The sequence below is a fragment of the Lethenteron reissneri genome, chromosome 2 (assembly GCF_015708825.2).
Source record: "Lethenteron reissneri isolate LAM-NWPU_2019-01 chromosome 2, ASM1570882v1, whole genome shotgun sequence".
In the NCBI taxonomy this organism is placed as follows: Eukaryota; Metazoa; Chordata; class Hyperoartia; order Petromyzontiformes; family Petromyzontidae; genus Lethenteron; species Lethenteron reissneri.
In genome coordinates this window covers 6585049-6657137 of record NC_083780.1, presented here as the reverse complement: position 1 = coordinate 6657137, position 72089 = coordinate 6585049, and the positions used below count along the sequence as shown (strand labels likewise).

At 52.0% G+C, this 72089-nt stretch overlaps 1 protein-coding gene across 1 annotated transcript; it reads right to left on the bottom strand.

Moving 5' to 3' along the window:
* Positions 1–38212: 38212 nt before the first annotated feature.
* On the bottom strand, positions 38213–67846 carry LOC133342911 (uncharacterized). The gene is given in 7 exon segments (XM_061552297.1): positions 38213–43825; positions 44066–44128; positions 44130–44795; positions 45719–45898; positions 47808–48041; positions 58342–58422; positions 66385–67846. Coding segments are annotated over 7 exon segments (3996 nt in total). The 5' UTR covers positions 67765–67846; the 3' UTR covers positions 38213–42433.
* Between the last annotated feature and the right edge of the window lie 4243 nt (positions 67847–72089).

The following is a 72089-nucleotide window of genomic DNA, read 5'->3' as shown; positions in this document are numbered from 1 at the left end:
GTGGAGTTTACGTTCTCCCACTGCTCTGCACGGAGGTTCCCTCTGGATGGATTTCCTTCGTAGCTGAACGTAAACCGCACCGACGTAACTGACGTTGGCCAAATATCCCACGCGCTGCAAAATGACTCAATTAGGATTTTTGTTTTGTTTTGCCTGGGCCATCGGACAAAGGCGGTGGGGTCGCCGCGTCGCGCGGCGCTTTCAGATGCGCTTCTGCGGCCGTCTGGAACGCTCTTCGTTCCGATATCAGGAAGCCCACTGGGAGCTATGAGCTTGAAAATCTACAAGATTGAAAACACAATTATTTAGAGTAGCATGTTTGTTTCGATTTAAAGCTTTCGTGACTGCAGGGATTCATCTTCTTGGCGGGTCAGGTAGACATCTTCACGTTTGTGAGATGTCACACACAACTACTAAACCAAACCTCTCTATTTTCTAAAGCCAGGAAAAAAAAAACACCAAAAGAATATGTATATAAAGATGGTCAAACCTTCTCTTATCTTCTTTGTTCTTTCGGTAAAGTCACGTAGAAGGGAAAAAACAAACAAACAAAAACATAATAAAGTAATATAATATAATAATATTATATAATAATATAATTTTATATTAATATATTATATATATATTTTGATGTTAAATTTGTATTATTTTATTATTTCCCTTCTACGTGACTTTACCGAAAGAACCAAGAAGATAGCATGTTCGTGTTTAGTTTGTTGTCCTTCCCCCGCAACTCCGATTCGCACGGTTGGCTACGGTACGATGCGAAATGAGTTCAACGTATGCACAAACAAGACATGCTTGCTCAAGAAATAACACCCACCACGCGTTGGCGAATCGCCCCTTACCCTAACGGCACTTATGGCACCACTCTTGTTCCCACCACGCTCTTGAGACTTAGCGAGGGTGAACAAGCGAAATAATACGCTAATAAACGCAACATCAGCTTGTAAATCCAATATATTTGCTGATCATAAAACTTTATAGGCATGCGCGTACACAAATCATTTCGCCTTCTTATGCGCACCACGGCGTTTGCGGGGAGGAACCCCAGACGAAGTGCAAAGGCAGCAGTCCAGCTGTAAACGGCCTCGCGGATATGACGTCACGGGGGGAGGGGTTAGGTCACGTGGGGGAGAGGGGTAAGCTCTTAAGGGCGGTAACCGGAAGAGAGGGGAGGAGAGTGTGGGAATAGAGACAGGAGGAGGCCACGCGGGGCAGAGGGTGGAGAGTGGCGAGATCGCCACGCGGTGAGACTCGGCACCGTCGGCCAGCGGTGTCCGGGAACGGGTGGAACGGAGAGCAGCGGTGGAGCTGCAGCGACAGCAGCTGAAAGACTGCACACGGGCGGAGAGACTGAGAGAGAAGCCTGCAGCGGAGCTGCATCGGGAGTGGGGAAAGGCTACGGGAGCGACGGCAGCTGTCAAGCTGCCAAGCGGGAAGGCTCTGAGCGAGGGCCGTGTGGGACAAGTTGTAAGAACCCAACTAAAGGACAACGGAGACAGACACAGTGAAAGAGTCCTTTATTACACAGCTGTGAGCCAGCGTGCAAAATTCCCACCCCGTCTGCAAGCTCTGCAGGTCCTCGACGCATTAAGATGTTTTACGGCCAATTAACGCTGAGTGTTCATGATTGGGAGGAAACCCGGAGCACCCGGGGGAAACCGGCACGCGTGCGAGGGGGCAACGCTCAATCCCGTTCTCCTATAGCAAGGGGGGAGGGGGGGGGGGTCAGCAAACCTTTTCAAGTAGAGGAGCCGTTTTGTTTGAGTTATTTTGTCTTTGACCAAGATATTTCGAGAGCGGAATTGCACGTGAAAGCTGCACGAACACAGCAGGCAGTGCACAGCAGAGGAGAAACCCAGTTATGATTGGAATATTACAAAACAGGGGGTGAAGTAGACTGCATGTTAGAGTGTAAAAAAGAGAAAGAGGTAAATTCAGTTTTTTCAATGTAATCAAATTAACGCATGCCCATAAGGGGCCGTCCATAAATGACGTCACGCACCTATAAGGGGGGGGCGGCGGTCAGACATTTGTGACGATGTGTGACGAGGGGGGGGGGGTTGAGAAATGTGACGTCACATCAAAATGCGCAACTTTAAATAAATATAGACAACACGTTCTCTACTTAATTTAATTGACTTTTTAATAAATGTTTTCTCCTACAACATCATAGTGCAGCGCCACATTAAATACACACTACAATGACAATAGTTTAAAGCGATTTGAAGCATGTTTTATTTTCAAAATGGAAATATGGTTTTGGGGGGGGGGGGGGCAGAGCTTTGTGACGTCATATTCGAGGGGGGAGGTCTGACTTTTTGTGACGCCGTGTGACGAGGGGGGGGGGGGAAGGGTCAAAAATCGTCCAAAACCGCGTGACGTCATTTATGGACGGCCCCTAATTGGACAGCCAAAGAGCCACTAGGATGCAGGTCGCCGACCTCCGTGCTGTGGTGAGCCAGGCAGGCAGGGGTACGGGGCAAGGCACCACCGGGGCTCGCGGGAAGGGTGATATTCACAGCATCCGTGTGATCCGGCAGTGCGCTGTTTATACACACACACACACATTTACATCGTGAAGATAACGGTCAGGATTGACTGCGGCGGTTGGGGAACGCGTGACAAACCGCTGGGTGGGAAAACAAAAACAATCAAAGCACAAAGATTTCGATTTAAAGCTTTCGTGACTGCAGGGATTCATCTTCTTGCTTCTTTCGGTAAAGTCACGTAGAAGGGAAATAATAAAATAATAAAAGAACAAATTAATAAAATTATATAATAAAATAAAATCTTTGTCTTATTTTATTATGTTTTATTTGTATTATTTTATTATTTCCCTTCTACGTGACTTTACCGAAAGAACCAAGAAGATAAAGCACAAAGAGTTTACGGTGTCACACAAACGAGGCCGTTCGAAGTGCAACTACAAACAGTAACTTGGCGCGCGAGGGATGTTCACACATACTCTTAGTTCTTTCGGTAAAGTCACCACGTAGGTAAAAAATTGAAATTAGAAATTAATAAAAATAAAACAATAAAATCACGACGTTTCGGAGGCAACACAAGTCTCCGTCATCAGGTGGAACTGTTAATTAATTTTTATTAATAAACGGTTCCACAGCCAGATTTGCTGCATCACTTGATCCAGCAAATCTGGCTGTGACGGTCCCACCTGATGACGGAGACTTGTGTTGCCTCCGAAACGTCGTGATTTTATTGTTTTATTTTTATTAATTTTAATTTTATTTTTTACCTACGTGACTTCACCGAAAGAACTAAGAGTATGAATCCTTGCAGTCACGAAAGCTTCAAATCTGGATGTTCACACTTTTCACATCAACGTTGCCGGGACACGTCTCGAAGTCGGCGCGCGTGCGCGTGTGCGCGTGCGTGTGCGCGTGTGTGTGGGGCCGCCAGCAGCGTTCGTGCTGCGATTGCACGCGCTGTGCCCTCGCTCCGATCGATCACCAAACTGATGGTATTTTTTCGTGCTTCGCGGGGGGTGGGGGAGGTGGAAGAGCGGCAGAGAGCGAAACGGCGGTGCTCGATGGGCAGCAGAGGGGCAGGGCACCTAAGCCGTGCGAATTCACGGGCATGGCCGAGTGGGTGATGGAACTTTTTGGTTTTTATTTTACCCGGGGCACCACCACCGACCACTACGACGGGAAGTCGAAGTAGAGACAAGGATGTAGCAATGTACTCTTTGTTGTAACTCTCTGACCTCCCCCCCCAACTACTGGACATCTGTGAAAAAAAGCTTCATGGATCATCTTCTTGGTTCTTTCGGTAAAGTCACGTAGAAGGGAAATAATAAAATAATAAAAATTAAACATAATACAATAATTCTCACGACGTTTCGGCCACAACGCAAGCAGCCATCCTCAGGCGGAGAGCAGCTCTGTCGAGTAGACAGACCTGCGAGTGGAGAGCAGGTCTGTCTACTCGACAGACCTGCGAGTAGACTTGAGGATGGCTGCTTGCGTTGTGGCCGAAACGTCGTGAGAATTATTTTATTATGTTTTATTTTTATTATTTTATTACTTCCCTTCTACGTGACTTTACCGAAAGAACCAAGAAGATGAATCCCTGCAGTCACGAAAGCTTCAAATCAAAATCGGAGCTTCATGGCTCTTTGGATTCCTCCTCTCTCCTCCTTTTTTACCATCAGAAGAAACAGAAATATGTTCTGTTTTTCGGCACTTCGTTCATCATGTCGTTTTGTTTAAGTTTATTTGTTTGCTTCTGTGCCCCTTTTTAAATCAAAGATATAACACGTTTTCGCGTGCAACATGAATCCCATTGTGTGCCACTGTGTTCATAAACACCAACAAGATAAATTCATAATAATTGTGGTTTTTTTACCCTTTTATCTGGCAACAAAACTGACACCTTTTTTACAAGGAGTCATGTTTGCATTGGCCACAATACCTGCGGTCAGAATGCAACAAAAAACACAACTCTGATAATGTATGCACTGTCCTTGAAATTGATTTTAGCTTGTGAGCTAATTCTGATGCTGACCGGGGTTTATTTAGTCGGGCAGTGACGAGGAAACCCCAGGTATGTAGGACACTCCTGTAGAAGTGGGGAATCTGCGTGAGTGGAATACCCGTAACGTCCATAAAGAAGAGCTGCTTGCTGCACTGAAGCCCCCCCCAGGTTATTTAGAAAAAATTAACCCGTAAAAACAAAGTTTTTCACTATAAATCCTTTATATGCGTGGCGGCTAGAGTCCTCTCGTCCTCTGGCTTGAGATGGCTGCCACCTATGGGTCAGATGATTGCCTGCCACCATTAAGCAATTGGTAATTAAATATACATTTTTTTTCCTAAAAAGTGTAAACTTATGGAATTTTTTTCACGAAAATAAATTGTCACGCACAACGAGTCTGTGTGCAAAATGTCAGCTCGATTGGATCACGGGAAGTGGGTTAAAAACGACCGAAAGATTTGCACGGTCGTAAGCGCGCAAGCAAGCAAGCAAGTGAACTTAATATAAATGATTTAAAAAAGATATCCTGTGGAACACCACACGGGCGATGGGGCTGTGTAGAGACATCTCTGTACGGCTTGTAGGAAAAAGGTAGAGAGTTGGCTCCGTACACGCACCAGACCTTGCCCGCCCTCCCGCAGTGGCAAGGCCAAGATGCCAGCAGCCACACGGTGCTTCCCATGTGACCAGACGAAGGCAGCTATCAGTCTCTGAAGTTTGGCTATCAGGTATGCGGGTGGAGTGATGGAAAAGAAGCGGTGCCACAAGGTGGATGCCTTGCAGACGCAGCTTTCGTGAGAATCTTATAGTCTGTGCTCAGCACTGAGACTGGACGCCAATTTTACAGATGTCTGAAGTCACCGTTTTTTTGTGGAAGCACGGCTCTCCTCCAGGACTGAGGCATCACGTTGGTCTTCACTGCTTCATCTAGAACAGCTTTGTAATCCGTTCCGTATGGAGTGCCAAAAAAGGCGATAAAACTCCCCCGTCAGCCCATCAACCCCTGGGGACTTGTTCCTGGCCAGGGCACTCACTGCCATGTGTAGGTCACTTTGTTTGACCTCTTTTTCTAGAAGGTCCCTGTCTTCTTCACCCAAAGTAGGCAGGTCCTTCCAGATTTCGTTTTGGGCCACTGTGGATATATGCTCTGGAGAAAAGATATTTACATAGTACTGTGCAACTGTTGAAGCTATTGTATTACTGTTTGAAACAAGGACCCCCTTGTCATCAAATAAATTATCCATAGCTTTGCGCCTACCATTCTGCTTCCTTAAAGAGAAGAAAAGTGTTGAGCAGAGGATATTATCTTCTTGGTTCTTTCGGTAAAGTCACGTAGAATGGAAATAATAAAATAATAAAAATAAAACATAATAAAATCATTCTCGCGACGTTTCGGCCACAACGCAAGTAGCCGTCCTCAGGTGGAGAACAGGTTTGTCGAGAAGACAGAGTTGTTATTCTTCTCGACAGACCTGTTCTACACCTTAGGACGGCTACTTGCGTTGTGGCCGAAACGTCGTGAGAATTGTATTTTATGATGTTTTATTTTTATTATTTTATTATTTCCATTCTACGTGACTTTACCGAAAGAACCAAGAAGATGAATCCCTGCAGTCACGAAAGCTTTAAATCAGAGGATATTAGTTGGGTCCCCCAGAGGGACCGGCGCTGCTGTTCATCCTGAAGAATCTACGTTCTACGTCCTGCGGAGTCTCCAACACGTGGACCTGGACCCAAGCTGTAGTCCGGTCCGTTGTAGCGAGTTACATTGTGCTTAGTGCAGTTAGCCTGGTGGTCACCACCACAGGTTGTTCTTCTGTTAAGCAGCAGCTACCCCGTGTGTTGGTGTGAATACATGTGTTGCCTCCAAAGAGTACGTCTGCGACTCAGTTGAACTCACTACACTATTACTGCTATTCACGCAAAGCGCCCCTGGAGAGAAGGTAAATCATCATTGGAACCTCATTTGCCAGTAAAAAATATGATAATTGGTTTTTTACCCTTCTATCTGGCAACAAAACAGTTTTTTGTTTGCATTGTGACTACAGGTATTGTGGTCTATGCAAACATAACTCCGTGTAAAAAAAAGGTGTCAGTTTTGTTGCCAGATAGAAGGGTAAAAAACCAATTATCAAGGTAAAACATGTTATGGTCCTCGGTATTTTACAAGAGAAGAAAACTGAAAATTTCGATAAAGAATCACACCAACAAAATGATAATAACGTGAACACGCTCACAGCGCTAAATACAAGGAGGTCTAAAGGGGATGCACTGTACAGTGCCAACACGGGTGTGTTCACGTGGAAACACACCGGACAAAAGGACAAAAAAACCTCACGAAAAAAATCACAAAACTCAAAAATAGTATGAGGAACAAAAAAAACTCAAAATCGAAATGAAAATAAAGAAAAGCATAATTATGAAATCAACTATCAAATTAAAGTGGGGGGTTGTGCGGAGGACAAAGACACCAATACACTGCAGAGCACGAAGCCACGCCCTGAACAGTGAAAAAACCCAGAAAAGAACACGTAAAAAAACAAAAAAGAAGTCTAAATAAACAACCAACAATATGTATAAAGCAAGACACTTACTGTTGGTGAAAAATAAATCCCCAGAAAAAAAGGTGAATACCAGAAAGTTGTAGAGCTAAGGCCAGGAGCTCTGCGTGATCACGTCTCACACATTGTCCTGCGGAGGGAGCTGGTAGGAACGTCGGGTTGCTCGGTCAATGGCCTGCAGGGTCAACGGCGGCGTGGTGTATTCCGCAAATATGGCCGACTGTGAGGGCGGGCACAAGCCGGCGTGAGTAGGTTAAACGTTGAGTTTTATAAGGGCACCACGGGGATGACCAGCCCCTCCCTCCCACCCCCCACCCGGGTTTTCCCTTCCACATTTAAACACATTCCTGCGGAGGGAGCTGGTAGGAACGTCGGGTTGCTCGGTCAATGGCCTGCAGGTTCAACGGCGGAGTGGTGTATTCCGCAAATATGCCCGACTGTGAGGTCCACAGGGAAATATGGGACGAAATAAAATCCACGGGAGAAAGAAAGCCCCCCCCGCCCCCCGCCGCATTATATCCGTTTAACTTTGCTGGCAAGTTCTGTTTGAGAGTGCCTATTAAAAGCACTCGAGGCTCTATGCGGGGTCAACCACCTCGCGCAACGCCTTTGTCTCTACCCCGGGAACCGCTGTGAACACGCGGCAAGCAGCAGGCTTCACGCTCAACCACCTCGGGTCCCAGGCGGACACAAACGGCCGCAGCGATGCAACCGTGGCCAGGTCAATCGACCCGGCCCCCTTTCCCCCCCACGACGGACGTGTCGCCACGTCGGGCACAAATCAAAGTTGGTTCTGCGGCGGTTGGAAAACCACTGAACAAACCAACGTCGGTGGAAAGGCGCCGCGAAATCATCAGAGAATCCGCTGCGCCACCATTCCGCGTTCAAAAAAAAAGAATTTAGGCTACGGCCAATTGAACAAGTGGCAAGTCTGAAGAGTTGTACGCGCGCCACTGGGAGTTGGTCCAAAAATACCACGAACAGCACCCCAAACCCCCCCCCCCCCAATCTCTCCTCCATTTCTCCCACCAGCCCCCGAGACCCACAAAATCTCCCCCATCCCTCCACTCTCCTCGCCCCTCCCTCTAAGCACCCCCCCCACCCACCCCGTCCCCACCAAACCCCCACACCTCCTCCCATCGGGAGCTGCATTATTTAGAGCTGCGTAATTAATTGAGGCTTTCATTTGCGCGGCGAGTGGCGGTGTGGGTGGGTGGGGGGGGTAAGAGTGGGGGGAGGGGTTTGGGGGGGGGGGATTTGGAGGGGGGGCAGCGGGTGGGGGCCCCCCACTCGCACGCTTGACCGTGATCAGACAATTTGGGGTCGGTGGTGGTAGCGGTCAGCGCTGCGCTACGAACCCGGCGACCCGAGTTCGATTCCCGCTCACGGCCAACACCCAGTGACGATTATTTGAACCGGTCCTGGGCCTCCCCTAGGTCGACTCAGCCTCAAACGAGTGCCTGGTGCGATGTGTGAGCATCGCCACTGGGGAGACAAAGGCGGCCGGGCGGTAGTGTTGGCCACCCACCCCCTCGTGTTGCCGTGTGGGTGTACACGTGGTGTGTGTGTACACGTGGTGTGTGAACATGTGGTGTGTGTGTGTACATGTGGTGTGTGTGTACATGTTGTGTGTGTGTGTACACGTGGTCTGTGTGTGTACACTGTGTGTGTGTACACGTGGTGTGTGTGTACACGTGGTGTATGTGTGTACAGGTGGTGTGTGTGTGTGTACACGTGTGTGTGTGTACACGTGTGTGTGTGTACACGTGGGGAGCGGTAGTGTAGCGGTTAGCGCGCTGCGCTATGAACCTGGCGACCCGGGTTCGATTCCCGCTCACGGCTAACACCAGTGACGATTATCTGAACCGGTCCTGGGCCTCCCCTAGGTCGACTCAGCCTTAAATGAGTACCTGGTGCGGTGTGTAAACATCGCCACGAGGGAGACAAAGGCGGTCGGGCGTGGTGCTGGCCACCCACCCCCTCGTGTACCGTTCCGGCCTTCATAGGTGCTCGCTAACAGCACTTGCCCCTACAGTCTGTTAAGGCTATACGGGGGATCTTTGTATCTTTGTGTGTACACGTGGTGTGTGTGTACACGTGGTGTGTGTGTACACGTGGTGTGTGTGTACACGTGGTGTGTGTGTACACGTGTGTGTACACGTGGTGTGTGTGTACACGTGGTGTGTGCGTACACGTGGTGGTTGTCAAGGGGGTTACCCTCAACTCGTGGCTTTGGTCACCAGGGAGGGGTGGCTTGGGGGGGGGGGTCAAGGCGCCCTCTGCCTGCCCCCCAGCGCTCTGTTACACTCCAGGTAACAATGCGTGCTCGACACTCAGTGTAACACACCGTAGCAGTCGTAGGTTGCTATCGCACCAATGTTATCCACAATAGAGACGTGGCCTGGGCTAGATCGAAGCCGAAACTCCTCTAAAAAAAAAAAACTCGATTACGTGTGTATGTAGAAGTTCTTTCGCGCCGTACGTAGCCAATCGTGCTAATCGAAGGTGCGTGGAAGGACAGCGAAAGTAACAATCTACGAATGAGACGACCCTGGTACATTACGGGATTGTCCTGGGTGGCGGTGGGGGGGGGTGTGTGCACTGATATCTACAAACTGCGCTTACATCGCTCTTGGATATAACCGAATGTGCACGTTCTGGCCACCTGGCAAGAATGAACATCTTTTAATAAAAAAAAATCACGATATAACAATTACACTGGTGAACAAAAAAAAACAGTGTTTTTCTGGCCTGGACTTTTGCAGCTGTTTTAAACTAATTTCAGGGGGCTGATTCCAAATCTGATCTCAGATTTGCTCTACCGCATCTCATTTTTATGCTATCGGCATACCCCATTTTCATTGATTTTACCCGAAATTAACTCTGTCACTTATGTTTGCAAGTTGTTGCGAGTCAGTGACTGCTTTAGTGTTAAAATATGGTGCTGTATTTTTAGGATAGTGTGTTTATAATATCACTTTATGTAGATATCCACATTTATTTAATATTTTTCTTCTGCAGTTTTTATTGAAAATGCAATATTTGATATCTCAAAAACCTGATGTGATAGACAAAAACTGATGCCATATTTGAAATCAGCACCACAAATTTATCTTAAAACCGTTGGAATACCTTATGCCAGAAAAAGTGTGTTGACCAGTGTTATATATAGAACATCCTTTGGAGTCAACGGATGTGAGTTGTTTTATTTTATTTTTCTACCCACGTGACTTTACCGAAAGAACCAAAGAGTATGGATCCCTGCAGTCACGAAAGCTTCAAATCAAGTTTGGATGTTCTATCGGTGTGGGGACGTCAACTTTACGTGACACATTGCGGTGACAAAGACAAAGATCCCCCGTGTAGCCTGTAACAGACTGTTGGGGCAAGTGCTGTTAGTGAGCACCTATGAAGGCCGGCACGGCACACCAGGGGGCCGTGGGTGGCCAACACCACGCCCGGCCGCCTTTGTCTCCCAGTGGCAATGTTTACACACCGCACCAGGTACTAATTTGAGGCTGAGTCAACCTAGGGGAATTCCAGGAACCGGTTCAGATAATCGCTATCACCGATGTTGGCCGTGAGCGGGAATCGAACCCGGGTCGCCGGGTTCGTAGCGCAGCGTAGCGCAAACCGCTACACCACCGCTCCCCACGCATTGCACACACAAGCGTACGCACACATGCACATGCGCCCATGCTACAATCCTTCAAGTGTGTGACGTGGATGATCAAAGTGCCCTCCTGGCATTGCGTTCGATTTAGCTCCGAACGACGCAATTTTCTCTGCTCCCTTCGAAGTCACCTGAAGATTACGGGGCATCTTCCTTCAAGGGGCTGCATGCTCTCACTCACGTGATCTCTCTCCTTCACTCACTCACTCTCGCTCCCCAATCATCAGAAACACCCCCGGCAGATGAATGTCCCACTCTCCCTTTCACGAACCGAACACCGCACCAACGCTTGCGCTCGCTCGCTCGCCGCCAACACCGACACCACCGCCACCACCACCACCGACACCACCGCCACCACCACCACCACCGACACCACCACCACCACCAATGCCACCACCGCCACCACCACCACCACCACCGATACCACCACCACCACCAATACCACCACCACCACCGACACCACCGCCACCACCACCAATACCACCACCACCACCACCGACACCACCACCACCAACACCACCGCCACCACCACCACCGACACCGCCACCACCACCACCGATACCACCACCACCGACGCCACCGCCACCACCACCGCAACCACCACCGCCACCACCACCAAAGGCTCCGCTGGGCGTACGAATCCCTCTCGTTGCGTGGCATCGTCCCCCCGGGACGCGACGGTAACTTTGAAATCACCGACACGGAGCCAACGCACCACGTGCTGCCCGTCGGGAGACGTGGAATATTAATTCTGTTTTCTTGGTTCTTTCGGTAAAATCACGTAGAAGGGAAATAATAAAATAATAATAAAACCTAATACAATAATTCTCAAGACCTGTTCTTCACCTGAGGACGGCTGCTTGCGTTGTGGCCGAAACATCGTGAGAAATATTTTATTATGTTTTATTTATTTTATTTTATTATTTCCCTTCTACGTGACTTTACCGAAAGAACCAGGAAGATGAATCCCTGCAGGTCACGAAAGCTTTAAATCGAAAATTAATTATGTTGTCAGCTTCTTGGTTCTTTCGGTAAAGTCACGTAGAAGGGAAATAATAAAATAATAAAAATAAAACACAATAAAATATTTCTCACGACGTTTCGGCCACAACGCAAGCAGCCGTCCTCAGGTGAAGACCAGGTCTGTCGGGGAGACAGCGTCTGAATGAAACTCCACCACGCTTGGAGCGTATATTTAAGCTGGGTTGGAAGGGGGGAAGGGCGCCTTGACAAAATAATTTGCATATCAAGAGGAATTTAGCATAGTTATGGGAAATGCAGGAATGTGATTAGTACTACTTGTGAAATACTTCCCTTCTACGTGATGACTTTACCGAAAGAACCAAGAAGATGAAGCCCTGCAGGTCACGAAAGAAGCTTTAAATCGAACATTAATTCTGTTATCAGCGTTTAATTACGCTGCGTCCGCTGTACGCAGGCGGCGTTTCAAGTCAAGCGCCGCTTGTGGTTGTGGCTGCTGCTGCTGCTTGCTGCTGCTTGCTCCACGTGGTTGCAGCACGTGACCCTGTAGGGGCAGTAGCGAGGGTCGGTGGATCAGCGCACACGCACGCAACAGATGTTGTCGTGAAGATCTCTGTCCCGTCCCAGGGCGGTACAGAGCGAGTGGACGAATCGCCCATCTTCATTTAAAGCTTTCGTGACTGCAGGGATTCATATTCTTGGTTCTTTCGGTAAAGTCAACGTAGAAGGGAAAGAATAAAATGGGAAAGAAAATGAAAACGATACCATTCTCACGACGTTTCGGCCACAACGCAAGCAGCCGTCCTCAGGTGAAGAACAGGTCGTGAGAATTATTTTATTGTTTTTTCTTTATTATTTTATTATTTCCCTTATACGTGACTTTACCGAAAGAACCAAGAATATGAGTCGCCATCTGTTTATTCCGTCTGTACGGGGGATAGAGCGTTGCGCCCTCGCGCAAGGCGCGGGTTTTCTCCGGCTGCTCCTCCCCAACTTGTGTAAGGCCATGAAGGAGACTGAAAACGCCTTCCTTAAAGAACTGATTTTTTGCGTTTCGTTTATTGCCCTTACCCCCGCACCTCCGATTAGAGCGGTTGATTTTGTACGGTGCAAAAGAAGTTCAATATACATACTACACTTTGCACCGCAATACACTATACACCACAATAGACGAGACATTACACTACTATACACTATGCTACTAGAATACGTGGAAAACTAACTTCTTTAGAACAGTTTTGTGTGTGTTAGTTCGTTGTCTTTCTCCCGCACCTCCGATTAGCGCGGTTGGCTACGTACGGTGCGAAAGAAGTGCAACATAAACACACACAACAACAACAACAACAATGAACACAACTCGCCGCTAACACTGGTCAACACACTTTTTCTGGCATAAGGTATTCCAACGATTTTAAGGTAATTTTGGTGTGCTGATTCCAAATCTGGCATCAGATTTTGTCTATCACATCAGGTTTTTGAGATATCAAATATTGCATTTTTAATAAAAACTGCAGAAGAAAAATATAATAAATTAATGTGGATATCTACATAAAATGATATTATAAACACACTATCCTAAAAATACAGCACCGTATTTTAACACTAAAGCAGTCACTGACTCGCAACAACTTGCAATCATAAGTGACAGAGTTAATTTCGGGTAAAATCAATGAAAATGGGGTATGCCGATAGCATAAAAATGAGATGTGATAGAGCAAATCTGAGATCAGATTTGGAATCAGCACCCTGAAATTAGTCTAACACAGCTGCAAAAGTCCAGGCCAGAAAAAAAGTTTTTTTTTTTTGTTGACCAGTGTAATTGGCTGAAAACATCTTAAAATAGAAAGCAAATTTAGCAGCAAGACCCTCTTCAAAGTCTTACATACTAAAAACTCAACTATTGTTTTAATTTTACCCAGCAAGGCCCACTGAGCTATACTGTATAGCTATTTTTATTAGTATTACTACACAACTTTATTATTTAACTCACTCTGTCTGTTGTTGTTGTTGTCGTTGTTGTATCCTCAAATCTTGTAACTCAATTTTTACCCACTTCCCAATGTGGTATCGACTGCAAACTTGGTATACTTATGTCATACTGATGACAATACTATATTCTATCATAAAAAAAATGTAAAGAATATTTTTAAACATTAATTTGTATATGTTATGTTTTGGCTTGGGTCTAATTGTCCACGCTCAACTGACGTTGGTTGTAAATCACCACGGCCCCCTTACGTTGTGGCAAGCTTCGGGGCCACTTCCTGGAGTCGTGGAGTTCTGCCATTACTCGTACGGTACATTTCATTAAAGCGTGTTTTTAAAAAAGTATTTTTCACACGCTTTTATTTCACAAGCGATAGCTCGGCGAAGTGTGCTCATCATCATCGTCATCATGTGGACATTTATAGCATCGTGGCTCTCCTAGATGAATTATACGAACCTCTCCATCATAGCGGTTGTTTTGTAGGGTTTAGATCGCGTAAACATTAAACGTGTCGTTAAACCCGCCACCACCCGACACAGCCAAATACAAAGGTCTGTCACGTAAACGAAAAGTGCCAATTCGTCACGAGTACATCACACACACACCCCAGTGTGTGTTGGAGAGTAAATTCACAGTAAATTACAACAACCAGCATCATCAGGCGGCCAGCCGGGAGTCGTGGAGAAATCTCTGGCTGCGTCGGGTGGTGGCGGGTTTAACGACACATTTATATTTTACTCGATCAAACCCCAAAACAACCTCTATTATGGATAACATTGGATCGCGATGTCCTACTACTGCTACGTGTTAAACTCACCTCCTCTCCATCACCACCTCACCACAACCACCACCACCACCACCATCCTCTCTCAGACCTCCTCCATAAAGACGACGACGACAAAACGAAGAAAAAAAAACGAAGCACTTCCCCTGCGACACGAGGTCACGAATCGACGGAACGCTTTAATTCAATTCGACAACAAATGAAAACTAAGAACACTAACAACGCGGATAATGATCTACAAAGGGTGGCGACAAAGCACGGCAGATCACGGTTAAAAGGTGGAAAAGTTCGCGGTTAAAGTTTTTTTTGGGGGGGGGGGGTCGGGGGGATAAGGGGTTGGGTGGGTTGGGTGGGGGGGATCTCACGCGTAACTAATACTGGATATATATATGTGTCTGTCTCTCTCGTCGTATCTTTTTGAGTGCGCGGCAGCGCGCACGTTGAAGGAAGAGGAAACAAAAATCGAAACAAACGTAAAAAAAAACCAAACGAAAACGACGAGAAGAAGTAGAACGACAACAATTACAGACAAATCAATGACAAATCAAACTTGCACCGCGGGGGTCTCCCTCCCCCCCCTCTCTCTATCCGGCACGTGGCGGGGGGCAGACGAAGGTCACGTGCACGCACGCGCGCGCGCGCGTCACAATGCGGGCAGCCGCGTGCGGGTCACGTGGCCTTTCTCGGGCCTAGCGGAGTAGGAGGCGCGGCACGTGGCGAGCGAAACACCGAGCCGAGGGATGCTTCGCGTCATCAGCGTCACGTGTCCGGCAGCATAAAAAATAAAAACCTCGAGCAGTTGGGGGGGCGGGGGGGGCAACGAACCATTTGCGTCACGAGCCAAGGGGCACCCAATGTTTGTACAAAAGGGAATCAAAGTCACCGCGATGAATCCTCACGAACGAGTGGATGAATTTGACGCCGCGATGCACTTCAATGGACGGGAACTTGAAAAGCAAAACTGTGAAAACATTTTTTGATCTGCGTGAATGCAGACCGAATGCGATTCTTTACTCGGATCTCATAGAATCGATCGCAATAAATGAACAAACGAATGAATTCCAGCAAATGAACAACTCCCCGCTCTTAAGTTACGATGACGCCGATGTATGAGTCAGTTTCTTCAAATCCGTGGACGAATTGCCAGCGAATTGATTCTTGATGTGTCTGTATGTTGAAAACTTCTTTCGCATCGTACGTAGCCAACCCTGCGAATGGGAGGTGCTGGGAAGGGCAATAAAACTAACAATCTACGAATTAAACGATCGTGTTTTATTAAGGGGCTGGCCTTGGGGAGGGCGGTAGGAGGGGGGGATTGGCACTGATCCTTCAACTGCATTTAAATTGATCTTGAATAACCGAATAAACACAGCCCCCCCCCCACCCCCAGAAAAATGTGTTGGTCAAGAATGAATATCTTTAAAAAAAGGATGATGATATAAAAATATAGATACCATCATTTTGAGTAATCGGATTGATCCAGAATTGTCTAAGTAATGACAATGATTAATATGAAAAACTAAAAACGCAAACGCGGGTGGTGGTGATGAGCTAGGAGTTCCGTGTACACGCGCGCGCAAACCCGGCCCTTCCATTCATCATCAACGTCATCAATACCATCAACAACATCATCAACAGCATCAACAACATCATCATCATCAACATCATCAACAACATCATCAACACCATCATCAACATCATCAACAAGATCATTAACATCAACATCATCAACAGCATCAACAAGATCATCAACATCATCAATACCATCATTAACATCATCAACAAGATCATTAACATCATCAATACCATCAACAACATCATCAACAAGATCATTAACATCATCAATACCATCAACAACATCATTAACAGCATCAACAACATCATCAACTTTAACGTAATCATCAACATCATCAACAAGATCATGAACATCATCAATACCATCAACAACATCATCAACATCATCAACAACATCATCATCAACAGAATCATCATCAACAGAATCATCACCATCATCAACAAAAGCATCATCATCATCAAATACATCAACACCATCAACATCATCATCAACAACATCATCATCAACGTCCACAACAACATCATCAACATCATCATCAACATCAACACCATCATCATCATCACCATCATCAACATCATCATCATGCTTGCCGGCCTCATTTCCACAGCACCACTACTCTCCCCTCTCCGCTGCAACACCCCTTACGACATGACCAGCTCCATGGGTGACCCCCATCCCTCATCTCCCCCCTCTCTCCCTCCCGTGACTCTTCACAGGTGCCCTTAAACCCAGGCCCCTGAATCTGTCCGTGACCGCTACGGAGGCTTTCAGTCTGACGCTCACTTCTGACCACGGCGTTCGCGCGTGAACCTCACCGAGCCGCGGACTTCGAAAATATGTTACCACTTACACGGGGCTATCGTTTTTAATGGGAAAAGAATGGATGATAACGCACTGTAACATGATAATAAATGCCATGTTGATAGCTCGTTATTGTGAGCGTCGCTCATCTGCCCTCCGTTGTTGCTGGAGGGCGACTGCCTCCAACACTGCCCAGTAGTAGCAGCAGCAGCGTCCTTCATTAATAGCCTCATCCATAGAGGCCGATCATGACGACACCGCTGGTAGCCCATCACTCTCACGCACACACACACACATACACACATACACACACATACACACAGACATACACACACATACATACACACATATACACACACTCATACACACACACATTCACACATACACACACATACACACACACTCACACACACATACACAAAAGATCCTCCGTATAGCCTTAACACAATGTCGGGGCAAGTGCTGTTAGCGAGCACCTATGAAGGCCGGAATGGTGCACGAGGGGGTGGGTGGCCAGCAACACGCCCGGCCGCATTTGTCTCCCCAGTGGCGATGTTTACACACCGCACCAGGTACTCATTTGAGGTTGAGTCGACCTAGGGGAGGCCCAGGACCGGTTCAGATGATCGTCACTGGTGTTGGCCGTGAGCGGGTATCGAACCCGGATTGTTGGGTTCATAGCGCAGCGTGCTAACCGCTGCACTACCGCTCCCACCCAACGCGCACATGAACACCCACCCAACGCTCACATGAACATCCACCCAACACTCACATGAACACACAACGCTCACATGAACACCCACCCAACACTCACACAAATACCCACCCAACACTCACATGAACACCCACCCAACACTCACATGAACACCCACCCAACGCTCACACGAACACCCACCCAACACTCACATGAACACCCACCCAACGCTCACATGAACACCCACCCAACACTCACATGAACACCCACCCAACACTCACGTGAACACCCATCCAACACTCACATGAACACCCACCCAACACTCACATGAACACCCACCCAACACTCACATGAACACACAACGCTCACATGAACACCCACCCAACACTCACACAAATACCCACCCAACACTCACATGAACACCCACCCAACACTCACATGAACACCCACCCAACGCTCACACGAACACCCACCCAACACTCACATGAACACCCACCCAACGCTCACATGAACACCCACCCAACACTCACATGAACACCCACCCAACACTCACGTGAACACCCATCCAACACTCACATGAACACCCACCCAACACTCACATGAACACCCACCCAACACTCACATGAACACACAACGCTCACATGAACACCCACCCAACACTCACACAAATACCCACCCAACACTCACATGAACACCCACCCAACACTCACATGAACACCCACCCAACGCTCACACGAACACCCACCCAACACTCACATGAACACCCACCCAACGCTCACATGAACACCCACCCAACACTCACATGAACACCCACCCAACACTCACGTGAACACCCATCCAACACTCACATGAACACCCACCCAACACTCACATGAACACCCACCCAACACTCACATGAACACACAACGCTCACATGAACACCCACCCAACACTCACACAAATACCCACCCAACACTCACATGAACACCCACCCAACACTCACATGAACACCCACCCAACGCTCACACGAACACCCACCCAACACTCACATGAACACCCACCCAACGCTCACATGAACACCCACCCAACACTCACATGAACACCCACCCAACACTCACGTGAACACCCATCCAACACTCACATGAACACCCACCCAACACTCACATGAACACCCACCCAACACTCACATGAACACCCACCCAACGCTCACATGAACACCCACCCAACGCTCACACGAACACCCACCCAACACTCACATGAACATCAACCCAACCCTCACATGAACACCCACCCAACCCTCACATGAACACCCACCCACCACTCACATGAACACCCACCCAACGCTCACACGAACACCCACCCAACACTCACACGAACACCCACCCAACACTCACATGAACACCCACCCAACACTCACCTGAACACCCAACGCTCACACGAACACCCATCCAACACTCACATGAACACCCACCCAACACTCACGTGAACACCCACCCAACGCTCACACGAACACCCACCCAACGCTCACATGAACACCCACCCAACACTCACATGAACACCCACCCCAAAACTCACATGAACACCCACCCAACCCTCACATGAACACCCACCCAACGCTCACATGAACACCCACCCAACACTCACATGAACACCCACCCAACGCTCACATGAACACCCACCCAACCCTCACATGAACACCCACCCAACGCTCACATGAACACCCACTCAACACTCACATGAACACCCACCCAACGCGCACATGAACATCAACCCAACGCTCACACATAGCCAGCACCACCACCACCACCACCACGCCTCAAGCAGCAACACTCACATGAACACCCACCCAACGCTCACATGAACACCCACCCAACGCTCACGTGAACACCCACCCAACGCTCACATGAACACCCAACCAACACTCACACGAACACCCACCCAACACTCACATGAACACCCACCCAACACTCACACGAACACCCACCCAACGCTCACGTGAACACCCACCCAACACTCACATGAACACCCAACCAACACTCACACGAACACCCACCCAACGCTCACGTGAACACCCACCCAACACTCACATGAACACCCACCCAACACTCACACGAACACCCACCCAACGCTCACGTGATCACCCACCCAACGCTCACATGAACACCCACCCAACACTCACATGAACACCCACCCAACACTCACATGAACACCCACCCAACACTCACACGAACACCCACCCAACGCTCACATGATCACCCACCCAACACTCACATGAACACTCACACACAGCAGCACCACCACCACCACGCCTCTAGCAGCAACACTCACATGAACACCCACCCAACGCTCACATGATCACCCACCCAACACTCACATGAACACTCACACACAGCACCACCACCTCGCCTCTCGTACCAACACCCGAGCGCGCGTGCGTGGAGATAGCAACACAAAAGGAGAACACACAAAATGAATTCCCAACATCTCCCATCACCCCCCCACCCCTCTCCCCTCCCCTCCCCCCGATCGCTTTCAATCGTTGAGCGGCCGCGCGAATTCGTTCTCGCTCGGAGCCCCAAATGAGTTCTCGTTGACCCAGACGCTTGGGCTCTGCGAGTTACAGAGAGAGAGGTGGGTGGGTGGGGGGTGGGAGCAGCTAGCACACAAAGTCCCCGTCACAACGACCACTGCATCCCCACCACCACCACCACCACCGACCCCCCAATTTGTATTCCACCGCCCCCCCCCCGTCCCAAATCCACCACGGCAGTCCTCTTCTTCAAGGACTCCTCCGACGGTCTGCATCGTCCGCCTGTGTCCCATTTCTCGCTCGCTCCTCTCCTCGCTCTCGATGTGCCACTCGATACACGCTCTCCGTCCGGCGTTCATCCCCGTCTCTTGTTGTCGTTGTTGTTGTTTGTTTGTAATCCCCACGGTTCGTTTAGTCCCATTTTTGTTTTATTGTCCACGTTCACAAACAAAACAAACACACGCAAAGTCTCTTGTCACGTACAATAAAGTTGTTGTTGTTGTTATGCTGCTTTCTCGCTCTCTTTCTCTCTCTGTGAGCTCCTGGTGGCGCAGATGAGTTCTCCCAGTGAGCTCGCGGTACTCGGTAGCCCGTGGCAACGGTACCCGTGGCAACGGTGCCCTTGGCAACGGTACTCCACGTGGCAACGGTACCCGTGGCAACGGTACCCTTGGCAACGGTACTCCACGTGGCAACGGTACCCTTGGCAACGGTACTCCACGTGGCAACGGTACTCCACGTGGCAACGGTACCCGTGGAAACGGTGCCCTTGGCAATGGTGCCCTTGGCAACGGTACTCCACGTGGCAACGGTACCCTTGGAAACGGTACCCTTGGCAACGGTACTCCACGTGGCAACGGTACCCTTGGCAACGGTACCCTTGGCAACGGTACTCCACGTGGCAACGACAACGACTCCCTCCCCGTTGCTTCTGCACGCGGTCGCGAGTCACCCGCAAGGTCCACCCAGGACAGGAGGTTGTTGGCGGTGCTGCTGCTGTTGTTGTTGTTGTTGATGTTGTTGTTGTTGATGGGGCTGGTGGTGGTGGTGGTGGGGGGAGAGGTCTGTAATGCGGTCCCCAAATCGAACCACGCCGAAGCTTGGACGAAGAGCCCAGGCGCGTAAAGCACGTGGCCGCAACTCGAAGCGTGAGCACGTGGCACGCGTCTCCCTCGATAGGTGCCCGTTGACTCAACCTCGAGGCCGAACGGAAAGAGAGAAAACAAAATAACAACCCCACCTCGGATCTTTGTCAGGGCCAAGGCATCGTCAATGTCGTTGTTGTCGTTGTCATTGTTGTTGTTGTTGTGTGTTAGTTAGTCCGGCTCACGAGGCGACACCATCGTCGTCCCGTCGCGTCCGTCGTTCGATTAAATACGTTCGATTAGACATTTTTGTCGCCGTTGTTAAATATACATCGGCGATGTCAGAACGAGAATGAGTTGACAACGAAGCCTCCGGCGAGATGATGACAACAACGGCGGCTGCCGCGACACATTCGCGTCGTGGCGAGCAATGACGATGACGAGGCTCAGCAGCTGCCTCTGCTGTGTGCCCCCCCCCCCCACTGCCCCCGCCCTACATGGGCAGCGCTGCCCTCCGAACTCGACAGCCCCTGGCTTGGCTGGACATGGGCCCTGGTACAGGGAATAGACTGATGGGGGGAGGAGGAGGAAGAGGGGCCATTCCTGCAATAACAAATCGTTGCGCTGGGTGGGTCTGGGCCCCTGCCTCACCGGCGCTCGTCAGCCGTGAGACGGCCCCAGCACCGAGCCCGAGCGTGGCCCATCACCCACTCGGCAAGTCCACTAGCCCTGAAACGTAGCTCTGACCTCAACCCTCGCACGTCCATCATGTTCATCGGCAACACTGAGCCACAGCGCTGCAGCGTACGGCTCGCGAGCCTCGCCTTAGCCACGGCCTTCGCTCGCGAATGATCGGCCAATGACCCTAAGCATTGGTGCCTGATGCTCGCAGCCGAAACCCTGGATCGAAACAAACCCTCACCTCAATGGCCTACACCCCCCCCCCCCCGCCCGCCTCTTCTGAATCGTACAAACCCTCGGCCATTCAGATCGCCGAAGCTGAACCCTCGGCGCCGAGGAATCGCCGCTGCCAGACGACGCACAGAGGCAACGGAATGTCCTCGACGCGAGCGTCACCGGACACCGCATCCCGGGCCGTGAAGAGAGCGCAAATATCGAAATAAACGACAACGACAACAACGACGACAAACAAAAAGCACACACACCTCGTCGCTGACGTTTTTGAAAAGTTTGAGACGGGCAAAGAACGAGGGATTAAAAAAATAAAAATAAAAATCTCTGTGGCGCGGTTGTGGATCGATGCCCCAACGGGGGCCCACTTAAGACTGGTTTGTTTCGTGTTGTAACAAGACACACGTGGTGTGGGTGGTGGTGGTTGGGTGGGGGGTCACAGAAAGAGGGAAATTCACAGTGGACCGGGCCACGAGACGGCCGTTCAGAGAGAGAGAGAGAGAGCGAGAGGGCCTCCCCCCCCCTACTTTTGTGTCACTAAACGTGGCAACGTGGCACGCTTGACCATCGCCACGGTCGTCGTGATCATCACGAGCCACAGGCACCGCGCATCGCGTCATTCGTTTCCACGTCCCTCTGCCTTACTCATTGGCTGCGTCCGGTGGTGGCGTTTTTTAAATCCTTTATATTAAGTTCACTTGCGTGCTTGCTTGCTTGCTTACGACCGTGCAAATCTTTCGGTCGTTTTTTAACCCACTTCCCGTGATCCAATCGAGCTGACATTTTGCACACAGACTCGTTGTGCGTGACAATAATGTTCGGTGAAAATATTTTTGTACTAAATTTTACACTATTTAGGACAAAAATATTAGATTTAATTACCAATTGCTTAATGGTGCCATGCAATCATCTGACCCATAGGTGGCAGCCATCTCAAGCCAGAGGACGAGAGGACTCTAGCCGCCACGCATATAAAGGATTTATAGTGAAAAACTTTGTTTTTACTGGTTATACTTATTATAAGCTGTCTCGGGTGTGGACCAATCAACTTCAAGGACAGTGCACCATTATCAGAGTTATGTTTTTTGTCTGCATTATGACTGCAGGTATTGTGGTCTATGTAAACACGACTCCTTGTAAAAAAGGTGTCAGTTTTGTTGCCAGATAGAAGGGTAAAAAACCAATGATGATGACATCGTCAATATCTGTGAGCACCAGGAGAAACGAGGCAATCTCCCTCAATGTAGGCCTGCAGTCCTAACCCAATGAACGCGGTGGATGCAAAGATCACGGCGGGCATCTGTGGAAGACGAGCCTTGTGCCTCGTCGGATTCCTCCGTGATGAATAAAGATTCAGATTCTGAGATTGTTTCAGGTTTCGATATCGTTGCAGCCACTCGCGGGTCACGTGACATCTACGCAGGGGGCATCCAATGGGCCAATAGCCTCACGATGCAATCGAATCGTGTGCACGCATGTACACATGCATGCGTGTGTACGGTGCATGTATACATGTATGTGTACGGTGCATGTATACATGTATGTGTACGGTGCATGTATACATGTATGTGTACGGTGGATGTATACATGCATGTGCACGGTGCAGGTATACATGTATGTGTACGGTGCATGTATACATGTATGTGTACGGTGCATGTATACATGTATGTGTACGGTGCATGTATACATACATGTGTACGGTGCATGTATACATGTATGTGTACGGTGCATGTATACATGTATGTGTACGGTGCATGTATACATGCATGTGTACGGTGCATGTATACATGCATGTGCACGGTGCATGTATACATGCGTGCGTCTGTACGGGTAGGTACATGCACGTATAATTGCGTAAAACGTGTTTAAAAACAATTCCGTACTTATTTTTGACACTAATGCTGCCAAAGCGAAACAAACGAAACCGCAATAATAATAATAGAACTGACAGCAGCACCGCCCCAGCGAACAATAGACATGAAAGGCAAAAATTAGGTGCAAACAACAATCGCGAGATTGGAGAATCGCTCGGCAAATGAAGGTGGCGAATCGATGGATTGTGCGTGCGTGTTTTGCGTGGCATATGCATGCATGCGTCTAGACATGCATGCAGCATACAAAACACACACACACACAAACACGCACGCACACACACGCACGCACACACACACACATGCACGCATGCTGACAGGCGTACGCGAACGCAATCGCACGTACGCTAAAGACAAAGGTCCCCCGTATAGCCTTCAAGTGTTGTTAGCGAGCAGCGAGGGCCTACGAAGGCCGGCACGGCGCACGAGGGGCTGGGTGGTCGGCACCTCGCCTCAGCCACCTTTGTCTCCCCGTTGCTGACGTTTTGCACAGCACACCAGGTACTTGTTAAAGGCTGAGTCGACCTAGGGGGGGGGAGGAGGGCGGGGTGCCATGGACCGGTTCAAATATCCGCCGCTGGTATAGCTTGCGCGCAGGAGTTTGAACTCGGGTCTAGCGGGTTCGTAGCGCAGCGCGCTAACCACTCCACCACCGCTCCCCGCGTACATATGCGCGTACATCCAAAGACAAAGATCCCCCATATAGCCCTAATAGACTGTCGGGTCAAGTGCTGTTAGCGAGCACCTATGAAGGCCGGCAAGGCACACGAGGTGGTGGGTGGCCAACACCGCGCCCGGCCGCCTTTGTCTCCCCAGTGGCGATGCTTTCACACATCGCACCGGGGGTACTCATTTGAGGCTGAGTCGACCTACGGGGATGCTCAGGACCGATTCAGATAATCGTCACCGGCCTTGGCCAGTGACAATCATCGTACAACGACTGCCCTCGTTATATCAGCCCGGACAGACTGCAGGAGCAATTATGGTACGTAGTGATGTGGACTCGAGTCATGTGACTTGGACTCGAGTCAGACTCGAGTCATGAATTTGATGACTTCAGACTCGACTTGGACTTGCATAACAATGACTTTGTCCCACCTCTGGTACGTACACAATGCGCGCAAGCACACCGCTGCAGTGCGCCTGCGTTTGTACGCAGCGCGTGCACGAGAAGTCAATGTGTGGTGCCCCACGGCTTCAGCCCACACTCGCACACTCGTGCGTGTGCGGTGAACCCCCCCAACCCCCCCACCCGCCCGCCCGCCCGCCCGCCCCCCGAACGAATAAACATTGGCGCGCTGATTCCGGACGCACGTGCCAGAGCCGTTCCGTGTCAGCGCTGCTCGGTACGGGGCATCGCGTTGCGGCAATTAGCTGCGCGGCGCCGGTGGTGGTGATGGTGGTGATGGTGGTAGTAGCGATGATGGTGGTGGTGGTGATGATGATGATGGGGGTGGTGATGGTGGTGGTGATGGTGGTAGCGATGATGGTGGTGGTGGTGATGATGATGGTGGCGATGACGGTGATGATGATGATGATGATGGTGGCGATGCCGATGATGGTGGTGATGATGATGATGGGGTGGTGGTGATGATGATCGGGGTGGTGATGATGATGGTGGCGATGACGGTGATGATGATTGTGGTGATGACGATGATGATGATGGTGGCGATGCCGATGATGGTGGCGATGATGATGATGGTGGTGATGATGCTGGTGGGCGATTGATGATGATGGCGGTGATGATTGATGGTGATGATGATGGTGGCGATGATGATGGTGCTGGTGATGATGATGGTGGCGGTGGTGATGATGATGGTGGTGATGATGTGGGGGGGGTGCAGAGGATGGTGGCGATGATGATGATGGTGGTGTGTGATGGTTGATGGTGGCGATGTATGATGATGGCGATGATGATGATGGTGGCCGATGATGATGATGGACGATGATGATGGTGGTGGCGATGATGATGGTGGTGGTGATGATGATGATGGTGGTGGTGATGTTGATGGTGGCGATGATGATGATGGCGATGATGATGATGGTGGCGATGATGATGATGGCGATGATTATGATGGCGGTGATGATGATGATGGCGATGATGATGATGATGGCGGTGATGATGATGGTGCATAAGGCCCGATTGTTGTTGCACGGCGTCACGTGGTGCGGCTGTCACGACGCCCCGACTGGCGTCACGTGCAGTGGAGAGAGAAAAAAAAATAATCTCAAAGCCAAACGCCGCTTCCATTACGCAAAGGGGCGCGGGTTGGGGGTTTGGAGAGGGGACAATGGGGGGGGGGGGCACTAGGGATGGGGGGGCAGCAGGGGTGGGTGGGGGTGAGAATGCAAGCTTTGTAATCCAGTGCGCGATGCGCTAGGAATCGTAATGAGATGAACGCAAGCCCGTGCTGTTTTTGTGCGCTTTGGGCACTGAGGCCAAAATAACGGGGCCACAAAACGGTTGTTTGCTTCTTCCCCGAGCTCAGAATTAATGAGCAATCACGCGGGATTTCGAGCCGGCGGCGGCGGCGGCGGCTTCGACAATTCGGTTCACATCGACAAGGCGTGCGGCGACTGACTGCGCGCATTGCACGCAGCCGCGGTTAGGCTGAGCCGGTCGGATGGAATTCCACGTGCCCATGGCAGGGCCTGAACCCTACGATTCCCCAACAGGCGCGGTGCAACCTGGCCACGCGCTCGCTGCTCACCGCATTTGCCTCCGCGGGGATCGTTATGATGATGATCATCATCACGATGATGATGATGATGAGGTGGGACAGCTGTCGACGTGACCGTCAACATTTCTCCCTTTCTACTTTTCTGCCACGGGACCCTGTCATTTGCAAACGGACCTTGTAATTTCACACACCTGGTGCCCAATAATATAGATACTTTTTAAGTGGCCGGTATTGAAAAAAAAACGATATCAGTGGGCTTAAATATATATTGTGGTGCGAAATTATGTTAAACGTGGTAAAAATTGGAACGACAGTTATCTTGGCATGACGGCTGGTTATCCCTGGGATGGCTGGCTGGGTGGGTGGTTGGGTGGCTGGATAGCTGAATGGCTGGGTGGCTAGGTGGTTGGGTGGCTGGGTGGCTGGGTGGCTGAGTGGTTGGGTGGTTGGGTGGCTGGGTGGTTGGGTGGCTGGGTGGTTGGGTGGTTGGGTGGTTGGGTGGTTGGGTGGCTGGGTGGTTGGGTGGCTGGGTGGTTGGGTGGTTGGGTGGTTGGGTGGTTGGGTGGTTGGGTGGCTGGGTGGTTGGGTGGTTGGGTGGTTGGGTGGTTGAGTGGTTGGGTGGTTGGGTGGTTGGGTGGTTGGGTGGTTGAGTGGTTGGGTGGTTGGGTGGTTGGGTGGCTGAGTGGTTGGGTGGTTGGGTGGTTGGGTGGCTGGGTGGTTGGGTGGTTGGGTGGTTGGGTGGCTGGGTGGTTTAGTGGTTGGGTGGTTGGGTGGCTGGGTGGTTGAGTGGTTGGGTGGTTGGGTGGCTGAGTGGTTGGGTGGTTGGGTGGTTGGGTGGCTGAGTGGTTGGGTGGTTGGGTGGTTGAGTGGTTGAGTGGTTGGGTGGTTGGGTGGTTGTGTGGTTGGGTGGCTGAGTGGTTGGGTGGTTGGGTGGTTGGGTGGCTGGGTGGTTGAGTGGTTGAGTGGTTGGGTGGTTGGGTGGTTGGGTGGCTGAGTGGTTGAGTGGTTGAGTGATTGGGTGGTTGGGTGGTTGGGTGGTTGAGTGGTTGAGTGGTTGGGTGGTTGGGTGGCTGGGTAGTTGGGTGGTTGGGTGGTTGGGTGGTTGGGTGGTTGGGTGGCTGGGTGGCTGGGTGGTTGGGTGGTTGGGTGGTTGGGTGGCTGGGTGGTTGAGTGGTTGGGTGGTTGGGTGGCTGGGTGGTTGGGTGGTTGGGTGGTTGGGTGGTTGAGTGGTTGGGTGGCTGGGTGGTTGGGTGGTTGGGTGGTTGGGTGGTTGAGTGGTTGGGTGGTTGGGTGGCTGGGTGGCTGGGTGGTTGAGTGGTTGGGTGGTTGAGTGGTTGGGTGGTTGAGTGGTTGGGTGGTTGGGTGGCTGAGTGGTTGGGTGGTTGGGTGGCTGGGTGGTTGGGTGGTTGGGTGGTTGGGTGGCTGGGTGGTTGGGTGGTTGGGTGGTTGGGTGGTTGGGTGGCTGGGTGGCTGGGTGGTTGGGTGGCTGAGTGGTTGGGTGGTTGGGTGGCTGAGTGGTTGGGTGGTTGGGTGGCTGGGTGGTTGGGTGGTTGGGTGGTTGGGTGGTTGGGTGGCTGAGTGGCTGGGTGGTTGGGTGGCTGAGTGGTTGAGTGGTTGGGTGGTTGGGTGGCTGGGTGGTTGAGTGGTTGGGTGGTTGGGTGGCTGAGTGGTTGGGTGGTTGGGTTGGGTGGTTGAGTGGTTGGGTGGTTGGGTGGTTGGGTGGCTGAGTGGTTGGGTGGTTGGGTGGTTGAGTGGTTGAGTGGTTGGGTGGTTGGGTGGTTGGGTGGCTGAGTGGTTGGGTGGTTGGGTGGTTGGGTGGCTGGGTGGTTGGGTGGTTGAGTGGTTGAGTGGTTGGGTGGTTGAGTGGTTGGGTGGTTGAGTGGCTGAGTGGTTGAGTGGTTGAGTGGTTGGGTGGTTGAGTGGTTGGGTGGTTGGGTGGTTGAGTGGTTGAGTGGTTGGTGGTGGGTGGTTGGGTGGTTGAGTGGTTGAGTGGTTGGGTGGTTGGGTGGTTGGGTGGTTGAGTGGCTGAGTGGTTGAGTGGTTGAGTGGTTGGGTGGTTGAGTGGTTGAGTGGTTGGGTGGTTGGGTGGTTGGGTGGTTGGGTGGTTGAGTGGTTGAGTGGTTGAGGGTGGGTGGTGAGTGGTTGGTGGTGTTGAGTGGCTGAGTGGTTGAGTGGTTGAGTGGTTGGGTGGTTGAGTGGTTGAGTGGTTGGGTGGTTGAGTGGTTGGGTGGTTGAGTGGCTGAGTGGTTGAGTGGTTGAGTGGTTGGGTGGTTGAGTGGTTGGGTGGTTGGGTGGTTGAGTGGTTGAGTGGTTGGTGGTTGAGTGGCTGAGTGGTTGAGTGGTTGAGTGGTTGGGTGGTTGGGTGGTTGAGTGGTTGAGTGGTTGAGTAGTTGGGTGGTTGAGTGGTTGGGTGGTTGGGTGGTTGAGTGGTTGGGTGGTTGAGTGGTTGAGTGGTTGGGTGGTTGGGTGGTTGGGTGGTTGAGTGGTTGAGTGGTTGGGTGGTTGGGTGGTTGGGTGGTTGGGTGGCTGAGTGGTTGAGTGGTTGGGTGGTTGGGTGGTTGAGTGGTTGAGTGGTTGAGTGGTTGAGTGGTTGGGTGGTTGAGTGGTTGAGTGGTTGGGTGGTTGAGTGGTTGAGTGGTTGAGTGGTTGGGTGGTTGAGTGGTTGGGTGGTTGGGTGGCTGAGTGGTTGAGTGGTTGAGTGGTTGGGTGGTGAGTGGTTGAGTGGTTGAGTGGTTGGGTGGTTGAGTGGTTGAGTGGTTGGGTGGTTGAGTGGTTGAGTGGTTGAGTGGTTGGGGTTGAGTGGTTGAGTGGTTGGGTGGTGAGTGGTGAGTGGTTGAGTGGTTGGGTGGTTGAGGTGGTTGAGTGGTTGAGTGGTTGGGTGGGTGTTGAGTGGTTGAGTGGTTGGGTGGTTGAGTGGTTGAGTGGTTGGGTGGTTGAGTGGTTGAGTGGTTGAGTGGTTGGGTGGTTGAGTGGTTGAGTGGTTGAGTGGTTGAGTGGTTGGGTGGTTGAGTGGTTGAGTGGTTGGGTGGTTGAGTGGTTGAGTGGTTGAGTGGTTGGGTGGTTGAGGTGGTTGGGTGGTTGAGTGGTTGAGTGGTTGGGTGGTTGGGTGGTTGGGTGGTTGGGTGGCTGAGTGGTTGAGTGGTTGGGTGGTTGGGTGGTTGAGTGGTTGAGTGGTTGGGTGGTTGGGTGGTTGGGTGGTTGGTTGGTTGGGTGGTTGGGTGGTTGGGTGGTTGAGTGGTTGAGTGGTTGGGTGGTTGGTTGGTTGGGTGGTTGGGTGGTTGAGTGGTTGAGTGGTTGAGTGGTTGAGTGGTTGGGTGGTTGGGTGGTTGGGTGGTTGAGTGGTTGAGTGGTTGAGTGGTTGAGTGGTTGGGTGGTTGGGTGGTTGGGTGGTTGGGTGGTTGGGTGGTTGGGTGGTTGGGTGGTTGAGTGGTTGAGTGGTTGGGTGGTTGGGTGGTTGAGTGGTTGAGTGGTTGAGTGATTGGGTGGTTGAGTGGTTGAGTGGTTGAGTGGCTGGGTGGTTGGGTGGTTGGGTGGTTGAGTGGTTGAGTGGTTGAGTGGTTGGGTGGTTGGGTGGTTGGGTGGTTGAGTGGTTGGGTGGTTGGGTGGTTGGGTGGTTGGGTGGCTGGGTAGTTGGGTGGTTGGGTGGCTGGGTGGCTGGGTGGCTGGGTGGTTGGGTGGCTGGGTGGCTTGGTGGCTGGGTAGTTGGGTGACTGGGTGGTTGGGTGGCTGGGTGGTTGGGTGACTGGGTGGTTGGGTGACTGGGTGGCTGGGTGACTGAGTGGTTGGGTGACTTGGTGGCTGGGTGTCTGGGTGGTTGGGTGACTGGGTGGTTGGGTGACTGGGTGGCTTGGTGGCTGGGTAGTTGGGTGACTGGATGGCTGGGTGGTTGGGTGGCTGGGTGGTTGGGTGACTGGGTGGTTGGGTGACTGAGTGGTTGGGTGACTGAGTGGTTGGGTGACTTGGTGGCTGGGTGGCTGGGTGGTTGGGTGGCTTGGTGGCTGGGTGGCTGGGTGGTTGGGTGACTGGGTGGCTGGGTGACTGAGTGGTTGGGTAGCTGTGTGGTTGGGTGACTGGGTGGCTTGGTGGCTGGGTGGTTGGGTGGCTGGGTGGCTTGGTGGCTTGGTGGCTGGGTGGTTGGGTGACTGGGTGGCTGGGTGACTGAGTGGTTGGGTAGCTGGGTGGTTGGGTGACTGGGTGGCTTGGTGGCTGGGTGGTTGGGTGGTTGGGTGGCTGGGTGGCTTGGTGGCTGGGTGGTTGGGTGGTTGGGTGACTGGGTGGCTTGGTGGCTGGGTGGTTGGGTGGCTGGGTGGTTGGGTGGCTGGGTGGCTGGGTGGCTGAGTGGCTGGGTGGTTGAGTGGTTGGGTGGCTGGGTGGCTGGGTGGCTGGGTGGTTGAGTGGTTGGGTGGCTGGGTGGTTGAGTGGCTGGGTGGTTGAGTGGCTGGGTGGCTGGGTGGTTGGGTGGTTGGGTGGTTGAGTGGTTGGGTGGCTGGGTGGTTGGGTAGCTAGGTGGTTGAGTGACTGGGTGACTGGGCGGTTGTCTGGGTGGTTGGGTGGCTGGGTGGCTGGGTGGTTGGGTGGTTGGGTGGCTGGGTGGCTGGGTGGTTGAGTGGCTGGGTGGCTGGGTGGTTGGGTGGTTGGGTGGTTGGGTGGCTGGGTGGTTGAGTGGCTGGGTGGCTGGGTGGTTGGGTGGTTGGATGGTTGGGTGGCTGGGTGGCTGGGTGGTTGGGTGGTTGAGTGGTTGGGTGGCTGGGTGGTTGGGTGGTTGGGTGGCTGGGTGGCTGGGTGGTTGGGTGGTTGGGTGGCTGGGTGGCTGGGTGGTTGGGTGGTTGGGTGGTTGGGTGGCTGGGTGGCTGGGTGGTTGGGTGGTTGAGTGGTTGGGTGGCTGGGTGGTTGGGTGGTGGTGGTGGTTGGGTGGCTGGTGGTTGGGTGGTTGGGTGGCTGGGTGGCTGGGTGGTTGGGTGGTTGGGTGGCTGGGTGGCTGGGTGGTTGAGTGGCTGGGTGGCTGGGTGGTTGGGTGGTTGGGTGGTTGGGTGGTTGAGTGGCTGGATGGCTGGGTGGTTGGGTGGTTGGGTGGCTGGGTGGCTGGGTGGTTGAGTGGCTGGGTGGCTGGATGGTTGGGTGGTTGGGTGGTTGGGTGGATTGGTGGTTGGGTGGTTGGGTGGATTGGTGGTTGGGTGGTTGGGTGGTTGAGTGGCTGGGTGGTTGGGTGGTTGGGTGGATTGGTGGTTGGGTGGTTGGGTGGTTGGGTGGTTGGGTGGATTGGTGGTTGGGTGGATTGGTGGTTGGGTGGTTGAGTGGCTGGGTGGTTGGGTGGTTGGGTGGTTGAGTGGTTGGGTGGTTGGGTGGTTGGGTGGTTGGGTGGATTGGTGGTTGGGTGGTTGGGTGGCTGGGTGGTTGGGTGGCTGGGTGGTTGAGTGGCTGGGTGGTTGGGTGGATTGGTGGTTGGGTGGTTGGGTGGCTGGGTGGTTGGGTGGCTGGGTGGTTGAGTGGCTGGGTGGCTGAGGAGGCTCCTAAAAGGCATTGTCAGAGCAATGATCCGGCTCTACCTCCGAGATCCAGGGGATCAAATCGCAGGACGTCTGGGGTGACGGATGCGCTCAGCTCACATGACCAGCACATTACACCCAACATGTTTCAATGTGCGGCGTGCCCCATTTCTCTCTGGATCAACCTGGGAACCCGAATGAAGGCTGATGCTCCGAGGGCTAAAAAGACGCCTCCACTGATCACGGAATAGAACCGAGCCGCCAGTGGAAGGATGAGTTAAGGCAGGCAGCAGACTACGAAGAGGCGACCACCACCATCAACCGATTCATCGGCGAAGATGCCACGGTGGGGGGGGGGGGGGGGGGTGGGGGGATGTGAGTTCACGAATGGATTCGATTTCCGTGCGACACGCGGGTCCAAAAGCACGACGAGTTGTGAATAAATGTGGTGAGTAAATGTGAACTAAATTTTTGTAACAAAAAATATTTTACCAGCTAAGAAGCTTTTTTTTTTTCCAGAAGCGACCTGCGTCACAAATGATAGCCCATAGAAGTGGCTTCTCATCATGTGGACATGTTATAGCAGCCAAATACTCTAAACGCGTGACGTTGATTCTAAATGTGGAGGTGCGGCGGGGGGGGGGGGGAACCGAAGGACCCGGAGATAAATCCACGCGCCCACGGGGAGAGAGAGAGACACACAGACTCCAAATATACACCAGCAGGCGTCAGGGTCGGGAACGAACCCACGACCTCCTGTACGCCAGGCGAGGTAGTTAACATCTCCTAGCCACCGCGGCGCCCTCAATACCGGAATATATAAACGCTGTGACAGGAGCATGAAGTCTTAGATACTTTCCTGCAGGTTCAAGACCCACGACAGCCTGGCTGCGGTTAAACTAAAAAAAATTGCCATCATTGTTGGAGCGATGAGAGACGTGTGGGGTGGGTGGGGTGGGTGGAGTGGTGGTTTGGGGGGGGGGTGCATGAATCTCACGTGGATGTTGAGTTCAACCCATGGTGCGTTTCTACCCCAATTACCTGCTGTCATTCGACCCCAGCGCAACTTCCCCCCCCCTCCCCGCACCTTCTCCCCCCCCCCCCCACCGGCCCCCTCTCCTACCCTTGTTCAGCTTCGTAGTCTCAGCTTCCAAGTCAGTACAAAATGCACTGGGGCACTTTCGAGCATTCGTTTCTGCCCGCCGCGACAAATGCATTATCCCCCAAATCGTGTCCAAAATAATAATGGCTTTTGCGCGTACGATTCTGTCCCATTTTAACTCCGCCAAAAGAGCACGCGAGTGCATCGCCATTGGAAGCTTCTGCTCGTCTAAATTGTCATGGCGACATTTCTTAACGGAATCGTGAGCCGGGCCAACCGCCGCCGCCATTCGGAACAAACGTGCCGGCAACGTCACAGAAGAACAGCGCCTGTGCCAGGCTGGGTGCACTTTCGAGGCCGTCGAAGCGTCGAAGCGTCGAAGCGTCGAAGGCTCTCTCGCTGCAACTGGTCGGTCGAAGGAATCTACTTAGTTCTTTCGGTAAAGCCATCACGTATAATTTAAATAATAAAATAATAAAAATAAAACATAATAAAATTATTCTCACGACGTTTCGGCCACAACGCAAGTAGCCGGAGAACAGGTCTGTCGAGGAGACTCTGTTCTCCACCTGAGGACGGCTACTTGCGTTGTGGCCGAAACGTCGTGAGAATTATTTTATTATGTTTAATTTTTATTATTTTATTATTTCAATTCTACGTGATGACTTTACCGAAAGAACCAAGAAGATGAATCCCTGCAGTCACGAAAGCGTTTAAATCGAAATTTGGTCCGAGGAGGTCACGGGACGAGAGAGCCACGTTGCCGTGGGACTGACCTGACACTCAGATTGGCCGGCCAATGCGCCATCTGTGATGCCCAGCTGCGTCACAATCGCTGCGTTTAATCCGCCCCCGCCACCCACCCCCTCGTCGCTTCTCTGCCCTCCGCTGTTGCTGGGGGCTACTACGTCACCACGCAGGGATTGGTGGATCACGGCGGCGATGAGCGAACGTCTTGTCTGTGATGTCACGCGCGGCGCGAAAAATCGGGGAGATCAAAGTAAACTATTAAACAATGGTTTTTTTTGCCAGTAGATCTGTTTCAGATGCGACCTGGGCACAAATGATTGCTCAACGAAGGTGGCTTATCATCATCATCGCATGGAAATGTAGATCAGTCAAATGACTCCAATGCGTGACGTTGATTCTAAATGTGGAGGGGAAAACCCGGAGGACCCGGAGAAGAATCCACGCGACTACGGGGAGAGAGAGAGAGACGCAAACTCCAAATGTACAGCAGCAGGCGTCAGGGTCAGGATCGAAACCCACGAGCTCCTGTATACCAGGCGAGGTAGTTAACATCTCCTAGCCACCGTGATGATGATGAGAGAGAGAGACGCAAACTCCAGATGTACAGCAGCAGGCGTCAGGGTCAGGATCGAACCCACGACCTCCTGCATACCAGGCGAGGCAGTTAACATCTCCTAGCCACCGTGATGATGATGAGAGAGAGAGACGCAAACTCCAAATGTACAGCAGCAGGCGTCAGGGTCAGGATCGAACCCACGACCTCCTGCATACCAGGCGAGGCAGTTAACAGTCTCCTAGCCACCGTGATGATGATGAGAGAGAGAGACGCAAACTCCAAATGTACAGCAGCAGGCGTCAGGGTCGGGATCGAACCCACGAGCTCCTGCATACCAGGCGAGGCAGTTAACATCTCCTAGCCACCGCGATTGGTCAGGTGATTCCAATTGCCGTGCCAAAATGAAAGTGGCTTCCATATCCGGGGTAGGGTGCAGTAGGAAAGATTGGAATTGTTGCAAACAAATTAAGCAAATTCTTAAATTTCTTAATTTGTTTTCTTTTTACAAATGTGCCTCTCACAAACAACGTCCCGTTTGGACTCGGGACGATACAATATTTCTCTCCCATGCGTGCAAGCGTAGCAGGACAGCGTGGGCCAAATCATCGCCGTCTCTGAAAGGTATATAGATGAGTTTCACTGCGCGTTAGTGCGTGTCTTTAAGTCACTCCACTATACACACACACACACTTCTTACACATCGTAATAGACGTTAATATTTCAGAAGAGAGTGGCACGTACAATTAATGATAATAATTATCATTGTACATACTTGCAAATGTCACAATAATTGTCGGGTGTTAGAGGCCAATAACTTCGACAAGAAAAACCTCCTACCACGTCGCTTAAAATTATAATAGTGGCCTAATAATGTAGTAGTCATTATCATGGGTTAATACTGTGGGTTATGTTTTTTTTATCATAGTATTAATAGTAACATAGTATTAATCATGGTATTAATAGTATCATCGTATGAATAGTATTCATCATGCTATTAATAATATTAACATAATATTAATAGTATGATATGATAATATTAATTCTAATCGTATCATATTATAACGCTACAAAAGCCTACGTTGTAAATGATCTCGATCGCGGTTGCCGTCTGTAGTTGTTGTTGTGTACGTTGAGATTTTATTTACGTTTTCTTTGGATCTTTCGGTAAATCACGTAGGTATAAAATAAATTAAATTAAATCACGACGTTTCGGGCACAACACAAGCGTCCTTCATCAGGTGGGACAACCACAGCAAGAAACAATTGCTTCAGCAATGGTTTATTTTCGATTTAAAGCTTTCGTGACTGCAGGGATTCATCCTCTTGGTTCTTTCGGTAAAGTCACGTAGAAGGGAAATAATAAAATAATAAAAATGAAACATAATAAAATCAAATATATTTTATATATTATATAAAATTAAATATATGAAATATATATTTTATTTTATTAATAAAACATAATAAAATAAAATATTTATTTAATTTTATTAAAATAAAAGATATATTCTATTTTATTGTGTTTTATTATTAAAACATAATAAAATAAAATATATATTTGATTTTACTAAAATAAAATATATATTTTATCTGGTTATGTTTTATTTTTATTATTTTATTATTTCCCTTTTATGTTACTTTACCGAAAGAACCAAGAACATCAATTGTTTCCTGCTGTGTTTATCCCACCTGATGACGGACGCTTGTGTTGCGCCCGAAACGTCGTGATTTAATTTATTTTATTTTCTACACACGTGACTTTACCGAAAGAACCAAAGAGTATGGATCCCTGCAGTCACGAAAACTTAAAATCTAGATTTTATTTACGCGCCACTCGATTGGGCGATACCGAACGTGACGTTCCCCTGGCGTGTCCCCGATGCTTCTGCAAGGTTTTGATTTCAGCAAAAAAAATATAAGTTGCCCGTCACCAAACGCCACTTGTGTTTTTTTTTATCGTAAACATCCATCGAAGTGTCGTCTACGCGAGGCCTATATGCATTTGTACATTGACAAACACATATGCACGCAAAATCACCGCTGTGTATTTGACAAATATATACGTTGACTCTTTTGGTCATTAATATACAATAAGTATTTAACTCATATTGGTTTTCATAAGATATATTTTTTTGCGGGGGTAGGGTTATGCTAATTTCTTTACTTACCACGTATCCCAATGTAAAATATACTACTCTTAATTTGAAAAGCCACACATTATAGCTGCGGTTATTTTCAGTTTCGTTTACTTAAAATACTATTCGTATTAACGTATTACATGTGTGCGCGCGTGTGTGTACGTCAAACTTTTTTCGCACCGTACGTAGCCAACCGTGCTAATCAGAGGCGCTCATACATCTATCAGCTTGACGCATGCCGTACAAGGCATCGCCCCAACACCGTTACCGCCTCCCCCCCCCCCTTTACAGGGACGCCTCTGCTTACGAACAAGTTAGGTTCCAGAGGTCTGTTCGTATGTCGATTTGATCATAAGTCCAACTTTACTCCTGTCGATTCCAAACATGTTGTACGGCGTGAACACTAAACACGGGGAATGGCTTAAAAAGTTGTAAAATCTCCTGTAGATGTAGATGCCACTGGTTCTTCACGTTCTGCAGATGTAGATGCCACTGGTTCTTCACGTTCTGCAGATGTAGGTGCCACTGGTTCTTCACGTTCTGTAGATGTAGATGCCACTGGTTCTTCACGTTCTGTAGATGTAGATGCCACTGGTTCTTCACGTTCTGAAGATGTAGGTGCCACTGGTTCTTCATGTTCTGCAGATGTCGGTGCCACTGGTTCTTCACGTTCTGTAGATGTAGATGCCACTGGTTCTTCAAGTTCTGCAGATGTCGGTGCCACTGGTTCTTCACGTTCTGCAGATGTAGATGCCACTGGTTCTTCACGTTCAGATGTAGATGCCACTGGTTCTTCACGTTCTGCAGATGTAGATGCCACTGGTTCTTCACGTTCTGCAAATGTAGATGCCACTGTAATTCACGATCTGTAGATGTAGGTGCCACTGGTTCTTCACGTTCTGGAGATGTAGATGCCACTGGTTCTTCGTTCTGTAGATGTAGATGCCACTGGTTCTTCACGTTCTGCAGATGTAGGCGCCACTGGTTCTTCATGTTTTGAAGATGTAGATGCCACTGGTTCTTCACGTTCTGCAGATGTAAATGCCACTGGTTCTTCACGTTCTACAGATGTAGATGCCACTGTTTCTTCACGTTCTGCAGATGTAGATGCCACTGGTTCTTCACGTTCTACAGATGTAGGTGCCACTGGTTCTTCATGTTCTGGAGATGTAGATGCCACTGGTTCTTCACGTTCTGCAGATGTAGATGCCATTGGTTCTTCACGTTCTGCAGATGTAGATGCCACTGGTTCTTCACGTTCTACAGATGTAGATGCCACTGGTTCTTCATGTTCTGTAGATGCCACTGGTTCTTAATGTTCTACAGATGTAGACGCAACCACCTCCATCTATTGCGCGGCGGTTGGACTTACGGTTCTAGGTCTAAACAGGCAACTGGACCTACGGGACCAAGTTTGTTCGTATCTCTGAAAGTTCGTAAGTCGAATATTCGTAAGTAGAGGCGTCCCTGTACCCCCCCAGCACCACTCCCCCCTCCCCGCCCTGCCGTCCCTTCCCCCCAAACTCCAAAACCGTCCTCCTCCCCAACCCCCCCCCCCCAACATAGCCTACACGAGTCACCACGCTGCTGTCATTAAGGCCACGTGATAGTCGTCGAAGTTATGCGTTGAGGAACTCGAACAAGACAAAGGCTCCCTACCGGATGACACGACGGTTCACACCAGAGATCTGTACTTCTGTACTCGATGAGATGAGGATTCTGTGCTGGATGAGACGGTGCTGTTTAAAAAGAAAGCGATTCACTTAATTTGGCAGCTCCCCCGAGTTGGCTCACTTTGTAAGATGAACTTCAACAACAACAACCGCCATTCGCCACTAAGTGGTGGTGACGTCACCACGACACTTGTGCTAGGCCAAGTGCACCTTGAGGCCACGTGAAGTGTCGAACGCCCGCTGGCAGGAGGTCACGGGGCAGACCCAGTTGCCACGGGTCGACTGACCGAGATGACCGAGATAACTTCAAACACACACATACACACACACACGCGTGTGTATGTGTGTGTGTATATATATGTTACGGGGAGTGGTAGTGTAGCGGTTAGCACACTGCGCTATGAACCCGGCGACCTGAGTTCGACTCCGCTCATGGCCACCACCGGTGACGATTATCTGAACCAGTCCTGGGCCTCCTTCCATAGGTCGACTCTGGTAGCTGTGCCCAAGCCACGTGTGCCTTTGTCCTGGGCGTCCCCTAGGTCGACTCAGCCACAAATTAATATTTCCTGCGGTGTGTAGACATCGCCACCAGGGTAACAAAGGCGGCCGGGCGTGGTGGTGGCCACCCACCACCCCGTATACCATGTTGGTCTTCATCGGCGCTGCTGCTCGCTAACAGCACTTGCCCCAACAGTCTGTCAAGGCTACACGGGGTAGATATTGTATCTGCGTGGTGTGCGTGTATAATGAGCGAGCGTGTTTGCTAGAGCACTTGGGAGTAAAGAAACAAATGTCTATAGCGGACGAGGCCAGGGCCACAGGCATAATTCTCAACTCTCCCTTGCCACCCTTCCCACGGTGGTGGGCAAAGCAGTAGCAGCAGCCAGAGGTCGCAAACGGGTTTTGATTCCTTACCCGTACCCGGACGCACCAGGGTCGAAAACGAGTACCCGTACTCGTACCCTATCCGATACCCGGCTACCCGTACCCGGCCGGGTATCGGGTAGGGTACGGGGACGGGTACCCGATTGCGACCTCTAGGATGAAGCCATGTTGCAGGCGCGGGTGGGTTGATTCTAGGAACTTGAATTGTGAGAAGAGACAAGACGTTGGAAAATGAGTGACAAACGGTTACTCACCAGTGACTCACGGCCTACCCGTACCCGGCCGCACCAGGGTCGCAAACGGGTACCCGTACCCGGCCGGGTACGGGTAGCCGGGTATCGGGTACGGTACGGGTATCGGGTACCCGGTTGCAACCTCTGGCAGCAGCTTGGTGAAGATTCGCTCTCGGGGTGGGAGATTGCCAGGGAGGTGGTGAGGGTTTTGTACCCACTGCCATGCGGTTGTTTAAAAATTCACGAACCTCTGGCTCAGAAAGCACGCGGCACTCTGGGACGTCAACAACAACAACAAACAAAGACAACAACGACAAACAGATAATAACGCTCCTTTCACGAGTGGGCTTTTGTTTTTTCACGACCGATGCGCTTTGATTCATAATTGGACACATTGTGTGCTCGATCGTCGCGTAAGTGGAAGGGTATATTTATTATATTGATACATTTTGTACCGAAACGGAGCCGGTCAAGTTGACACGTGATGGGCTAAACGCGCGTGACAACCTCGATTTTGGTCGTCAAATCAATTTGCCTGTAGAAAAAGCCTGATTTTGTTTCACGAAATCTCGAGCTAAACCTCCGTGAAAAAAACCCAATTTGTCAAAATGCCGCTTGCCTTTCCACGTGTCGGTGAAAAAACCAAAACGAGTCGGCACATTCACTCACGTGACAACTCGATTCAATTTGGCTCTGTCGGATGGTGGAGGTTTTTTTTATTTTCATTCGACATTACATCTCTACAAGACGATCCACTCTACAAGATGATCCAGCCTACAAGAAACCCCATTGTGAATCAAAAGACGACGCTGTTTCAATGACGGACGAGTACGATGCAACACCCACCCCCAACTCGGCACCCATCCGCACTTTGCCACCACAGCCGTCTCCTAGGGTGTACGGCGGATCGGGGCGACTGCCCTGGGCCCCGCGCTTTGGGGGGTGGGAGGTTGGGGGGGCGCATTAACGTCACAGTTTCAGATGGAACCCTTCCGGTTTATACTCTTAGTTCTTTCGGTAAAGTCACGTAGGTAAAAAATGAAATTAAAATTAATAAAAAATAAAATGATAAAAATCACGACGTTTCGGAGGCAACACAAGTCTCCGTCATCAGGTGGGACCGTCACAGCCACGACAGCTGTATCAAGTGAGGCAGGGATTCCAAGATGCAAGCTCTTAAATACAAGTTAAGGGGGAGGAGAGGGGGGGGGGGGCTTATGAGAATGTGGTAGCCAATGAATGGAACGTATCGGGAGGGTTTGGGGGCTAAAAGACGGCACGAGGTGCTCGTAGGCGTCGACGTGGACGTGTTTGTGCGCAAGTCCCTGTTGGTGCACATGATGACGTATTGGAGGGGGGGGGGCGGGGCTAAAAGAGAGCACGGGGTGCACGTGTACGTGGACATGCCTGTTTAGTTTGAAGGATTTGCCCCGGGCCCCTCACCCCCTCCTCCCCCTCTTAAGGGATGGCCCCCGTTTTGCCACTCTTTAAGTCCAGAAAAAGGCCTCTTCACTTCAAGACAAAAGGGTTCCGTCTCAGAGAAGTCCCTGCTTTTGGGGGGGGGGGGGGGAGGCAATGCTCGGCCAAAATTCGCTCGTGGTTTTGTTTGTTTGCTTGTTTCAAAACGTCGCTTGTGGGGAGATATTTTAAAAGAAAAATCTGGTGTTACCGGAGGGCGAGGCAAATACGACGGATCTCACCGGCTAGGCCGTGAAGATTGAAATATCCGGTCGGAAATCACAACGAGTGCCACTGCCACGCGCGCAAGGACCGCAGGCATCATCACCTCTCGCTGTACCCCCAAACAAACACACTGCCCCACCCCCCCACCCCCACTCTCTACCGTTTCTCTCAAACGCAAGAGCCCCGTTAGAGTGACCGTCATTCCCTTTAAGATGGTTCTACAAAGTAAGCAAAGACAAAATAATCGTGGCCCCACCCCCCAACCCGCCCGCCCCCCCCCCCCCCCGGTAAAACATTCTATGATATTTCACTTGTTGTCATTATCATAATAATAATACTACTACCGACCCCAGACCTCAGGGGGAAGTTATCCCCACCCACCGAATGTACGGCCCCGTCGCTAACTGCTCAGAAGGAGATGCGATAAACGGCTCGTACCGAGCTCCACAACCCCCCCCCTCTCCCAGCCCAAGTGAACGTCGTGGGTGTACAAATCGCGAGCTGCTCTCGCTTAACGGAGATGCGCGTACGCCATCCCCCGTCGAGGGGAGGGGGGGGGGATGGGGGGGGAGTACACGAGGGAGGGAGCGCGCGTGGATGGGACGGGGGGATGTTGGGGGAGGGGGTGCAGGAGGGGTTAGTAGCTCGTCGCTTTGAAGGAGCGAACTTTTACGGAAGTCTACGGTGATGACCGCGTTCACTCACAGCCCCCCCCCACCCCCCCAGTGGAGTGGGGGGGGGGGGCTCGACAAAGGGGGCTCTCCGTTGTTGAAGCCACTGTGAAAGTCGAACAGAGGTTGAGACGAACTTCTTGGGGGTAGCGGGGTGGGTGGGTGGGGTGGGTGGGTGGGGTGGAATGGTTGGGATGGGTGGGGTGGGTGGGATGGGTGGGGTGGGTGGGGTGGGTGTGGTGGGTGGCTTTGGAGAGTTCCTCATCTGCGCAGAGATGCGAGCCGAGAAAGACAAGCGCCGACTCCCCTGGAGCCACGCGCGCCCCACGCGGAGTCTCGCTCCAACCATTCCGCGGAGTCTCGCTCCAACCAATCCTGCGGAGTCTCGCTCCAACCAATCCTGCGGAGTCTCGCTCCAACCAATCCGCGGAGTCTCGCTCCAACCAATCCGCGGAGTCTCGCTCCAACCAATCCGCGGAGTCTCGCTCCAACCAATCCTGCGGAGTCTCGCTCCAACCAATCCGCGGGGACGTGCTCCAACGTCACAGAGACTCGGCAGCCCACGGCTGACCCACCCCCCCTGCCACCCCCCCTCCTTCCGCACCCCCCCCCCCGCACCAGTCGTACACACCGAACGAATCCACCTATATCTGCGTCTCCTGAATGTTGTCCTTGGAGTTGGTGCGGATGAGCAGCGGCTCGTGCAGCGAGCAGTGCAGCGCGCCCAGGGGCCCCTGCGGTGGGGTCATGACCCCGACCATGGTGTTGTTGTTCAACCCCGCCAGGAGGTGGCCCTCGTGCTCGCCGCCTATGGCCTGCAGCGCCATGCCGAGGCTCTGTGTCATCTTGGAGAAGGGATCGTCCAGGATGATGCCTCCGCCATCCCCCCCGAGTCCGCCGACGATTCCTCCGAGCCCAGCGGTGCCCCCGTCGTTGTGGTTCTCACAGTCGAGCAGACTCTGCTGGTGGTGCAGCTGCTGCTGCTGCTGCTGCTGGTGGTGGTTGCTCTTGAGCAACATGAGCTGGCGCTCGGCGTCACCATCGGCCTGCTGCATGTGCTGCGGAGGAGGACTCTGCTGCTGATGCTGCTGATGCTGCTGATGATGCTGCTGCTGCATCTGCTGCTGCTGCTGCATCTGCTGCTGCTGCTGCTGCATCTGCTGCTGCATCTGCTGCTGCTGTTGCATCTGCTGCTGCTGCTGCATCTGCTGCTGCTGCTGCTGCTGCATCTGCTGCTGCTGCTGAAGAGTGGGAAGGATCGGCGGTAATGACGGGGCGGGCACCGGCGCTCCGGGAACCGACGGGGCGGCAGGAGGCGCCGGCGGCTGAGGAGGAGGAGGAGGGGGCGGTGGGGGCGGGGGAGGCGCGGGAGGAGGAGGGGGGATCATGAGGCCCTCGCCCAGGGTGGCGCCCGTCACCAGCTCGTCGTCCACGCTGATCACCTCGATGGCGCGCGACGGCGCGTGCCGCCCGCCGTGGTGCAGGTGGTGGTGCAGGTGGAGGCCGCCGCCGCCGCCGCCTCCGCCGCCGCCTCCTCCGCCCAGGTGCAGGGGCCCACCGGAGCCGCCGCCTCCGCCCGAGACGCCGCCGCCGTGGTGGTGGAGGTGCGCGGCAAGGCCGTGGTGGTGGTGGTGGTGTTGCTGCTGCTGCTGGAGCGAGTGGTGCTGCTGCTGGCTGTGCTGGTGGTGGTGATGGTGCTGCTGCTGCTGGTGGTGGTGGTGATGGTGCTGCTTGCGCATCTTGTAGAACACGATGAGCATCACCGCCGCCATGAGCGTGATGGCCACGAAGCAGCCGATGATGATTTTGGTCGTCTTCATCACCTCGTCGAGCCCGGCCATGGTCGACGAGGGGTCTCCGCCGCCGCCGCCTCCGCCGCCGCCGCCGCCGTCGGAGATGGGCACCGTGTAGCCCCGGTCGGGCGCCCGCGTGCCGGCAAATTCGACGCCCACGGGGCGACTCCTGGCCGACGCCGGCGTGGAAGAGGTGACCACCACCAGGCTGTTGTTCCAGTGGCTCGACGGGGTGGGGCCCAGCTTGCCGTTGGGCGCGTTCCGGCCTACGCCGACTCCCGCCCCGAACCGAACGCCACCGCCGGCTGCCGACTCTCTCCCCTTCCGAACGGGAGCCGCCGCCACCGCTACCACCGCCGCCGCCACCTCCGCCACCACCGCCCCCGCCCCCGCCACCGTCGCCACCACCGCCGCCACCGCCACCAGCGCCGTCATCACCGCCCGCCTGCGCCACTCCTACGCCGCCCGGTCCACCGCCACCACCGGCACCTCCACCACCTCCTCCTCCGCCGCCGCCACCGCCGCCTCCTCCTCCTCCTCCCTCCTCGTTGCTCGTTTCGCTCGTCTCCACGGTGACCGTGGTGAAGTACGACGTGCTCGAGCCCTCGCCGCCGGGCCCGCCGGCCGCCTGCTGCGCCGACGACGAGCTGACGTTGAGCGTGGCCGACGCCGTCGTGTTTCCCGCCGAGTTGCTCACGAGGCACGTGTAGAGGCCCGTGTCCTGCACGGTGACGTTGGTGAAGTTGAGCGTGCCGTCGTTGAGCACCAGGATGCGCACGCGGTACGAGCCGTGCGTCATCATGGTGCCGTTGGGCGTGATCCAGCTCACCGACGTCGTGGAGGAGGCGCGGCACTTGAGCTCGGCGGCGCTGCCCTCGGTCACGTTCTGGTCGAGGGGCGCCTCGACGATGACCGGCGCGTAGCACACGAAGTGGCTCTGGTCGAGCTCGCCGATGTAGCGCGTGCGCAGGCGCGGCGGCGAGTGGCAGCGGGCGCAGCACGTCGTGTTGGTGGGCACGTTCTCCTTGAGCCACCAGCTGAGCCAGAGGACGTCGCAGTCGCAGTTCCACGGGTTGTGGTGCAGGTGGACGCGCTGCAGCGACGGCAGCGGCGTGAAGAGGTCGTGCGGCAGCGACGTGAGGCTGTTGTGCGCCAGGTTGAGCTCCTGCAGCGAGCGCAGGTCGTCGAAGGCGTTGCGCTCGATCAGGCGCACCTGGGCGGTTTCGGGGGGTTGCGGAGGGAGGGGGGTGCAAGCGGACGTCGGCAGAGGTCGAAACTGAAACCAAACAGGTCTTTCGCTTTAGCACGACAACAATTTGAGACTGCGAGCAGACGCCAGTGGATTATTACGTGGCGGCGGTGGCGTCTGCGTCATCAACAAACCGCCGTCAACGCTTCTCCCGGTGACGATGTCACGGGGGATGCGAGTCCACGAATGTATTTCATTTCGACGTGACACGCCGGTCCAAAAACACAACGATTTGGGAATAAGCTGGTGAGTAAATCTGAACTAAACTATTTCTTAATTTTAGTCAACACCCTACTTGGTTGATTACGTTCTTTCTGAGAATGCTAAATTTGAGAGAGAGATAAAACACAGAACCAGAGACATTTAGACAGACATATAAGTAGAGACAGATATCACAGAGATACATAGAGAGAGAGACATACATAGGCACACAGAGAAACCACGCCTCTGTGTCGAGGCCTTATGTTATCCGACTCTCTGTTGTATTACATTACATTTCTAAGTATACTAGATTTGTGTTTCTATTTCATGTATACCTGATGATGATTGTTTGTGTTGCAATCGAAACGTCGTATGCTAGTATTTAATTTATTACTTTCTCTTGATACGTGACTTTACCGAAAGAACCAAAGAGTAATTCCTGCAGTCACGAAAGCTCCAAATTAAGTATGAACCTTTTTCGATTTAAAGCTTTCGTGACTGCAGGGATTCATCTTCTTGGTTCTTTCGGTAAAGTCACGTAGAAGGAAAATGATAAATTAATATTATGTTTCATTTTTATTATTTTATCATTTTCCTTCTACGTGACTTTATGAACCTTTTCCAATTGGGCTGTGTCGGCTGCCTGCGGGTTTAATGGCAACGGGTGAGCCCTTCGAGCCCGTTACCTGCGAATGCATGAGCCACAGCTTCTTGAGGTTGGAGAGTCCCAGGAAGGAGCCCGACTTGACCTGCTCAAGGCGGTTGCCGGACAGTTCCAGCTCCTCGAGCCGCCCCAGCGATGAGAGGTTGGGCACCTCGCGCAACATGCACATGCCCAGGTTCAGGTGCCGTAGGTTGCTCAGACCCTGTGGGGGGTGGGGGGTTGAAGGATGTGGCAAACGCGGCACGAGCAAAGACAACAACAACAACAACAAGTTCCAGAGGGGTGGGATTTTATGTCAGAATCTGAATCAGAAACGGTTTTAATCGCCATGACAGTTTGCACATAATTCTAGATTTGAAGCTTTCGTGACTGCAAGGATTCATACTCTTAGGTTTTTTTCGGTAAAGTCATGTAGGTAAAACATTAAAATTAATAAAAGTAAAATAAAATAAAAAATCACGACGTTTCGGACGCAACACAAAGCTTCCGTCTTCAGGTGGAACCGTCACAGCCACGACAGCTGTATCAAGTAAATGAGAGATTGCAGGAGCTACCACTCCGTTTATATATAATGGTTGGAGAGGGGGGGGGGGGGGGGACTGGGCAAGTACAGCACACTTTTTATTCATACGGAATTTACTGTGGCCGGAAGGTGCATACATGCAACATTTAGGAATATTAAAAACGTAAATAAGTGATATGAAGTCTATCTATACTAACGTTACAAAGTATAACTAATACTAACGGGCAAAAGTATATAAAATTATTAATAAGTAGACCATATAAAATGTGAAATGTAAAATGTGAATTAGCCGTAATATACAAACTTAAAATACGAAAATACAAATATGATAAACACGTTGTAATTATGTAAATTGCAATGGATATCCGGTACAATGGATACCCATCGTTAAAAGCGAGACGCGGCTGTACGATCGGTCCCCGACTTACGAACGTGGCTCGTTCCCGAGAACCGTTCGTAAGTCGAACTGCTCGTAAGTCGCAACACGGAGAGTCATCGACTGCGTTGAAATGCCCACGCAGACACCCAACTCCGTGCACGAGGCGGACTCATTCGCACCGCTCGGCTGTACAAAATATAGCGTCGCGGTTCAATTTGCAAGCGAGAGGTCGCGTTTTAAGTGAGTGTTTAATAAGTATAACCCGTAAAAACAAAGTTTTTCACTATAAATCTTTTATATGCGTGGCGGCTAGAGTCCTCTCGTCCTCTGGCTTGAGATGGCTGCCACCTATGGGTCAGATGATTGTCTGCCAGTATTAAGCAATTGGTAATTAAATATTTAATTTGTTTTCCCTAAACAGTGTAAAATTTTGGAAAAAAATTTTCACGAACATTAATTGTCTCGCACAACGAGTCTGTGTGCAAAATGTCAGCTCGATTGGATCACGGGAAGTAGGTTAAAAAACGACCGAAAGATTTGCACGATTGTAAGCAAGCAAGCAAGCACGCAAGCAAGCGAACTTAATATAAAGGATTTAAAAAAAAAATGTTTCGTGGAAGCTGCTTCGTAAGTGTGGATAGTTCGTAAGTGCGGGTGTTCGTAAGGGGCCGTCCATAAATGACGTCACGCACCTAGGGGGGAGGGGGGGTCAGACATTTGTGACGATGTGTGACGAGGGGGGGGGGGGGGGGGTTTGAGAAATGTGACGTAACATCAAAATGCGCAACTTTAAATAAATATAGACAAAACATTCTACTTAATTAAATAGACTTTTCAATAAATGTTTTCTCCTGCAACATCAGAGTGCAGCGCCGCATTAAATACGCACTACAATGACAATAGTTGAAAGCGATTTGAAGCATGTTTTTTTGGGGGGGAGGGGGCAGAGCTTTGTGACGTCATATTTGAGGGGGGGGGGGGGTCTGACTTTTTGTGACGCCGTGTGACGAGGGGGGGGGGGGTCAAAATCACGTGACGCCATTTATGGACGGCCCCTAAGTGCGGTTGTACGTAAGTTGAGGTGTTCGTAAAACGAGGACTGCCTGTCATCGCCTTGCCACTTTCGTCGACCTAGACCCCCGCAGCCTACCCCCCCTTCCCCCCCACGCTCCACCACCCCCCCACCCTTCCCCTTTCCCCCGCGGGCACCTCAAAGGCGCCCTCGGAGATGAAATCGAGCTTGCGCAGCTCGCTGAGGTCCAGGCGACGGAGCGAGGGCACGCGGTTGAAGGCCAGGGAGGGCACGCTGGTGATCGGGTTGTTGCGCAGCCAGAGCTCGCGCAGCTTGGACAGGTACTCGAAGGCGCCGATCGGGATGGTGGTGAGGCGGTTGTCGAACAGCTCCAGCGTGTTGAGGTTGGCCAGCCCGTTGAACGCGCCCACCTGGGGGTGGGTGGAGGACGAATTGTGAGTGTGCGTGTGTGTGTGAACGGCTCCAGTTTAACAGCAGAGGTCTCACTCCGAATCAGTCGAGCGGCAATGTCTTTTCATCGGCTGCGTGACGCTGTGTGAAAGCTACCTGGTCTGTCGCTCCGCACGAAGCTTCAGGTCTTCTCGGCCACGGTCATTCCTTCCCTTCTCTATGCTTGCGAAACGTGGACCCCCCTAGTGGAGCATCTTCGCCGGTTGGAAACATTTAGGCTGGCCTGCCTACGATCCATCCTGGGTTTAACCAGGCTGGATTGTGTGAGGAGCTCACAAATCCTTGAAAGATCTGGGCAAAGTCCCATCGGTGAGCTCCTCCGGCAGGCAAGGCTGCGTTGGCTGGGTCATGTAGCTCGCATGCCCAGCCACCGCATGCCTAAACAGCTTTTGTTCGGCCGGATCGAGGGGGCTAAACGGGCGCGGCACGGGCTAGAGAAGAGATGGAGTGATGTGGTACAGGAGGACGTGGAGCTGAGTGGACTTGCCGATGACTGGTACCAGCGGTGTCAAGATCGGCCTCTGTGGAGGAGGCTTGTGAAGGACGCTACTGGGCAGTTGGAGGCAGTCGTCCTCCAACAACAACGGAGGGCGGAGGAGCGACGTCACAACAACGAGCGGAGCGCCGGGTGGCTAAAGCACAGCAAGCTGGCACAGTAGGGGGCACAGGTGGTGCATCAGCCAGTCATCTCGGTCAGTCGACCCGTGGCACCTGGGTCTGCTCCGTGACCTCCTGCCAGCAGGCGTTCGACACTTCACGTGGCCTCAAGGTGCACATGGCCTGGCACAAGCGTCGTGGTGATGTCACCGCCACTTAGTGGCGAATGGCGGTTGTTTTTGTTGTGTGCGTATGTGTGTATGTGTGTGGCGAGTAGCGGTTAGCGCTCTCCGCTACGAATCTGGCGACCCGATTTCGACTCCCGCTCACCGCTAACATCAGTGACGATTACTTGAACCAGTCCTGGGCCTTCCGTAGGTCGGCTCAGCCTCAAAACGAGTACCTGGCGTGGTGTGTAAACATCGCCACTCGGGAGACAAAGGCAGCCGGGCATGGTGCTGGCCACCCACCCCCTCGTGTTGCCGTGCCGGCCTTCATAGGTGCTGCTCGCTAACAGCCCCTACAGTCGAAGGCTACACGGGGGTTCTTTGTCTTTGTTGAAGAGTGAGGTGGGAGCCCGCAGTGAACACACACGCGCACGCACGGCGCTTCTAACGCTACAGCTCAGCAGATTGACCCAACTCATCCCTTCCTCTTCTTGGTTCTTTCGGTAACGTCACGTAGAATGGAAATAATAAAATAATAAAAATAAAACATAATAAAATAATTCTCACGACGTTTCGGCCACAACGCAAGCAACCGTCCTCAGGTGGAGAACAGGCCGAAACGTCGTGAGAATTATTTTATTATGTTTTATTTTTATTATTTTATTATTTCCATTCTACGTGACTTTACCGAAAGAACCAAGAAAATGAATCCCTGCAGTCACGAAAGCTTTAAATCGAAATTCATCCCTTCCTCTCTGCACACCCGTCAGAGTCACCACCATTCATGGTCCGTACGTACGTATGTTGGACTTCTCTCGCACCGTGCGTAGCCAGAAGCGCTAATCGGAGGTGCGGGGAGAAGAACGACAAGCGAAAAACAAAAAGAAACGAGTTTTCAGACTAGATTCAACAGTGCACAGCTCCAGCTAATGTCGGAAGGAAGAGCGTTCCAGACGGCCGCCGAAGCGCATCTGAAAGTGCGTGACGCCAGCGACCGTCTTTGTTCGATGGCTTTAGCCAAAAGCCGCCGCCGCCGCTGCTGCTGCTGCTGCGAGGTTGACCGGAGTGTCGCGTGACGCTGGTGGTTTATGCTCCTGGACGTGATCAGTAGCAAGGTATTGGTGGTGCATTTGTGGCGAGAACTTTGTGTGTGGTGAGTGCGAACTTAATAATTTACTCAGTTTAATACGTAGGCTTTCGCGACCAATATTATTCATAATCAACATTTTTGGGTTGAGATCGCGTTATTTATAAATGTGTCGTAACCCTCCACCACCCGACACGGTCAATCAGTAAAAAAGTGTCACGTTGATGCAATTACCAGCGAAACGTCGTACTACTCAAATTGTTAATGTTGTGGTTTCACGCTTCAACACACCGGTGGGCTAAAGCAGTCAACGTGACACTTTTTTACTGATTGGCCGTCTCGGGTGGTGGAGGGTTACGACACATTTATAAGTAACGCGATCTAAACCCAAAAACGTTGATTATGATTAATAATTTTATATTATATTTACCCAGGAATGTCTGTGTGTCCCGCGCGTGACGTCACTCCACGTCGACCAGCCCCCCTCATTAATAATCATGAACAGGTTACGTCCTCCACATGGACCCACCCCCTCATGAATAATCATGAGTCGGTGACGTCACTCCGCATGGAGAACCTCCCCCCTTATTCATAAGCATGAGCAGGTGACGTCACTCCACATCGAACAGCCCCCCTCATTAATAATCATGAACAGGTGACGTCTTCCAAATGGACACCCCCCCCACCTCCATTAATAATAATTAGTGGGTGACGTCACTCCACATGGGGGGGGGGGCGAGGCGCCTCTTCCCCCTCCTCGGCGTCAACTCACTTGCTGTCTTTTCATGGATTTTCTGTTTGCACTTAGTAACATATTCATTTTAAGATGTTTTTTGTTGTTGATGTTTTTGTTTTTTGTTTGTTGCGGTTGCACCCGATTCAAGAGCCGAATGGCTCACAGGGCTATACCTAATAAATAAATGAACTTGAAATGAAATGAACTTGAAACAAAGGCAGAACCCTGACGTCACGCGATCTCCGTAACGCTGTTGAGACATCGAAGTAAAAAGGACGTCATGATGAACAAGGGATTATAACCTTCAAATGAAACAAATTGCACACGAATGGATGCAATGAATATCACGTGGCGGTCTGCTGTTCGCTTGCAAGTTTCAGATTTACTACAATACACCCGTCCTTGGACGGGCAAAAGGCTAGTAATAATATATTTGTTCAAAATTGGAGGTGCCAGGAAGAGCCGAGTGTGCCAGGAGAGAGTTAGAGACAGAGCGAGCAAGAGAGAGGGGGGAAAGACAGAGATGGGATTTTGGAATTGAGGTGGAACGACGCGGGGGAATCTGGGCCCTCTGCAAGGGGTGGCGGCAATGATTCGGCGACAGATCGTGATGATGGCAGGGCCCCAAGTGGGCTACATGAGGGCCCGGCGGGGAGCGACGCACTGGCCACAAGCAGAAGTTAAAACAATTCCAACAATGACAGCGGTTATTTAAAAATGTTTTTAAAATAAATTAGTGTCCTTTATTTTCACAAACATGACAGCAAAAAAAAAATCCGCAAAAGTATTAAGAATTAATAAAAATGCTAAATTATTTACCGTGTCTCCCGTGTGCTCTCGCTAAAGAGCAATTTTTTACACAACAGCCGCATGAATAATTTAAATTCTCTGCCGGGTGGGTGGTGATTAACCCTTGAGCTGGACCAGTCCCCACCACGAGTCCGTTCACATCACCACCACTATCACCACCACTGTCACCACCACCCACTACCACCACCACCACCACTCCGTCCACAACACCACCACTATCACCACCACTATCACCACCACTATCACCACCACTGTCACCACCACCACCCAGTACCACCACCACCACCACTCCGTCAACACCACCACCACCACTATCACCACCAGTATCACCACCACAACCACCACCACCCAGTACCACCACCATCACCACAACCACTACCCAGTACTACCACCACCTCTATCCAGTACCACCACCACCACCACTCCGTCCACATCACCACCACCACCACCACCACCACCCAGTACCACCACCACCACTCCGTCCACACCACCACTATAACCACCACCACAACCACCCAGTACCACCACCACTCCTCCGTCCACACCACCACTATCACCACTACTATCACCACCACCACCATCACTACAACCACTACCCAGTACCACCACCACCTCTATCCAGTACCACCACCACCACCACCGAGTACCATCACCATCACCTCCTAGTGCCATCACTGTCACCATTCCATCTCCACACCACCACAGCCGCCATCACCACCAACACCATTCAGTGAACACCCCACCACTACAACCTCCACAACCAGCCACACCACCTCCACCCATCCCCACTACAACCACCACCACCACGGCACGGTGTGGTGGTGGTGGTGTGCGTGTCAGTCATCTCAGTCAGCCAACCCATAAAACGCGAGCCTATTCCGTGACCTCCTGTCAGCGAGACCTCAGAGTGCACCTAGCCTGACACAAGCGTCGTGGTGGTGTCACCGCCACTTAGTGGCGAACGGCGGCTTGATGTTGTTGTTGACATGCGTGGACCGTGATTCCGTGATGTGTGCAAAAGCAGCTGAGAGGGAAATCTTCGGGAAACTCCCTGGTATCGGCTGAGCCCGGCACGCACGCAAGTGTGTGGAACTTCTTTCGCACCGTACGTAGCCAACCGTACTAATCGGAGGGTGGGTGAGTGTGTGGGTGAGTGACTATGTGAGTCTGTGTACGAATGCATTTTGACCTTCTTTCGCACCGTACGTAGCCAACCGTGAAAATCGGAGGGTGGGTGAGTGTGTGGGGGAGTGTGTGGGTGAGTGACTATGTGAGTCTGTGTACGCATGTGTGTTGAACTTCTTTCGCACCGTACGTAGCCAACCGTACTAATCGGAGGTGCGGGGGAAGGACAGCAAACGTGGTGTGTGTGTGTGTGTGGCAGCTGTTGTGCGTGTGTGTATGTATGAATCAACCCTCACATGAGTACCCCGGAGCGGTGTGCCAATCGGAGGTGCGGGAATGAATGCCAAAAAATTAACCCGTAAAAACTAAGTTTTTCACTATAAATCCTTTATATGCGTGGCGGCTAGAGTCCTCTCGTCCTCTGGCTTGAGATGGCTGCCACCTATGGGTCAGATGATTGCCTGCCACCATTAAGCAATTGGTAATTAAATATCATTTTTTTTTTCCTAAAAAGTGTAAAAAATTTTCACGAAAATACATTGTCACGCACAACGAGTCTGTGTGGAAAATGTCAGCTCGATTAGATCACGGGAAGTGGGTTAAAAAACGACCGAAAGATTTGCACGGTCGTAGGCGCGCAAGCAAGCAAGCAAGTGAACTTAATATAAAGGATTTAAAAAGAGGATTCCAAAGCAAACTCGCTCAAGCCCGCAGCGGGCGTGCAACGTCGCTTCGTGTTTCCGCACAGCGATTCTGCGGTGCCAGGATCATCACGGGGTGTGCGCTTACTACAAGGCAAATATCCCCCCGTATTGCCTTTAGCAGACTGTTAGAGCAAGTGCTGTTAGCGAGTAGCAGCACCTATGAAGGCTGGCACAGCACGCGAGGAATGTGGGTTGCCAGCACCACGCCCGGCCGCCTTTGTCTCCCCAGTGGCGATGTTTACACAGTCGCTGCACCAGGTACTCATTTGAGGCTGAGTTGACCTCGGGGAGGCCCAGAACCGGTTCAGAAAATCGTCTCTGGTGCTGGCCGTGAGCGAGAATCGAACCCGGGTCGCCAGGTTCCTAGCGCAAACCGCTGCCCACCGCTCCCCACACACACGCACGTGCACACACCATCAACACCAATACCCAAGACGTGGCGGCGACGTCACCACGGCGCCTGTGCCAGGCCAGGTGCACTTTGAGGCCACGTGCTTACCACACACACATACACGATACACGCACGTCGTGCTAAAAGTTGACCTGATGCCAATTCGCGTTGAATGCCTCGCTTAAGACGACGCGTCCTTGTTTTTGTTGTTGTTGATGCTGCTGCTGTTGTTACTACCGTCACTGGTGACTGGGCTGAGGCCGTCGATTCGTAACTATCAAGCTCCGTACCCCGAGTTCCGTACCCCGAGCTACGTACCCCGAGTTACGTACCCGAGCTCCGTACCCCGAGTTCCGTACCCCGAGGTAATGTACCCCGAGTTCCGTACCCCGAGCTACGTACCACGAGTTCCGTACCCCGAGTTATGTACCACGAGTCCCATACCCCGAGTTCCGTACCACGAGTTCCGTACCCCGAGTTACGTACCCCTGAGCTACGTACCCCGAGTTATGTACCCCGAGTCCCGTACCCCGAGTTATGTACCCCGAGTTCCGTACCCCGAGTTCCGTACCCCGAATTCCGTACCGCGAGCTCCGAAAGGGGGCACACGAGGGGAGTGAACCAGGGTGACAGAATTCGGTCGGGAATCTGTCACTGTGCGTGTGTGTGGGCTGTCGCGCAAATTTGACGGCCCACACACAAAAACGCGCACCCTTACACTTCCGCGCAACAATCTATAATTAACATTTTCACTTATTTCTTTCTTTGAAATCACCATTATTCAGCCATTCTCAAGAGTCCCCACGGACGCGCGCGTGCGGCACTTCATCATTATTAACCACATTTGTGCCGCGTGCCTTCACGAGGGAATCACAAATCCAGCGATATCACCGTGTCTCGCGCTGCAGGCACGGAAGGAAGCCAGCCATCTCGTGTGCAACAACCATATTCCACGACCACAGCAAGACAACAACAACAACAATAGTCCAAGACGACAACAACAATAACAGCAACCGTCCAAGACCACACCAAGACAACAACAATAGTCCAAGACCACAGCAAGACAACAACAACAACAACAATAGTCCACGACCACAGCAAGACAACAACAACAACAATAGTCCAAGACGACAACAACAATAACAACAACCGTCCAAGACCACACCAAGACAACAAAATAGTTCAGCGGGTGGTGCGATGCACCCCCAGGTATAAGAAGAAGAATTAGAGGCACCACTGCCCTAGAGCCATTGGGTCGGCAAAACCGAAATAACAAGAAGATGCATTCTTTTTTCGAATTCGGTAGAGAACTCAATATTTGGAGACCACGTGGACACGATGATCCGCTCCTTAATGTTCTAGAGCAGCGTCTTTCATTGCAAAGCCCCTGGGGGGGGGGGCACTGGCTCCCCCCTCCCCCAGTGACCTTTAGTGCGGGCCCCTGACGTGCATTCTCCCAGACAATCCATAAAAAGTGAAAACACCACCCCAGCATCATCGTCATCATCGTCATCATCGTGCCGCTAGTCAAAACCCAACAATGGTTTCAAAATGAGTGGCCAGCCCTCGCTCACACTGATTATGTCTCATCGGCGAATGTGGAACCCCCCCCTCCCCCCCAAACTCCTCCTCTTAAATTGAACGAAGAACGCCGCTGTGGAGTCTTATCACAGGGTTAATCAAATCTTTCTGGCGGTGGTGGCGGTCGTGGTGATGGTGGCGGTGATGGCGGCGGTGATGGAGACAAAAGAGGGCAGTGGAGCGACGCTCACAAGAACGAACGGAGCGCCAGGCGGCTAAAGTCAAGCAAGATGGCAAAATAGGGGGTACAGCTGATGGTGCATCTACCGGTCATCCCAGTCAGCCAACCCATGGCACCTGCAGTGTCTGTCCCAAGACCTCCTGCACCTAGCCTGGCACAGTAGGGGGGTACAGCTGGTGGTGGTGCATCTACCGGTCATCCCAGTCAGCCAACCCATGGCACCTGCAGTGTCTGTCCCAAGACCTCCTGCACCTAGCCTGGCACAGTAGGGGGGTACAGCTGCTGGTGGTGCATCTACCGGTCATCCCAGTCAGCCAACCCATGGCACCTGCAGTGTCTGTCCCAAGACCTCCTGCACCTAGCCTGGCACAGTAGGGGGGTACAGCTGCTGGTGGTGCATCTACCGGTCATCCCAGTCAGCCAACCCGTGGCACCTGCAGTGTCTGTCCCGAGACCTCCTGCACCTAGCCTAGCACAGTAGGGGGGTACAGCTGGTGGTGGTGCATCTACCGGTCATCCCAGTCAGCCAACCCGTGGCACCTGCAGTGTCTGTCCCGAGACCTCCTGCACCTAGCCTGGCACAGTAGGGGGGTACAGCTGGTGGTGGTGCATCTACCGGTCATCCCAGTCAGCCAACCCATGGCACCTGCAGTGTCTGTCCCGAGACCTCCTCCTGCCAGCGAGCCTTCGACACTCCACGTGTCCTCAAAGTGCACCTGGCCTGGCACAGGCGCCGTGGTGAAGTCACCGTCACTTAGTGGCGAATGGAGGGTTTTGGTATTGGGGAGCGGTGGTGTAACGATTCGATTCCCGTTCATGGCTAACACCAGTGACGATTATCTGAACCGGTCCTGAGCTTCCCATAGGTCGACTCAACCTCAAATCAGTATCGAGTGCGATGTGCAATTACATCACCACTAGGGGAGACAAAGGTGGTCGGGCGTGGTGCTGGCCACCCACCCCCTCGTGTGCCACAGTGCCGCCGGCCTTCATAGGTGCCACTCTCTGAGCAGCACTTGCCCCTACAGTCTGTTCCAGGCTACACGGGGGATCTTTGTCTGTGCCTTTGTTTGTGCACGTCTTGGCGAAGCGTGGTTCTGAACAGCGGCCTCAGACACCCGCGCGTTTCCGCTTGTCACATCCCATCGGTGCCCTGGCAGCTGTGCCCAAGCTACATGGAAAGAGACAGGGGGCAGCCGTGCCAACCTTGCACGCGTGTGTGCGTCTGTCTTTGTGCTGGGCCTCTCCTAGGTCGACTCAGCCTCAAATCAGTACCGTACGTACGTTGAACTTCTTTCGCACCGTACGTAGCCAATCAGAGGTGCTCGCTCAACAGCGTTTGCCCCCCCCCCCCCCAACGGCCTGCTGAAGGCTATTCGGGGGAATCTTAGTTTTGTTGTTGTTGTTACATCTCGCAAATCTATACGGGCACACAAAGGAGACAACTCCGCGTGTAGACTCTGAGACAGAGACGGGCGGGGGGGGGTTGCACTTAGCGAGCACCTATTCACTCGAGCCGGCACGGCACACTGCGGATGGAAGTGGTCTGGAGCGCCCGTGGCGTTAGCACGATGCGCAGCCCTTCTGCACCGCGGTTTGAGGGGGTGCTGCGGAGATCCGGGCACCCCCCCACCCTCCCACCCCATTGCCTCCGCCAGCCATCACCTCCCGTAGCGGCGCAGCTATCGAATGTGCAGGCGGTGCGACTGCGCCGGGGATACTGAGTGGCCTGGGCAGGGGGCCGGAATTCCAAAATAACAAGAAAGGATTTTTTTTTCTTCTGTTCGTTGTTGTTGAGAATTTCAAGAGCCACACTGCACCCCTTACAGCAGGGGTGGGGAACGTCCGGCTCGCGGGCCGTACGAGGCCCGGGAAATCATTTGGTGTGGCCCTGCCAATTTGGTGTGGCCCTGCCAATTTGGTGTGGCCCTGCCAATTTGGTGTGGCCCTGCCAATTTAGTGTGGCCCTGCCAATTTGGTGTGGCCCTGCCAAGGCAACCGCAGGCGGGACTCGAAATTCAATAAATCTCTAGGAGCAAACCTGGAAAAGCAGTTGCGAGTAGCAGCAACATCATCATCAATACCAGCAGCTAACATCACACGCCTCGCCAAAGAGAAGCAGTTCCAGCCATCGCATTAGGGGCGAGTTAATGAAATGTTTGACCAAATATAACGGGCTAATTTTAAAGTTGATCATTTTGTATGTCCCGCGAATGATGTTACAAGTATCCAAACGGCACTTGGCAGAGAAAAGTTTCCCCGCCCCTGACTTGAAGAGCCACCAGGAGCGGCTCCTGAGCCGCAGGGTTGCCGATCCCCTGGACCAGGTGCTCGTTTTAGGCCAAATACGACTAGGCAGAGGTCGCAAACGGGTTTTGATTCCTACCCGTACCCGCACCCGGCCGCACCAGGGTCGAAAACGGGTACTCGTACCCTACCCGATACCCGGCTACCCGTACCCGGCCGGGTATGGGTAGGGTACGGGTACGGGTACCCGATTGCGACCTCTGGGATGAAGCCATGTTCCAGGCGCAGGTGGGTTGATTCTAGGAACTTGAATTGTGAGAAGAGACAAGACGTTGGGAAATGAGTGACAAACGGTTACTCACCAGTGACTCACGGCCTACCCGTACCCGGCCGCACCAGGGTCGAAAACGGGTACCCGGCTACCCGTACCCGGCCGGGTACGGGTAGCCGGGTATCGGGTAGGGTACGGGTATCGGGTACCCGGTTGCGACCTCTGCGACTAGGTGATGGACATCCAGGCCAGGTACGGAGAGCAATTGCCGCTCACTGCTTTTAGAAAGCGTTCGGGGCAGATACATCCCCCCGTCTGAACCCCCCCCCCCTCGCCCCCCGGGGGATGTACGTGGTATCTCACCTCTATGTGTCGAACCTGGTTCTTGTTGAGTTGCAGGATCTCCAGGTGTCTCAGGTGTTTGAAGCTGTCCACTCGAATCACCTGCACAGCCCGCAGAGACCGTCATACCACGCACACACACATACACAATAAAGACAAAGATCCCCTGTGTGGCCTTTCACACACTGTTGGGGCAAGTGCTGTTAGCGAGCACCTATGAAGGCCGGCACGGCAAACGGGAGAGCGGGTGGCCAGCACCATGCACGCCCGGCCGCCTTTGTCTCCCGCGTGGCGATGTTTACACACCGCACCAGGTACACATTTGAGCTCCATTCATGCACACACACAACAGCTCCCCCCCCACACACACCAAGTCTGTTATCCTTCCCCGGCACCTCCGATAATTAGCGAGGTTGGCTACGTACTGTGCGAAAGAAGTTCAACATATACACACAGACAATCGGACTATACAGCAGTCGGTACATCACGTGCACAGAGACAAGCATATTCCAATATATTTTTGTTGTAAAAAAAAAGAACGCCTTCTTCCAAGCCAGACTGATGAATTCACAGCCATCAGCTCGATTGAAATAATTATTCTCCATCTCAAAGAATTTCTCCCCACCCACACCTCCTAATTACTCTTTTTCCCATGAAGAAGAGTTGGGTTTTGACACACAACGCTTCCTTCTTGTCACAGCTGACTCTGTGTGGGCCTTCTCTCACTTGACACAGCAATCGTGCTGTGACGGTTCCACCTGAAGACGGAAGCTTGTGTTGCCTCCGAAACGTCGTGATTTTTATTTTATTTTTATTTTACTTTATAAAAAAAAAATGTACCTACGTGACTTTACCGAAAAAACCTAAGAATATGAATCCTTGCAGTCACGAAAGCTTCACATCTAGAATCTGTGTGGGCCACCCCCCTACTCACCACCCGTGGTGCAGGCGGCCTGTCACAGCAGGCGTCTGGCAGTCCGCGAGGTATTTCACGCGCGTGCCCATCTCTTCGTCCGCGTTCGCCCTGTGCTGCCAACGTAACGCATTTTCCCCACGACGCGATATTTCGTCACCCTCAGGTGCCAATTTCGGCCTGTAGATCTCCAATCGCTGTTGTCGTACGCACGTATATATATGTCAGAATATTTATTGGAGAAATCCGATGAGCTATGAAGCCCTTTTAATCGCAGATGTTCAGTCGAGGCACGGGGTCAGCACGTTACAACGTCAAACACAATGCGCGAACACGATCGGAGTGCAAAGTCGAGAAGGAACGGTATACAAATCACACAAAAACATACAAACAAAACTAAACCATCCCCATCCTAACAAGGAAAAGCCCCGTGAGGTGTGAACTCATTTTTTTCAGAAGTGAACCTAGCCATCACAAGCGACAGCTCAACAAAGGGGCTCATGATCCTAGATTTGAAGATTTCGTGACTGCAAGGATTCATACTCTTCGGTTTTGTCGGTAAAGTCACGTAGGTAATAAATAAAAATTAATGAAAGTAAAATAAAAAATCACGACGTTTCGGAGGCAACACAAGCTTCCGTCTTCAGGTGGAATGGTCACAGCACGATAGCTGTATCAAGTAAAGAGAAATTCCAAGAGACCCGACCTTGTATATATACTGGTTGAGGGGATAGGAGCCAGGGTAGGCTCCTGGATCGGAGTTTTTTTTATTATGGTAAGGTAAGGTTTACCATAATAATTTCTTTTTACTTGATACAGCAATCGTGCTGTGACGGTTCCACCTGAAGACGGAAGCTTGTGTTGCCTCCGAAACGTCGGGATTTTTAAATTATTTTTTTATACAACTTTTATTAATTTTATTTTTTACCTACGTGACCTAAGAGTATGGCTTATGATCATCACGTGGAGATGTTACAGCAGTGAGGTTGAGAATCGGAGTGGCGTCAAGGATCGAGCTGCTATCTCGAGATTGCCGGGTGCTGCAGAGCGAGGTTGGAATATGACGCTTCTGTCTGGTCGCGGTCACGAGGCGTCAGATCCAGCAGGGGGCACGCGCCCAATCAATGCGATGACACGTGAGGTTCAGGTCAAAGGTCACAACAGGGGTCCACACAATGGATCATATATTTCGATTTAAAGCTTTCGTGACTGCAGGGATTCATCTTCTTGGTTCTTTCGGTAAAGTCACGTAGAAGGGAAATAATAAAATAATACAAATAAAACATATACGCTCCAAGCGTGGTGGTGTTTCATTCAGACGCTGTTTTCCCGACAGACCTGTTCTTCACCTGAGGACGGCTGCTTGCGTTGTGGCCCGAAACGTCGTGAGAATTATTTAATAATGTTTTATTTTTATTATTTTATTATTTCCCTTCTACGTGACTTTACCGAAAGAGCCAAGAAGAACAATGGATCATCTTTAAATACTTCAGAGACCACGGGATTCCACTGCCGTGATTGAGTTCTCAATAAACGTTGTACGGCAAACATTACTCAAGTGGAGGCTGTGATACTGGCCAGGCAAATGCGACTATGTGCGTGTGTACGGTGTATATAAACGATTTAAAAACACTACTTTTTATTTTTCGATTTAAATCTTTCGTGACTGCAGGGATTCATCTCCTTGGTTTTTTCGGTAAAGTCACGTAAGAAGGGAAGTAATAAAATAATAAAAATTAAACATAATAAAATAATTCTCACGACGTTTCGGCCACAACGCAAGCTGAGGACGGCTGCTTGCGTTGTGGCCGAAAAGTCGTGAGATTTATTTTATTATGTTTAATTTTTATTATTTTATTACTTCCCTTCTACGTGACTTTACCGAAAGAACCAAGAAGACTACTTTTTCTTTTACCAGCCAAGGCCCGCTGAGCTATACGGCTGTTTTTCAGAAGCCACCTGGTTATCGCAAACGATAGCTCAACGAAGTGGCTTGTCACTTGGAAATGTATAGCAGCAGCCAAAATACTCCAAAAGCGTGATTTGGATTCTAAATGTGGAAGGTAAAAAAAAAACGGAGCACCCGGAGAAAAGCCCACGCAACCACGGGGAGAGAAACAGAGAGAGAGATGCAAACTCCACATATACAACAGGCGTCAGAGTCAGTATGGAACCAATGGCCTCACTGCATACCCGGCGAGGTAGTTAACATCTCTTAGCCACTGTGGCTCTGTAATACGATAAAGCAGTACACTCGACAAAATCACCGATCAGAGATTTGCCCCCCATGCATGGTCATTGCGGGTCGTTAAGACGAGATTAATTGCATCCATTCCGCTCAGTCCAGCTGCAATAAACAAATATACCGGGGTTAATCATAACCTAAGGGTTAATCGCTGCGTCGATTAAATTGCCAATCGATCCATGGATTGAGTAATGATGTGGCAGGAACGCCCCCCCCCCCACGCCCCTTCATCTGGTTGACTTCTCTCAGCGAGATCGGTGATTCCGTCACAGTCCGCTTAGATTGTGACCACAGCGCTGATGGGTGATTTTGCGGGTGTACGATTTTATCGTATTACAGCGCCCATGTACGTAGATGTGGGAGAATTTTGATGGATATCATTGACACCCACCCCCCCCCCTCCCTCGTCCACCCCTCGCCAGAGGTCGCAAACGGGTTTTGATTCCTTACCCGTACCCGTACCCGGCCCCACCAGGGTCGAAAACGGGTACCCGTACACCTGTACCCGGCCAGGTACAGGTAGCCGGGTATGGGGTAGGGTACGGGTATCGGGTTCCCGGTTGCGACCTCTGGGATGAAGCCATGTTGCAGGCGTGGGTGGGTTGATTCTAGGAACTTGAATTGTGAGAAGAGACAAGACGTTGGGAAATGAGTGACAAACGGTGACTCACCAGTGACTCACGGCCTTCTCACTCATTGGTTGGGGTGAGTCAGGTGCGGCTATCCTTACCCGTACCCGGCCGCACCAGGGTCGCAAACGGGTACCCGTACCCGGCCGGGTACGAGTAGCCGGGTATCGGGTACCCGATTGCGACCTCTGCCCCTCGCCCCCCTTAGACTTCATTCGTACATTACTGCTGCACTGCAGGAGGAAGTCGGCCATCCGTGCAGCCTCAACGCTAAACCCACAGACAAGCCCGGAGCCCCTCCGGCATCCAATCGCAAGCCGCGAGGAGCTCAATGAACCCCCCCCCCGCCCCCCATTCTACATCACGATGCCTGACGCAATTCAGAGGGATAGTTGCAGAATCGGGGGGGAGGGTTAAAAATTCCTTACGGCAGTAAACTGCTCCGTAGCTATGATTTGACAGGTGAATGAATAGGGTTTTTTCTTTTTTACAGAAAGCAGATTTCAATTGCAACTTTTTGCCACAGATCGATATGAATATACATACACACGTAGTTATACCTAGTCTAATAATGAAAGGTAACAATTGAGCAATTGATTTCTGGGTTGCTTCTTTGATAATAATTGGGCAAAAAGTTGGGCATCGCATCTATCACTCGCTGGGCCTCAAAAGTGCTCCATGTGTAGCTTTTCTCTGTAGGTGGACAAAGACAAAGATTCCCCATGTAGCCTTAACGGATTATTGAAGCAAGTGCTGTTAGCGAGCACCTTTCAAATAAACTATTTTACCAGGTAAGGCCCACTGAGCTATATAGCTATTTTTCAGTGGCTACCTGGCTATCACAAATGATAGCCCAACGAAGTGGCTTATCAATGTGGCCAAATACTCAAAACGCATGTTTATAAATGTGGAGGGAAAACCTGGAGGACCTGGAGAAAAATTCACGCGACCACAGCGAGAACATGCAAACTCCAAATATCTAGAAGTCAGGGTCGGGATCGAACCCACGACCGCCTGTATACCAGGCGAGGGAAATAACATCTCCCCACTTTGGCAGATGAAGGCCGGCATGGCACGCGAGGAGGTGGATGGCCAGCACCACGCCCGGCCGCCTTTGTCTCCCCAGTGGTGATGTTTACACACCACTGAACCAGGTACTCCATTGCAGGTGAGTGGGCCTAGAGGAGGCCCAGGACTGGTTTAAATAATCGTCACTTGTGTTGGCCGTGAGCGGGAATCAAACTCGGGGTTTCACAGGCTGGAGATATAGCACATGTATTTCCCTACAACCACAAAAGTCCCGCTGTCCCATACTTTCAGCATAAAATTAAAGGCTAACGGCTTGTCCTCCTCTAGAAACCACAGATCAATGTTTGACTTTCACATCTTTGCAGTTTTTGCCAATACACTTTTTTTATTTTTTGGTGTACACATATGCTGCCGAGTCAATGAAACTATTCATTGCACATCCCAAGAGTCTCTGCAGAAATGTCCCAGGACGTCCTGCACGGCTGCCTTGTCGATTTCCCCACTCCCCATGCACCCCACGCCCCCCCCCCCCCCGTGCCCCAGCACCCCACCGCAGGAAGACACCACTGGTATTAGACTTTATGCTCTACACAAAGACAATGCGCACATTATCAAAGCATGTTTGATTGCGATGTTTCACCGCCAGCACGCGTGGTTAATTCAGACTCGATCATGATGTCTGTAAGAATTTTTTTTAGGGTTAGATCGCGTAAATATAAATGTGTCGTTAAACCCGCCACCACCTGACACAGCCAATTAGTAAGGTTTGTCACGTAAACTGAACATGCCAATTGGTTACTAGTTCAGCACACCGGTGTGTTGGAGAGCAAATCCACAACATTTACAATTCGAGTACGACGTTGCGCCAGTAAATACAGCCAGCATCATCAGGCAGACAGACAGATTTGTGGATAAATCCTCCTGTTTCGTTCTTAAATAGAGGGATACGTGTGTAGTGTAGCAGCGCCAACTGGCGACTAGGGGTAGGAATTACGGGCGTATCCACCCAAAGGGAAGATCTGGGGCAAGGGTCGTAGAAGGGAAAATAAGTGGGCCAAAGGTCGTGGAAGGGATCCAGCTTGTGACTCCCAGAACCAGCTAGATGGTTCCAGAAGGGGGGCGTGGCCAGGGCATGGTCGGGCCCCGCAGGAAGGATAAAAGCGGATGAGAGAGGGAGCTCGAGGCTGTCCATGGGAATTGGGGTCGTCTCGTCGTTGCTGCTGTCCTCGTCATCGCTGTCGTCGCTGCCGTCTTTGTCATTGCTCGCCGTCGCCAAACGTTATCGTTATGTTATTTATGGGCAAATAGTTGTTCACTGTCCAGGAATGCATCATCTACTACTACTGCGTCAAAACGAGGAATTACCGGTGCCAATGTCAAAATGAAGACGACAACGAATCGATGAATCGCGCAGCTAAGGAGAATGCTAACATCCCCTGCATCGTGACCTCAACACCAGAAGCTGGCTTGCCAACGTCGAGATCCGAAGTGAATGGATAAGCTGTGAGAGCTGGACCGACAGAAGGGATGCTATCGCTCGCCACCTTGCGGACATCTGCCTGCCCCATTGCACTGCCGTCACCCGGCGGCTCGAATCTCGTTAGAGGCAGACCGAAATTCGGTTTCGGCTTTCGGCGCCAAAAGTTGGCAAATGGCCTCTTTCGGCATAGTTTCAGTTTTAGGAGAAAGTAAAAAAAAATTCTTTCGGTTTACTTTCGGTTTCGGTCGAAAGTATTTTTTTTTACTTTCGGTCTCGTTTCGTTTTTGGCCGAAACCAGAAATTCAGTTTTTGGTCGGCCTCTAAACTACACGCGCGCGCGTATGCGACTCCGGGCAGCAGTGGCGGTGGTTGATGGCAGACACTCCTCACTCTCTCCGGCGATCGCAAGCAGCGCAGGGGTGAGAGGGTTGTGGTGGTGGGGGCAGAGCCGTTACAGCCACTAAGCAACCCTTGCAATTGCAAAGGGCCCCGTGGCCAGCAGAGGGCCCCCTAGAGTCACTGCTAGCTAGTGGGTGAAAAAAAATCATACATCAAAGGGGCCTCCAACAAAATTTTGCTTAGGGCCCCCAAAGGTCTAGGGCCGGTTCTGGGTGGGGGGGATAACTAGCGAGCAGCAGCAGCAAGCAGCATACACGTAGCCAGCACTCGCAGCAGCAGCAGTCCACCAGGAGCACTTTTGTTTGAGCGGCTCAGAGGCTGGGCTCTCACGGGCAGCTCGAGGCACGCACCACACACACACACAAGTGGGGGCACGCACAGCGCACAGACGCGCGCACGCACAGCACACTGAGCAGATTATAGCAGCGTGCTGATGCCAACAGTGTGCATACGCGCGCGCACACTCACTCACTCATCTGCCTACCAGCCACACACACACACCAACCCACCCACCCCTCAAATGATCCAATTCAACCCTCCCACCACCCCATCCCACCCCACCTCCTCCTCCTCCACATGGGTTCCACACAGCAGGAGGGGGCTTGGGTGTGCGTGCGTGTGAGTCTGTGACACGTCTGGAGGCCGACCGAATCGGGTTTCAGTTTCGGCGCCGAAAGTTGGCAAATGGCCTCTTTCGGCAGAGTTTCTGTTTCTGCCGAAGCCAAAAAGTTAACTTTCGGTTTACTTTCGGTTTCGGCCGAAAGTAAATTTTTAACTTTCGGTTTCGGCCGAAACAAGAAACTCAGTTTCGGTCGGCCTCTAAGTCTCGTGCTCGGGGGAGGACGGGGGGCAGGGGGGGAGTGTGAGGTGCGTGGGTCGACTCGTCACACCGGGAGCCGAGCGACCAACGGGCTTCATCTCAACCGTGCGGGACGACGTGCCTGGAAGCAGCCCAGTAAGTGAGGCCCCTTCATAGGGGTGCCTCTTAGCAAAACCCCCAAAGAGAGTTTCCTTCATGCGGGGGGCTCTTAACAAAGCCCCCACACAAGCCCTCCCCCCGACTCCCTTTAACTTCCTATCATCCCCAAGTCTCCACAAAGGCCAATCTGTTAAACTAAACTACAATTTTTGTTGTGTGTTTTAGCAGGTAAGGCCCCACTGAGCTACATAGCTCTTTTTCAGGAAGCGATCTGGCTACCACAAAATGATAGGTCGACACGCCCCGGCTTCAATGCAGCACGGTTCCCGTGTGCCCCAGCTCCCCTTGCATCACGGCTCCCATGCACCACGGCTCCCGTGCACCCCAGCTCCCCTTGCATCACGGATCCCATGTTCCCCGGCTACCTACGCACCACGACTACCCACGCACCTGTATCGCGTTCTCCTGCAGGTTCAGGTAGCGTGTGTTGCTGGACACCCCCTCCGGGACCTCCCGCAGTGACCTCCGCGTGCACTGGACCTTGCTGAACTGCTGGCTGCACGAGCACATGGCCGGGCACATCGGCTGGCCGGAGCCCACTCCCGTCGCGCCCCCCACCCCGGGTCCCCCAGGCACCCCGAAGCCTTCTTGCTGAGCCGCTGACATTGCCGGCAGCATCGCGACGCAGGCAATGAGGGTGATGATGACCCCCCACCTTGAACGTGTGGATGATGATGATGATAATGACGGTTGTGGTGATGATGATCGTCGAGGGCGAGCTGCCCTCCTGTCTCCAGGGGCAGAGGCCCCGTGTGTGAGGAGAGGCGGGAGGGCCCTCTGGGCAGTGGGGCCCGTGGCTCCGGGTTCAGCCCTGATGGCCCACGGGCCCGACAGGCCTCGGCAGCTGTCACGATCCCCCTGCTGATGATGATGATGATGCTTCAGCTTTTGCTGCCTTTCCGGCTGCTGCTGATGATGATGCCGATGATGACAAAGCTGAATTTGCTCCTCCTGCTCAAGATGATGACGCGCGCGTGCGGGCTGCTCTTGCCGAGGCTGCCAACGGCGTTGTCCTTCAAACGGAGTCGCCCATTGGCTTGACACCCGACGGCCGTCTACGCGCCCACGTGGCCTCCTGGACCGCCGCGAAGCTTTCAACCGCTGCCCCTGATGGCAGCGTTGTTTCAATCGTCGCAGTCGCCGCTGATGTCGGTGCAGATGCTGCTGCTGCTCCAGTGGTTGGTCAGCCTGCTGCACCCGACACCGTTGACTCAGCAGCCGAGGCCGGTAGCGCTGCCGCAAGTGACGGGTCCAGTCCCGGGCCTTTAACCGTCTCAGCTGCTGCAGTGGCCACGGCCGCCGCCGCCACCACAGGTGCGACCAAGGCAGCGCGAGCGGCGCCCCCGTCGGGCAGAGGCGTCGACGGGGATTGGCGGGGGTTGGCCGCGACCACGCGCCGACGTCACTGGCCCACAAGCTCCTCCTCCCGCCGACGTCATGGGCCCGCAAACTCCTCCCACTGACGTCACGGTCCCGCAAACTTCTCCCGCCGACGACGACGACGACGTCGCGGGCCCGCGAGCTGCTCTCGCCGACGTCACGGGCTTTCGAATTCCTCCCGTCGACGTCACGAGTCGGCGAGCTCCCGTCGACGTCACGATTCAGCGAGCTCCTCCTGCTGACGTCACGAGCACGCCAAGTGCTCCTCTCGCCGACGTCACAACAATGCGAGCTGCTCCTTTTGGTGACGTCACGAGCCTGCAAGCTCCTCCTCCTGCTGACGTCACGAGTCTGCGAGGTCCTCTTGCTGTGTGCGGCCCGAGGCATCATCTCCGGCACAGCGCATTATCCTCGCGGGGGAGGCCAGTTCCCGCCGCCCCGCGGGCCCACGAGGCTCGGGGGACCCAGTGTCTCCCCCTTCCCTCCCTCCCTCCTTCCCCCACTACTCCTCCTCCTCTTCAAAGCCTGCGGGAGACGGAATAGAAACGGGCATATGGGCACAAATAGTCAAGAAACGTCCAATCAGTGGTAACAGATTAACGATTTAGGAATCCATTACAACGTTCGCGATGCTCGCATCTAATTATTTTGTATGCGTCGTATGCGGATGATGCGCAGTGACACACTCGGAGTAATTGGAAAGAAAGAGACGCGCAAAACAAGGCGGTGCAAATAAACAAAACGCACGCGCGCGCGCGCGCACACAGACACACAAAATACATAAATGAGACAGCAAATGAATGGGCACTCTCCGAGTCGAATTCTAGCCGCCGCACCGTGACGGCGTTCATGGAGGAAGGACGGGCGGCAAGAAGGCGGCGTTGATAGGGGGGCCATGAGCCCAGAATATCTCGTCGTCGGTACCACCCGAGGTGGCATCAATTTTACCGGTGGCATTACATTTGAATTTGTTAACGAGGCCAATAACAGTGAATGACGTGATAACAACGGGAGATGGGTGGGGCTATCACGTGATTTACTCTTATGAGCCACACGCATTAATGGTTACGGGTAGAGTTTTACTACCTTAGACTTCTGTTCTGGCCCATGGTTCTCTGAGCGGAGCTGATGGGGGCAGGGGTGTGGGGGGATGGGGGTGGAGCTGATGGGGGGAGAGGTGTGAGTGGAGGGGGGGAGGGCTGTATACGACGTTTAGCTGGTAGCTACAACCAGCATCATTGGGGAGGTGTCAGAATTTTTACAACTGCTTAGGATTGCTCTCCAACGTTACCGGGGTGCTGAAAGCAGTAGCAAATTAGCACAACTGTTCACATGACAACTTCATTTGTTTTGCTGTGTCGGGTGGGGGAGGGTGTACGACACACAGTTTACTATCACGCGACCTGACCTAACCCAAACATCAATTATGAAATGTAACATTGGTCGCGAAAGCCTACACGCCATGGTGGCGGGATGTTAACTACCTCGCCGGGCAATGGCGGAGCCAGGATTTTCAAGTAGTGGGGCAACCCCTTCAGCAGTAAGGACTTATCCCTTGCTTTTTATTCGACGCGTGTGCGGCGATGGCGCAGCCATCGATCGAGGGTAGAATTCGAACTGTGTGTGATTGGCATCGCGCTCGCTGAAGGTGAATGCCTTCAGGGAAGTCGTGTACTGTATATGCAACTCCGCACAATTCTGTGAGTCACTTATAACCGCTTTGCCGTTACTTATTGCCAATTATGGACTCAGACTATTGTCCTATCATCTCATAGAGTCCCTGGCACGTAATAATATGCTGCACAGTGGCAGTGGTGGTCGCAAAATGCCGATTTATTATTAATAAACCCAAATGATCCGATCGAAATGAGTGTCGTCGGGTATACAAGAGGTCGTGTGTTCGATCCCGACCCTGACGCCTGCTGCTGTATATTTGGAGTTTGCGTGTCTTTCTCTCTCCCAGTGGTCACGGGGTATTCTTCTCTGGGTCCTCTAGTTTTTTCCCTCCACATTTAGAATCAACATCACGCGTTTAGAGCATTTGGGCTATACATTTCCACATGAACACATTCCTGCGGATGGAGCTGGTAGGAACGTTGGGTTGCTCGGTCAATGGCCAGGGTCAACGGCGGCGTGGTGTATTCCGCAAATATGGCCGACTGTGAGGGCGGGCACAAGCCGGCGTGAGTAGGTTAAACGTTGAGTTTTATAAGGGCACCACGGGGTGACCAGCCCCTCCCAACCCAGCCCCAACCCTCCCACCCCCACCCAGCCCACCCTCCCCACCAAGGCCCTCCCCACCCTCCACTCCCCACCCAGCCCCACCCATCCCACCCCCCACCCAGCCCCACCCAGCCCCTCCCTGCCCTCCCTTCTCCACCCAGCCCCACCCTTCCCATTTTTGGATGCACGACGGACGGACGGACACAATAATCCCCTGTGGGCTGGTGCAACCAGGAGGTTCCTACCAGTATAAGCCACTTTGTTGAGCTATCATTTGTGGCCAGGTCACTTCTGAAAAGAGCTACTATGCAGCTCAGTGGCCCTTACCCGATTAAAAAGAAAAGCACGGTTTGTAGTTTCCACTACACGGAGCGTCTTCCCGGCATCGAGCGTTAAGGATGTCGGTGCCTTGGGGGTCGAGAGAGATACCTATAACTTCGGCGCTGTGTGCGTACGAACCGGGTGTGCTGCTGCAGGAGCAACATCATCATCATCTGAGCGCGTGTACCACACAGCCAGGGCGCGTGCGCACGCACGAGACGAGTCGGAGCAAGTGATCCATCAGCGAGATTGGAAGCGAACGCCTGAACTTGGCAGAGCCAAACTTTCTAGGTCTCGCGATATGGATGACACGTGGCAGCCAGATTACGCTCTACCTTCTCCTCTCTCTCTCTCCTCTTAACTCTCTCTCGTCACGCACGTTCACTTACCACCCTCTCTCTCTCTCTCTGTCTCTACCTCTCACTTGTCTTGCAATCCTTCCTACATCTTTCATTCTCGCTCACTCATTATCGCTTGTTCCATCTCGTTTTTCACTCTCTATCTCCTCACTGCGCTTTTGATTCATTCCCTCTGTTTAGAACTGCTTTTTGTGTTTAGTTTGTTATTTCAGAGGCGAGCTGGCGACAAATGATAGCTCAACGAAGTGTCTTCAATATACAGGCATCATCAGGGTCGGAATCGAAGCCACAACTCCCAATACACAGGCATCATCAGGGTCGGAATCGAAGCCACAACTCCCAATACACAGGCATCATCAGGGTCGGAACGAAGCCACAACTCCCAATACCAGGCATCATCAGGGTCGGGATCGAAGCCACAACTCCCAATACACAGGCATCATCAGGGTCGGAATCGAAGCCACAACTCCCAATATACAGGCATCATCGGGGTCGGAATCGAAGCCACAACTCCCAATATACTGGCCATCATCAGGGTCGGAATCGAAGCCACAACTCCCAATATACAGGCATCATCAGGGTCGGGATCGAAGCCACAACTCCCAATACACAGGCATCATCAGGGTCGGGATCGAAGCCACAACTCCCAATATACAGGCATCATCAGGGTCGGGATCGAAGCCACAACTTCCAATACACAGGCATCATCGGGGTCGGGATCGAAGCCATAGCCTCTTGTATCCCAGGCGAGATAGTTACCATCTCGCCACCGTGGCGCGATCTGACCCATAAACCCAGACACCACTATAATGGACAATATGAAGATGGCCACGGCAATTGGCACGAACAAATTAATATGAGCCTGACAAATGGGCACGAGTAAACGCGTGACAAGGTGTACAAGCCAATCAGGACCGGTAGATTCCGTTCAATCAGGAGGAGGGAGAGGGTCTTTAAGCAGAACGGGGGACAGACTTCGATATCTTCTTGGTTCTTTCGCTAAAGTCACGTAGAAGGAAAATAATAAAATAATAAAATGAGTGAGCGAGAATGAAATAAAATAATAAAAACATAATATTTTACTATGTTTTATTTTTATTATTTTATTATTTTCCTTCTACGTGACTTTACCGAAAGAACCAAGAAGATGAATCCCTGCAGTCACGGAAGCTTTATGTCGAAAATTAGACTTCGATATCTTTTTCTGATAATTTTCAGAGGGGGGGCACTTGGAGGACACTTTCGCCGATGAGACATTTTGAGACCATCGTTGGGGTTTAACAGTAGCACGACGACGATGATGATGATGATGGGGGGTTATGGACGCACATCAGGGGGCCGCACTGAAGGCCACCAGAGAGGGGGGGGGGGGGGCAGTGGCCCACAGGGCCTCGCAATGAAGAAAACCGCCGCTAATGAATTGCCATTCTCCATCGCGCTCCCTCGACGTTTCCCTCCGCATGTTCTCGTCTCTCGATTGCGGCTCTCTCTCTCTCTGGCCCGTCTCTCTCTTTCTCTCTGCGTGTGATGCGTCTACTGCAATAATCGGGGCTGGCTCAGCGTCAAGACTCAGACGATCAATACATCCGGCGGGTGGGCGGGCGGCGGCAGGGGGGGGTGTAAGAGGGTGATGGGAAGTGTGCGAAGTAGGGGAATGGGGAGGGAGTAACAGCAGGGAGGGAGTTCACGGCGGCGGCGGTGGGGTTGAAGAGATGGTGATACGAGGAGTGCTAATGGTAGGGGGAGGAGAGAGATGTCTTTAGTTTGTTGTCCTGCCCCCGCACCTGCGTTTAGCGCGGTTGGGCTACGTAC